Source organism: Gossypium hirsutum, chromosome D09 (assembly GCF_007990345.1).
Source record: "Gossypium hirsutum isolate 1008001.06 chromosome D09, Gossypium_hirsutum_v2.1, whole genome shotgun sequence".
Taxonomy (NCBI): Eukaryota; Viridiplantae; Streptophyta; class Magnoliopsida; order Malvales; family Malvaceae; genus Gossypium; species Gossypium hirsutum.
In genome coordinates this window covers 37,508,177-37,580,265 of record NC_053445.1, presented here as the reverse complement: position 1 = coordinate 37,580,265, position 72,089 = coordinate 37,508,177, and the positions used below count along the sequence as shown (strand labels likewise).

At 34.6% G+C, this 72,089-nt stretch overlaps 1 long non-coding RNA gene and 1 other non-coding gene across 2 annotated transcripts; both read left to right on the top strand.

Annotated features, from left to right (window-relative positions):
* Window positions 1-22,403: 22,403 nt before the first annotated feature.
* LOC121220859 (uncharacterized) lies at window positions 22,404-26,194 on the top strand. The gene is made up of 4 exons (XR_005918081.1): window positions 22,404-22,452; window positions 22,889-22,963; window positions 25,223-25,307; window positions 25,980-26,194. It is a non-coding gene; the product is annotated as an uncharacterized lncRNA (long non-coding RNA).
* A 7,378-nt stretch (window positions 26,195-33,572) lies between these two features.
* On the top strand, window positions 33,573-33,653 carry TRNAL-AAG (transfer RNA leucine (anticodon AAG)). Its single transcript has one exon. It is a non-coding gene; the product is annotated as a tRNA-Leu (tRNA).
* Window positions 33,654-72,089: the final 38,436 nt, after the last annotated feature.

Genomic DNA, 72,089 nt, shown 5'->3' with positions numbered 1-72,089 from the left:
CTTTTTACAAAACCGTTTAATGGCTTTTTATATAGCCAATTTTACAACATTTTTTATACTATTTCTATTGCTCCTTGCATCTTGTTTCTTCTTTGCAGGGGCAGGCATGGCCCTGGTCAGAGGTGGTGGCAAGTGGGGTGATGGGACAGTGACGGCAGACGTAAGGTGCGACGGCTAGGATTAGGGGCTAGGGTTTTTTTTTGTTGTCTTCTGTTAGATTTTTTTAGGTTATTTGGGCCATTGTATCTTTGGGCTTTATGAGTTTAATGGGTTAGGTCTAGGCTGGGTTGGTATTTGGGTAATGGGCCCCGGGCAAAATGGGCTTGTACAGCTGCCCCTCTTTGCTCGTCGTCGTGTAACGAGGACTGATCAAAGACTAAGAAAGACCAATTTTGCCCGGTCCCGCCGAGTCTTGACTTATTTTGATGCTTCTCTTTTTCAAGTAGTCTCATTCCAGTCCACTGTGTCTCATTGCTTCTATCCACTCTACTGCACTTCAGAGAGATATGAGTTGTAATTTCAATCTTCTTCGCAGCAACTTCAGGGGTCAAGATTCATGGTTTTAGTCTGCTCCACTGTGTCTCGTTGCTTCAATCCACTTTACTGTACTTCAAAGAGGTATGACTTGTAACTTCAAACTTCTTCGCAGCAACTTCAGGGGGACGAGATTTGTGGTTTTAGTCTGCTCCACTACAACGTCAGGGAGATAAGACTTGTCATGGTAAATTTAATCCTACCTACTGCAACTTCAGAGGTGTAGGATTCATCGTTTTAATCCACTCCATTAATAGCTTCAATCTGCTCCACTGCAACTTCAGAGGGATAAGATTGGTATCTTCAACTTGCTCCACTGAAACTTCAAGGAGATAAGGTTTGATATGATCTGCTCTACTGCAACTTCAGAGAGATAAGATCTACAATGTATAGCTTCAATCTGTTCTACCGTAACTTCAGGGAAATAAGATTCGCTATTTTCGGTCTGCTCCACTGCAACTTCAGAGAGATAAGACTTGTATCTTCAACCTGTTCCATTGCAACTTCAGGGAGATGAGGTTTGATACTATTTGCTCTACTGCAACTTCATAGAGATAAGATCTGTAATTTATAGCTTCAATCTGTTCTACTGCAACTTTAAGAAAAAAAGATTTGATATGATCTGCTCTATTGTAACTTCAGAGAGATAAGATCTGCGATTTAGCTTCCATCTATTCCACTGCAACTTTAGGGAAATAAGACTTGCTATCTTCAGTCCGCTCTACTGTAACTTCAGGGAAATAAGACTTGTATATTCAACCTGCCCTACTGCAACGTCAGGGGGATAAGGTTTGTTTTCGATCTACTTCACTGCCAATACAGGAAGACAAGATCTACAATCTTCAACCTACTCCACTGCTACTCAGGGAGATAAGGCCTTAAATCTGCTTCCCTACTACCTTGGGAAGATAAGATTCGCCGTTGTAGCTTCAATCTATTTGACTGCAATATCGGGGAAGTAAGATTCGTTGTTGTAGCTTCAATCTGTTCCACTATATCGCCAGGGAAGTAAGATCTGCCGTTGTGGCTTCAATCTATTTAACTGCAAACTATGATGTTTTCGATCTGCTTCGCTGTCAGTACAGGAAGGCAAGATCTGCTATCTTAAGTCTGCTCCGCTGTAGTACAGGAAGGCAAGGCTGGTGTCTTCGATTTGCTTCGCTGTCAGTATAAGAAGGCAAGATCTGTTATCTTCACTAATCTGTTCTCTGCGGAAGATGAGCTGTATAATCTATTTTATGAACCTAATTATGCCTAGTGATTAGGATGACATAATCAGAATGAATCAAATGCTCCTAACTAGACGTGTATGAATGATCTTTGAATGAATGATGAATGTCATTTTTCCGAGAATGATCCTTCTTTATCACTTAGGTTATCATTACTCAAAGTTTATTAAGGTTTTATTACTGACGCGCTACAACGCCTTCTTGCTCGGCTGACATATCCAAAGAAACACTTAATCAGATTGCCCCCACTGTGAACGTCAAAGTTCAATCCACTGGGTCGCAAAATTTGTACGATCATTCTCCCACTGTAACCCAAGGGTAAAAAAATATGACTTTTTATCAATCCTCTCCTATTGCAATTCAAGGGTACAGAATGTGAAGATCTTTGGTCTTTTACCCCATTCCCAGGGTATCATAGCAAATGCTCATGCACCAATGAAGAATTTTCTTCTCCTAGGAAACCTCTTCTTATTACTTGGTGAACATTGCTTGTTTGTTCATTGAAGCTCTAGCATCTTGTCATTTTGTTCAATTAATGTTTTGACGACAAAATCCAAAAGAATGGTCTTAATTTAGACATTTCCCTCTTAGATATTTCAACCTTTAAACTTGGTGCGTTCTAAATAATAGTCCTGTTTCAGGTTCTTATATTATTTAGAAATTTCTAGAATAATATGCAAAACTTCCATTGTGAAAGTATTATTAGTCCATTAATCATTATTCCAATGCAACATGCTTGCAAAATATTATAACGATGGATAAAAATAGAATTGATTTGGGAGCCAAGCTCGAAATGAATTATCAAGGATAGCAATAATAAAAGAGGAATTGATTGGAACACGTATCTTTAAAAAGAATAAAGTATTCCAAGAACAACAAATTCAATATAAATAGTATAAAGATTAGGTGCCCCAGATATTGCAGCTTGAACTTCTCTGTACAAACTCTTTGAAAGACCATTCTGAGTTTGACATGTGTTTAGGAGATCTACAGGACTTTGTCGATGCCCCAAGATGTCGCCTACCATTTCCTGTTGATTTAGGTATAACAGGATCACCACATGCCCTAATCTGATCAAAATTTGAGCTGCTCTAATCACCTCATGCCCCATTTTGATCCAAAATTTGAGTCGCCCTTTTCGGGTTTTTAACTCAAATCCCCTTTGATCTCAAGGCGCCCTTTGCGGGTTTTCGCATTGGCCTCTCCTTTTTCTTTTTCTTTTTTTCTTTTTTTTGGAAATATTTTTTTGATTGAATATGAACTTATAGGATTAGGCAAGTCCTTATTATCCCTCCCAGTCAAAATCAACGCTTTTTCAAATAAGGCCTTCCACATAAGGTCTTTCCCAGCTTGGCATCCACTTTCTTATGAAGTTCTTTTTGTACGAAAAGGATCTTCTTCAATACCAGGTCCCTCTCATGGAATTCTCTAGGGTGAACCCTTTCCCCCTTTTTTTTTGTGAGCTCGCATCATTTGCTTTTGGCACATTTGACCATGATGGATAACTTTGAACATTCCTCTTCAATCGGGATTGGATCCAAAAACTCAGAGAGAAGAAAATCTCAACCTCAATAGATGACACCATGATAAGCCAAAAAGAAATTTGTTAAATTGACAGAGTTTTTTTTTACGATATGACATTAATCATGAACATACTGCAAACTTTTGATATTGTACTGTTGTTCAAATTTAGTACATTGTCAGATATGATTTCTATACTGATATATTATTTTCAAGGATTTGCTGACTATTGACTTTGTGACATTGGCATATGAAGCGGCTTCTACCTACGAAGATAAATCGATAACTGTCAGAATCTTTTGGCGAGATCGACCTAATGACCTTCATGCTTCACATAGGAAGAAGTAATGGATTCCATTGATTCTTTGTAGGGTAGGATCTATTTTTCATCTTGTTCTACCATCCTTAATAAGTCCAGAAATAGGCTACAATCTATGTCATCTTCAAAGTCATGAGATCCTTCTAATCACATGTCTTGCTCAAAAGGAAATTTTGAGTCTGTAGAAGCGTCACTCATGTCGTTGATATTCAGGGACCTATTATAGGTACAAAAGACTATACAAAGAATTTATGAATTTAAGAATAATTATATGTACAGTATGATTATGAATGAATGATTGATTTGGAAGGAACTCCAAAAGTATGAAAGAATCAAAAATAATTATTCGTAAAGAATGAAAGAATATTGACTCAAAAAATGATCGCAAAGATGCATTTCATTAAAATAATAACGTTCAGACATGAGCCTATTTCACAATGGAGTTCTTATTACCTCTAGGCTAAAAGCAACAAGTGTGTTCTGAGCATTACTCTGAGTAAGCTCTAAATACTACAGGGGTCTCTTCTGCAATCTAATTATTTAGAACACTCCCAAGTTTATAAGGGCGAATATCTAACAAGGTCCCTTTTCAATTGCGTCTTCATATATGACATTGATATGAATGTTTCCCAACAGTTCTTCATATATCGCATTCACTCCATTATCAATGTGATTGGGTAACAAATTTTCTACACTGGATGAATCATCAAATTTGACAACGCCCATACTGATAAGCCTTTCAACCACTTTTTTAAAGGAAATGCAATTTTCTATGGAATGCCCCATAATTTTCGCATGATAATCGCATTGTGCATTCGTGTCATACCATTTGGGGTACGGAGGTTGTGGGGGTTTTGAGTAGAAGGGGGCAACAATGTGCGCATCGAATAAGCTTTGGTACAGCTCCTTATACGACTTCAAAATTGGCGTGAACTGAAGCTTTTTAGTATTTTGTCTTGTTCCAGATTCTTGTCTTGATGAGTCTTGTTGGTTAGCAACCATTTTTCTTGGCTGATCCACCGTAATTGGTCTTGAATAACCCTTGTTATATGTACTCATGTTGTTCACACTATTTTCCTTTTTCTTCTAGGTCGACCTTTTGTTATTCTCCTCAGCATCAATCTTTCTGCTCATTATGGCACTTTCGATCATCTCATTATTTATTATTATGTCAAAAAAAATTTTGTGGCACTTCCTAACATATGTGAGATGAACGGGGCTTTCAATTATTAATAAAGAGCACTGTCATTTCTCTTTCTAGGAGTGGTGGCTGAACTTGGACGGCAATCTCCCTCCACCTTTGTGCGTATTGCCTAAAATTTTCATTCGGCTTCTTTTTCATATTTTGCAGGGTGATTCTATCAGGGACCATATCTGCCACATGACTGTACTGCTTCATAAATGCTTGTGCTAAATTCCTCCAAGAACTAATCTGGGTACGGCTCAATTAATTATACCATTTAGACGCACGCTGCCGCTGTGAGGCTATCTTGAAAGCAGTGTATAAGCAATTGGTCGTTGTTAACGTATCCAGTCATTCGCCTACAAAACATTGTAATATGGGGTTCAGGGCAACTGTTCTCATTATATTTCTCAAATTCTGACATTTTGAACTTGTGGGGAAGTACCAAATCTGGGACCAAACTTAAGTCTTTAGCATCAATCCCTTGATAATTCTCAATACTTTCCATTGCCCTGAATCTTTCTTTGAGCCATTTACATCTTTCCTCCAGCTGTTTTGGCAATTCTTCCTTTATTTTCTCTTTCTCAGCCACTTCATCGAAATCGGGTACAATGAGATTTGTAAGGTTCTCTCCGAGGTTAGAACCTAATCCGGTCTGGAAGTTCATCGGTATTGAGGTACCAGCCTGAAACTGCTGGGGCTTGATTGTGACAGAGGATCTGCGTGGGTGTACATCGGCTTGGGACTGTACATGTGGAGGAGTAAAGCCCGGAGGGTAGAGGGGTCCATCATTGTCTCCTTCTTCAGCATTAGCCATAGAGTTCTTTCCTTTATCATTTCCCCCAGCCAACAGTTGTGTTAGCTGAGTCATCATGCTCTTTTGGGACTCCACCATCTTTTTCGCCAAATCTTGTTAAATTTTTTCCAGCTGCTCTTGCATTTGGTCTTGCATCTCTTTTTGGAGCTGTTCGAGTCTTTCCATTATTTGATCCATGTTCTTCGATTTTGCCCTAGTACTGTAAGGATGTTGGTTTCCCAGGTTAACTGAAATAATTTTATTCAATTAGGGTCTTTTAATGGTCGTTAATGCATATGATGTCATGTAATGCAAATGCGTGAAATGAATGCAAAAAGACGTTGACTCTGATTCAATTCTATTTAGAAAACTTTACTAAAAAAAATTTCTTTACATAAAGCGGATGCATGTACGGCCTTGCTCTCATACTCCAAGAAACAACATTGACCTTTCCCTTTATCCAGATGTTTAAGATAAATCTCGCAAATTTCCAATGGATGCCACTACTAGCTCCTTGTTTGATCCTGGTTGCGATCCATCGTCTGCCCATTCTCGTAATGTTTATCAACTTCTTTAAGAAAGTCGAAATGTCGACGACTGTCAAATAATTAGCTTGAATTCTCGGACCACGAAGTAAAGTCATGTATTCTTCCACAACCTTTCTTTTGTTGTGTTTCTTAGAATATATTCTGGTGACCGTATTGTCTCCCACTTTATTAAGAAATTTGTTTTCTTATGAAAAGCTCTCTATTTAGCAACTGAACGTGAATCAACACCTTTTTCCTATTTGATGCAAAATGCAATGCAATGCAATCATAACTGAAACAAACGAAACGGGTTAGTACAAAGCAAAAGTAAGCAAAAAAGAAACTAATAGAGCACTTATTCGCGTGAACACTAGGGGTTTGGAGTGGCTCTACCTAGGGTGGGCTCCTAAGGTCTTTTACATTTGGTTTGGTTCTAAAGCAAAGGTACCTGAACCAGCAGATTCCTCGATCTTTACCCATTGTAAGCTCACACGGATTGAGTTCAGTTCAGGGGAATACATTTCCCTATGGTTACACGAAGATGTAAATCTCACGAAGACATAGGTACAGATGTATCCCGGAAGCGATCCACTATCCTGCACGGAGGTGAAAACCTCACGAAGTAGTAGCTTCTCACTCCCACTTAAAAGGTTGTGACCAACGGTCATGCAATGCAATGTGCAGAAAGATACCAAAACTTAAACTAACACAGCAATTACAAACCACAATGATGAATATAATAATAAAGATGAATGAAATGCAATGAAAGGATCGTATATTTAAATCAAGTTTTTAATTTTTGACAAAAAGACAAAAATAATCAACTCGTGGCTTGACTCTCTTATTTTGTCCCCAGCGGAGTCGCCAAGATGTTGGCACCATTTTTTTGATAAAACGGGGTCGACTTGGATTTGAAAATAAAAAGGGAAATGGGAGTCGCCACCAATCTTTTTTGATGAGGTGTGATCGGCTCACCCCGGAAAGTGGTTGTTTTTAATAAACGATTTGATTTTATTAAAATAACGATTTTGGTCCACAAAATTCAGAAAAATAGGTTCGAGAGTCAGTTACGCACGAGGAAGGATTAGCACCCTCGATATGCCCAAAATTGGTACCTAGTTGATTAATCAATGTCTTAGTGTCGAAGATTGAAAACTTTAAAGAGATTTAAAATATGATCCTTTATTGAAATGTTAAGAATTTTCGGGAAAAGGGCATATTTCACGTTAATCGAGAAAGAGAATTATATCCAGTAAGTTAGGACACAATGTCTTGAATTCCCGATGCACGAATAAATGTCAAAAATTTGCTTATTTAAAAGATATTTAGCTATTTTGAATTAAAAAAAAAAAGATCATGCCCAGTAAGTTAGGACACGATCTTTTCTTAATTCCTGAGATCATTTAAAACTTGAAAAAAAGGATCATGCCCAATAAGTTAGGACACGATCTTTTCTTAATTCCCGAGATCATTTAAAACTTGGGTTTGAAAAGATTCGTGTATTTAGATTTATTGCGAAATTCGAAACCCAGTAAGTTAGGGTACGACCTTCTCAAATCTAAACATGAGATTTTGCCTATTCAAAAAATCATAATTTATGTATTGAATAAAATTAATCTAACGCAAAATAGTGGAAATGAAACACGGTGTCAATACGCGTAACAAAATAAAAATGAATACAATGATGTAAGCATAAATAATAAGAACAATAGCAACAAAAATAAGATAAATAAAAAGAACAAATTAATAGCATACAAAATAACAAGTATATAAGCAAATAAAAGTAAAACATTCTTTTAAAATAATAATTAAAATGTAAATAAATAAGTAAATAAAGAAAATGAATAAAATTATTAAAATTTAGAAAGATAAAAGTATGTGTATATATATAAATTATAAGATATAAAAAAAATATAAGCATGTATATATATTTATGAAAATATGTACATATATATATTTTAAAAATGTATTCATATATATTTTGAAGTTATAAAATATATAAAAAATGTACATATAAATATATAAAATATAAAATGTACGTACATATGTATAAAAAAAATTGTATATGTGTATATACATATAACAAAATTTGAAGTAAAAAAAAAGTATTTAAGATACATATATTTAAAATTTACATAAGTAAATATAAATGAAAATATGATGATAATAAAAATAATATTAATAATAATACTAATAATACATATAATTGATTATTTTTAATAATAAAATAATCAAAATACAAACGGAGGGCAAAATTGAATTAAAAAAACATTTGGGGTCAAACCGCAAATAAATTAAAGGAAAAGGACCCCATTGAATGCGCGAATAACAAGGAGGGACCAAATGGGCAATAATCCCGTCCCTCCAAAACGCACAGCTTCAAGGTGAATCGGATTGAAATCTTTAAGAAAAAATAGACTTCTTACTTTTGTTTTATTTCTCTTTGTTTTTGTTTTTTTTTTTGTTAAAAAGAACCCCCTTTTTACAAAATCGTTTAATGGCTTTTTATATAGCCAATTTTACAACATTTTTTATACTATTTCTATTGCTCCTTGCGTCTTGTTTCTTCTTTGCAGGGGCAGTTTGTGCAGAGGGCAGGTGCGGCGCTGGTCTGAGGCGGTGGCAAGTGGGGTGATGGGACAGTGGCGACAGACGTAGGGTGCGGCGGCTAGGATTGGGGGCTAGGGTTTTTTTTTGTTGTCTTCTATTAGATTTTTTTAGGTTATTTGGGCCATTGTATCTTTGGGCTTTATGGGTTTAATGGGTTAGGTCTAGGCTGGGTTAGTATTTGGGTAATGGGCCCCGGGCAAAATGGGCTTGTACAAGAATAACATTAATATACTTATTTATTTGCTCTTTCCTTGTTTATTTTTTAAAATATTTGGATTCAATATTATTTATATTCGACTTATCAATTTATCATTCTTTTACTTTAAAATATTTAATATTATCTTACATATCTGTTCATTATTTTTACTTTTAAAATATTTTAATTTAATATTATATGTATATCTATTTATCTTCAAATTTGGTATTATTTAAAAATTTTTAATTATTATTTTTTATTTCAATCTTTAATCAAATTTCTATTAATGATTCATTTTTTTACTTACGTCCTCATTATTTCCTTTATTTTTGTTTCTTAGCATTTCAAAATGGTTTTTTATGGTGTATTCTCTTTTATATATTTTTATATACATATTCTTTATTGTTTCATTTTATCTATTATTTATTCATTTACTTGTTTATTATTATATGTATGTCCTTTTAAAATATAATTGTTCATGATCTCTTATTTACGCAAAAGTTTACTATTATCATCATTATATTTTTTTAATCCTTCTTTGTTATTTATTTATTCTTTTTTTTTACTTTCATGTCACATTTATTTATTGCTATCATGCATATTCCACTTTCTTTTATTATTATTTTTTTATTTTTTAATTAACATTAGATTTAATCGATTATTGCCATTGCTTATTTGTTGTCTCATTATTATAGATATATCGTCATTTCGCTTTTTCGTGTTATCATTTTATCGCGTTTTACTCGCTTAAAAAGGTTACGTTTAATATCATTTAAGTATCAAAATCATTTTATTCAAAAGCTTTCAAGATAACGCAATACTCGATATTTGGGATCTTCGAGAAGATTGAGCCCTAACTTATTGGGTTCCAATTTTCCTCGTTGAATCTAAGTAATCGAGTATCCTTTTTTAATCAAGACATATAAATAAAAAGTCCATTCTTGGGAATTCGATACGTTGTGTCCTAACTCATTGGATATGACATTTTGTTCTCTCGAGACTAGGATTTTTTTTAAAATAAAGGCAATATTCTATGTATGGAGTTTTGAAAAATTGTACCCTAACTTACTGGGCTTCGATTTTTCATCTGACTTAAACAATTGAATATCCTTTTTAAACTTCACTGCATGAGTTTTAAAAATCAAAGGACTAGCTCATTTTCGACGATTTGAAACATCACCTCCTAACTCATTGGGTGTGACATTCTATCTCTCGAAATAAGAGGGTCTTAATATGTAATTTGATTTATACAAGTGTCTTTCTAAATAAAAGGAACATATTTTAAAATCTTTGCAAACTTTAGACATTAAGACATTAAGTAATCGACTAGGTACCAATTTTGGGCGTATCGAGGGTGCTAATCATTCCTCATGCGTAACCGACTCCTGAACCCATTTTTTGGATTTTGCAGACCAAAAATTATTGTTTTAGTAAATCTAAATTTTTATTAAAATGATTAAATTATGAGGTGATCCGATCACACCTAAATAAAAAAGATTGGTGACGACTCCCGTTTCTTTTGTTTTCAAAATCAAAGTCGACCCCACTTTTACCAAAAAAAAAATAGTTTCGACATTGGCTACCCACTCCGAGTATTTAACCACTTGTAGGAAACCAGTATCGAATTATTTCTTGACCTCTTCTTTTATTTTCAGTAGGGCCTCATCCTTCGGAGTTTTTGTTGAACCAGCTTGCATTCTTCCCTTATGGGAAGCTAATGTACCACGATATCAATACTGAGACCAGACATGTCTTGATATGACCATTTGAAGACATCTTTGAATTCTTGGAGTAACTCAATGAGGTCTCGCTTTGTCTCTGCAGTGATGCAAGCTCCGATCTTCACCTCTTTCTTTTCTTGTTTGTCTTTCAAACTCATAGTTTCTATTGACTCTTTGTAAGGTAGGATTTGTTTCACATCTTGTTCTACCATCTTTAACAAATCAGGAGATAGGTTATAATCTCGATCATCTTTAAAGTCCTGAGGTTCCTCTGGACACATATCCTGCTCAAAAGGAGACTTTGAGTCAGCAGCGTTGCTCGTATCATTGATATTCGGAGACCTGTTATAGAAATAAAGGAAGACCCAAAGAACAAATGAATCTAAGAATAATTATCTGTATGGTATGAGTATGAATGAAATGGAAAAAATAAAAGAATATTTGCCAAAATGAGACACAAAGATGTATTTTATTGAAATAAAGATATTGGACATATGCCTTTTTCACAAAAGGATTCTTATTGCTCTCAAGCATAGAGCAATAAGTGTGTTTTGAGCATTACTCTGAATTAGTTCTAAAAATTACAGGGGTCTCTTCCGCAGTCCAATTGTTCAGAACACTTCCGGGGATATAAGGACAAATGCCTGATAGTTTTTCTTCTCCAATTTCTTCTTCGGATATGGCATTAATGCTCAAGTTTCCCAACATTTCTTCTGTAGTTTCTTTTCTTAACATTTTTCATTCAGGATAAATGATTTCTCTTGACATGAATGTTTTAAATATATGGGGAAGGACCATCAGTTTCCACTTGACCTCTCCCCTACTTAGTCGTGCTCTTCTTCTTTCTTGCTTCTTTTCCAACTCCTTCTTCTTTTGTCTCGCATCTGGCTTGTACCCTAAACCAAAGCTATATTGTTTGTCCATCAACATTGGTGTCTCGACTCTTCCTTGAAGGTATTTTTCAAGTCCTCTTCCAAGTAATGTTCATTTTCCAACCGTCAACTGCAGGCCCATTCTCGTGGTTTTGGATATTTTTGGCACTAGGATCTTGTTTCCTTCAACAATGAAAGTTTCATTAACAAATTCTAATGATCGAAAGGAACATTCTATTGCCTCTTCATCCGCTCCTATGTATGGTACGTCACTAGTTACGGATACAATGATATCCTCTTCATAATTTATCATTACCAGTCGACCCTCCATTACCAACTTCAGTTTTTGGTGTAGTGACGACGAAATTGCCCCAACCGAATAAATCAAAGGCCTACCCAACAAGCAATTATAAGAGGGTTTGATATCCATCACCAAAAAGTCTACATCATATGTGTTCGGACCAATTAAGAGAGGTATTTCAATCCTTCCCATCACCGTCCTTTCTATACCATCGAATGCTCTCACTATATTATGGCACGTCTTAATATGAGAGCTATCCACTGACAACCTATTTAATGTGGATAGAGGCAAAACGTTCAGCATAGATCCATTGTCGATTAACACTCCTGGCAATGTATATCATTTGCAGCGAGTAGTGATGTGTAGAACCTTCGTGGATCCCATGCCCCCTGGAGGTTTTTCATCATCATTGAAAAATATGAAATTGTCGGCACTCAGATTGTTAACCAAATGGTCTAGCTTATTTACAGAGATATTATCAGCGACATAAGTTTCATTTAACACATTCATAAACGCGCTATGATGATATTAACATGGTAGATGAATAAATAAATGAATAAATAAAATAAAAAGGAAAAATGCTATGCTAACGAGTAATAATAATGCAAATATAATGAAAGTAAAAATACCGATTTGTGGTAATAACAGCGATATTGCGTCATGATTACTACTATAATATTAATATGAATGATAGAAATAATAATAAAATGGATAAAATAAAAATGCATAATAATAAAGAAAATATATAACAAGGATTAAATAATAAAAGATATAGTAAAAAAGATGCAACATATAATAAATGAGGGATTAAATCGAAATTTAAATGACATTTAATGAATGTATTGAAAAAAAAGACATAAATAAATGGGTAAATGAAGAGAAAAAGAAATAAAAGGCTAAATAAAAAATATAACAAAATTAAAGGTATAAATCATAAAGAAAAGAACATAAAAGGACTAAATTAAAATATGATGAAATATACAGGGACTTAAAAGGTAATTTCCCCCTAAAATTCACATGTGTCCTTCCCTTAATGGGTCCACAGTAGTCGAGGGACCAAATTGCACAAAAACAAAATAAAAGGACAAAATTAAAAGTAAAAATAACAAGCAGTAGGAAAAAATTGAAAAATAGTAAAAAAGCGGAAGGACCAAAGCAGAAATTAGACCCTCCATTTAAAAAACGCGCGGATCATATGGTGTAACACTCCTAACCCGTATACGTCGATAAATTAGGGTTACGAAGCGTTAACAGATAAAACGCAACTTAACACAGGCATTCAATAGAATTCAATAATTTTACATTTATATTAAGTTAGTCAAATATGAAGTAAGTATAATTATAAATTTTACTTTAACCTTTTATAACAAAACATAACATTTCAGTTCAGTTCAGTTAAACCGTGAGAAAAATAAGCTAGTTTCATATGGCTATTAATTATATATATACAGTACATTAAAGTACGACTCCCAAAATTTTATTTAGCCTATACATGCCATAAGTTAAAATTTAAACGTTTTAATACTGAGATAGTAGATAGAGTGATGATCTTCGCTAACGATCCCCGAGTCTGCAGCTTGGTTTTTAACTATAAAACAAATGGACAAAAACAATCAAAGTAAGCTTTTATAGCTTAGTAAGTTTATAGCATATCTAAAATACATATAAACGAACATATGTATAAACATTATATGCTTATAATCAAGTTACAGACATAATCATTAATTGCATATACTAATTTCTAATATACTTATCATTTGCATTTCATCGAATGCATATCTATGATCTTTCAAATACATAAGTCAAAAGCTTATATTTTTACTTATCAACTACATGAACCAAATGCACATTTATACTTTTAATGCACATGTGCCGAATGCATACATGTATATTCAACAATTTTCATAACAACCAATATATGTGCCTATTCACTAAACACATAGATCCAAACATTTATATGCTCATCAAATACATATAAATAAATGTTCATATACTTATCCATTACATATAACCAAAATCATATATATATCAAATGCATATAATCACTTAATTTAATAGATTCACCGGCATTTAGCCTGCTAGGCTTATAGCTTGATTCAGATCACCGGCACTTAGCCTGTTAGGTTTATAACCTGATTCAGATCACCGGCACTTAGCCTACTAGGTTTATAACCTGATTCAGATCACCGGCACTTAGCCTGCTAGACGTATAGTCTGAATAATTTCACTGGCAATAAATCCGATTGGTACTGAGCTTTAACAAAAGAATCTCAATTCACAGAAGTTGTATCTCATATTTGTATATAAAATCCACATAAAATTCAGCTCAATATTCATAAACTTATATCTTTAAAACACATGGATATATATAAATCCCAATCATCAAATCTAACTTAAATAATTCAATAATTCAACCGAAACACATTTATATATATATAACCTCATACTTTAGATTCCACTACTAATATCATAAGATTTAACTTATAATATACTATGTACTTTTAACATTTGAATTCCATATATACCTATATAATTTCATATACCTTTTCAATACAAGATCTTATACATGTACATATATACATATTCGAATCTAACAAATATATATTACTCTATGCTTATATTCGAAACAAGAACTTGTACTTTTATACATTATACACATACATATTCGAAATTAACACACATATATATAAATATAATTTCATACCTATACTCAATATAATTATTTATTCATATATATATGCTTATTCAATCCAACTTATACAAATATTTGATACATATATATATCTTTATATATATCTATTCGAACATCATGTAAACATATAAAACAATTAACATTAACTAAATTAAAACTTTATTGACATATATACATACCTATGTTCGAATACATCACATGTCTATAGTTCCATACTTAAATTATTTACAAAGACATTGATGTATATATATTTGTATATTCATACTCATTCGAACCTAACACATATATATACATAATTTTCATACTTCTCATTCGATTTATATACTTTTAATTTAACTCAACATAAATACATTTGATATTCATACATGTAATATAAACAGATTTAATAAAATTAAATAGCTAATAAAATTATGTATATATATATACATATATATACATAATTTTCATACTTCTCATTCGATTTATATACTTTTAATTTAACTCAACATAAATACATTTGATATTCATACATGTAATATAAACAGATTTAATAAAATTAAATAGCTAATAAACTTACCTCGGATATCAACGGACACGATCGACTATTCAACTACTTTCGTTTTTCCCCGATCCAAATCCGTTTTCTTCGTTTTTCGATCTAAACATATTCAAATTTAACCTTTTTATTCATCAAAACATTCAATTAAATCCAAAAATACATAAATGGGCAAATTACCATTTTGCTCCTAACATTTTACACTTTTTTGCAATTTAGTCCTTTTTACTCAAAACACAAAATACACAAAATTTGACTACACTCCTTTAGGGCCGAATATTCCTAGTATCTTTACAAGCCCACACATTTCATTTATTTCACATTTTAACCCCTCAAAAATTTATTTTTACAATTTAACCCTAATTACTCAAATTCATCAAAAATTCAAAGACAAAACATATTAATCTTTCACATATCTTTCATATTTCATCATCAACTATCACAAAGCTCAAGCATTCATCAATGGTACATTTTAAAATCATCAACAATTCATAAAATTAAGGCATGAGTTTTAAAGTATTCGAAGCAACGATATCAAAAACGTAAAAATTATTGAAAACCGAACAAAAACGAACCTTGAATTTAAGCTTGAATATGGCCGAAACTTGACTAAGCTTTAATGGCTTTCTTCCTTCTTGGTTTCGGCTAAGAAAGATGATAATAATCTAATGTTTTTATGCTTTTAACTATCTTATATTATAATATTTATTAATTACTAATTTAGCCTTATTTAAATAAATATAACTTATATATATAAATAGGTTAGTTTTGTCCTTAGCCATCCACTAACTATTTAGTGGTCTAATTGCATGTTTAAACCTTCCAAATAAAAAGACAACAACAAATAGATACTTTTAGCTTTAACCCCTAAATTTTTATTTTTACACGATTAAGTCCTTTTTATTTAATCAGTTACTCAAACAACAAAATTTAAACACGAAAATTTCACACAATCAAATTCACACATAGTAAACTCCCAAAGTAATATTAAAATATTTTTTTGACTCAGATTTGTGGTCCCGAAACCACTATGTTCGATTAGGGTCGAAATCGGGCTGTCACATAAGGGAATCCGAGTTGGATCATCATGTCATCCCCAAAACGACGTTGTTTTGGGGTATTCAGGACTTATTCGGAACGGCGTCATTTAGCCAAATCTATATAAGTTAAAAATATTAAAAAAAACTCATTTCAATCTGTTTTTTTTTTAAAGGTTCCCTTCTTTTTTTTTTCTCTCTGGTCGCTCCCCACATTCGGCCAAGGGCCGTTAGTGCTCTGCCATGGCCACTGGTCATCGACGAAGGCGACTATCGCCTCCGGTGGCCATAAAATTTTTTAAACCTTTTTTAGCCCTTTTTTAACCCTAAAATTCAAATTTAAAGGCAAACGCCTGAAAAATAAAAAAAATAAAAGAAAAAAAATCGATTTTTTCCCTTTTCTGCCGTACGTCCTTTCGTATCCCCTCTTATTGAAGCCCAAACGAAACCCTAATGGGTTCGATGGCTTTCGTGATCGAAGGAGATCCTTGATGGTGGCGCGACACCAAGCGATAGGTAAGATTTTATTTTTTATTTGCTTCGAATCTAAAAATAAAACAGAGTAAATCACATTTTTTTATGTTTGTATCCGATTTCTATTTCAAAAATCCCCCAAATACAATATGTTTCTATGGCTTTTATAGCCATTACATACTGTTTATTATATTTTTTTGGATTTTCTTGTTGTTTTTTCTTCTGTCCTCTTTTGTTCTTTTTGCAGGTACCCATAGCAGTCAACGGGATAACATGAGTCGCGCATTGGCTATTTTGGTGCAACAGTGGCAGAGCGGCAGACCTCGAGGCGCGGCTATCTTTAGGCAAAGTGCCCACTGACGTGACAAGGAGCGGCGGCTCAAAGGGCTAGGGTTTTTTAGTTTTCTGAAAAGTTTAGGTTGTGGGCTTGGGTTGGTAGTTTGGGCCTGGGTTATTGGGTTTTAGGGTTTTGTGTTAGGTTATATATTTTGGGCCTTGGGGTTTTTTTTTTGTATTTGGGTCATTATTGCAATTGGACTTGAACTTTTTATTTGATTATTTTTTTTTATTTTTGGTTTTTTATTTGGGTTGGACAAAATTGGGCTCTTACAAATTTGTATGATTTTTATCGCAGACTTTATATTAGGTAATTATTTTTTATTAAATTATAGAGTTAAGATTTAAAAGGTAGGATATTCTTAAAGATTTTATATATTTTTATATATTCAAAATTTAATTTTGTTATACATCAGTAATCACTGACCCGAGTTTAGAAAGGATCCAGGTCTCCAGCACATGACCTGGATAGGTCCCACCAAAAGATTGAATGCGAGGCAAACCACGAGAGGATAGCAAAGCGAGTTTGCGAACCTAATTTGTGAGGCAAAGCTAGAGACCTAGCTCGCGAGGCAAGGTCGTAGATCCAAGTTGCAGGAACCTAAGTAAGGCATCGATCTCAGCTCACATACACCCAAGAAGCTCACAAAAAGGACCACGTGCTTTGCAGGCCATCCAAATATGTGTCCAACAGGCACGAAGCCCGCCTAAAATGTCAGACCCAAGAACAGAAAGAACCGTGTGCTCCATAAACACGTACCTAGCAGACCTGGAGTTCGTAAAGAATGTCAGTAGTAGGGACAGAGAATATCAGTACTAGAGGCAGCGGAGTGAAGACAAAATAGTGGGGTCCTATCATGAGTTGTAATAGCATCTGTCAATATGTATAAATACCCAAACACTCCTATCAATAACATACGAGAAAATATTACTCAATAAATTTTTATATTTTTATTTAAAAAATTAATTCATTTACTTTCGAATTTAAAAATTCAAGTTTAGTAAAATTATTAAAAAATTATTAAATTTATTGGTGTGACATTTTAAATGATCAAGGAACAAAAACAATTCAACAGTGTTAACAATTCTTAAACTTACGTTGGTGTTTTAATTAGAATAAAATATTTACACTAATTAGTGATTACATTATAAATTTTGAGATATTAAATTATGCCAAAAATTTAAGTAAAAATATTAAATTTAGAAAATGTAATATAAACATAGAAATTAAAATTTAACCAAAACTTTCTAATCCAAAAGAGATGATAATTGAAACTTAATCGTTACGTTAATAATGTAAAAGAAAAAATCATAGAGATCCGTGATAGAAAGGAAGGGTTCTTTTGTTGCCATGTGTAGCACTGTGGTGCACTTCTTTATTTTTTACTTTTTTATTATAAAGTAATTAAATTTTAATTTTGATCTCTAATTTTAAAATTTAAAACATAATTTGATTATTATATATTTTTAATGTTATTAATTAATTTAAATAGTTACTTTTATTATTTTATTATTAAAATATTACATGATAATACATAATTTAAGTACTTAAGAGTCTTAAATACTAACAAATGGCTTCCCATTTCTCTTTGAGCTTTGCTTTATTTTTTTAAAATTTTTTATATATACATTATATAACAATGGTCAAATTTCAGCTTTGACCCTTATACTATATATGTTGAAACTTGAAATTTAATCAATATATTTTAATTTTTTTTATATAATTTGGTTTCTCTATTTTATAATATCCTTAATTAGTTTAAATGGTTAATTAACTATTTTAATCAAAATGATTATGCCAATTTTGAATGAGTATTTTTAAGAAAAAATAAAATTTGGTTTTATTGTTACCTGATTACCATTTTTTTAAAATTTTCAAAATGTCACACCTATGATTATTAGAAGAATTTTAACAGTGGTAACAAGCCGATGATATCTATATATAAAAGAAAAGCGCAAGTGTCTTACTTTTGTTGACACATATATGATTTTCTCTCCTTTTTTTTCTTTACATTATAAGAAAATGTTAATTTTTGGTTTTAATCCTTCTATTATGCTTATATTTAATATTTAATTTCTATACTTTAAATTCTAACATAATTTGATCGATTCTATATTTTTATAATATTATTAGTTAGTCCAAATAGTCAATATCATTGGATATGCAATTAAAATGTTATGCGGTTATATATAATTTTTAATGCCCTAAGTGTTTTAGAGATTGACACATTTTGGGTTTTGTTTTGTTGACAATATAAGACAATGGTCAAATTTCAATTTTGTCCCCCATACTATGCTGAAACTTAGATTAAATTTGTATATTTCAATTTTTGACATAATTTAGTTCCTCCAATTTTGTAGTGCTACTAACTTTTAAGCTTTTACTCTATAATTAAACATAAACAAATAATTTAACAGAACGTAGCAACCATACTATTAATAATAATTAGAATTATTTTCTAGTGTATAATTGACTGACATTATTCGAGAAGGGTGGGCCAAGTCGTCTTTATTATTGAGGTTGAAAAGTTATTTTCAACTCAAATCGTGATTTCAAATCAAAAAATTCATAAACAATTAGTTTTTCAAATCAAACATTGATTTTAAACTAAAATTTTAAGTCAAGTCAAAAAGCCTAATAAAATTACCTTATTATCCGCTTATTAATATTAGGTTTAAAATAGATATTTTATAATGAAAAAGTAGAAAACTAATAGTTGAAGCTCACTTTTCATGTGATCTATTTTACTTCATTGCCCTCTTAAGTACGCCAACGGATACATATCGAGTCACAGATTCCATTCCCTTCGTTTTGATGAAAAATTTTGTAAGTTGATTAAGACCAAGTAGCAGTTAGAAGGCTCTTGACTCACCATGTTCAGCCTTATTCCCACCCAAAACTTGTGATTCGCAAACATGGCTAAATTATCTGTTTGGGGTTCACTTGAGAAATGTTCCCTTGGACGTTGATATTCAAGTCCCAATCAATCAAGAGAGGCTTGTTACGTTGCAATCGATGCTTCAATGCGAGGGGTTCTATCATTTTATTTGCAGGTTCAGTGACATCCTCATAAATGCTCTATTTTAGCATTTGGATAAATTTTGCGCAAATAACCTGTAGTTGCCAAAAAAGTTGATAACACTGTAGTCAGTTTGGTTAAGTTTATTATAATGGGTAATTTGATATTGTAGGTTATAAAAATAAGTTAAATTTGATTATTGGTTATGAATTTTCGTAATACAACCACTCCACTTAATTAAATCAGTTAAACCTAAATCCTCTAAGGGGTTGGTGTTGAGGAGGCTAAAGACACAATACCCCCAACCTAAATCAGTTTCTTTCTTTTAGTTTGGGGGTATTAACCAAATGGGGAGTGCTTTTACATAGACTTACACCTAAAATCTCTCAAAGTAAACAATCCACTTAGTTGATTATTCGCAACCAATTTGACCAAATCATGCATCGCCCAACTAACTTCCGCAATAATCAGTAAAATATTTGAATTCATATTCAACACTTTTCTTTTGATTCGAAGTTGTAAACTCCCAATCAACTTTGTAAAAATGTTTGCAATTTGTTCACTTGTATCACAAGTTTTCAAAATAAAATTTCTAGTAAAAAAAATATTTTCAATAAAATGATATTATCATGAAAATTGGGTTCTTTCCAATGGTTGATCTATTGTCACAAAAGATCTTCACTGCACTTATTTGCTTCGGATTGAAATATGCGAGAATTCTCGGTAGCTCAGCTACTTGACAAGCTAAAGAATTTGCTGCAATATACTCTGCCTCAGAAGTTGCTATGGCCACCATTTCCTACTTCTTTGAACTCCACGAAATTGCTCCAAACCCAATGTTGAAAATGAAGCTCAATGTGCTCTTTTTGTCTTCAATGCTACCAGCCTAATCACCTTAATCTGAAAATTGATACTTTAGACCAAATTCGATGCTTTTTTATTCCTACAACATATTTTAAAATTGTCTTTGCAGCTTCAAGTTGAAGCTTGCTTGGATTGTGCATAAACCTTGACAGAATTTTGACACAATTCCTACAAATAAAGAAATGTTTGGTGTTGGTTTGGGAGGGGCTGTTGGTAGTTTTAGGTATTGGTTAAAAAGAACAGATATGATTAGAATCTATAATAAGATTGCTCAAAAAAAATGTTTGATCTTATTTGAGACAAGCAATTTAAATTACCAACAAGGCTTCTAAAATATGTAGCATTTGCCATTTTAACTTTACATTGCAACATAATTGTAAAAATTTGTCGTGCAAAAAAGAATTTTGTGGTACGAGAAAAAATTAAAGGAAATAATCAAAATACACTTTGAGGAGTGACACACTTTCCTTAGGGCTTTTTAGGCCTCTAGGATATAACAAAGTCAAAAAACATCCAAAATGGAATACTAAAATGGTTGATAATGAAATGTTCTTAAATAGCTCAACATATAACTATTGCTAATAGACGCTTAACTATGTTCGTGAATTCTGTCATTGCATGACATTGTTATTCGTTAAGTGTCATGCCTGTTCAGAACACAAATGTAACAGCCCGGTTTAGACCCTAGTCGGACAGTGGTTTTGGGACCACAAATCCGAGTTAGAAAAATATTTTAATATTATTTTCCATGCTTTTAGTATGTGAATTAACATGTGTGAAATTTTCATGATTTAATTTATCTGTTTGTGTGTTTAATTAGTAAAAAGGGCTAAATTGCATAAAAAGTAAAAGTGACATTCTCATTGTTAAAGTGTTAATTTGTTATGATTTGATTTATGGGATGTAACAGCTCAATTTTTAGTAGTGTCGGAACAGTGATTTGAGATCACTAAATCCGATGAAAAAATTAGAAAAATTTATTAATTAATAATTATAAGTTAAGCGTGATTTTAGAAATATTTTTGAATTAGTGAATTTTGTGATTTAAAAGAAATTATTAGGTAAATTGGGTTGAAAACGAGGTATTGAGACCTCAATATTATAAACTGAGCCGTAAATATTTTTATAAATATTTACGGAGTGTCTTTAGGATAGTATTAAAGTTTCGTTAAGAATTTTTAACGTTTCGATGGTTAATTGATTAAAAGGGATAAATTTGAAAAAAAAATTCTCGAGACTCATTGGACTCGTAAATATTTATTATAAATATTACGAAGTTAGTTGTGTAGTTAGTTAGGTTTTAATTAAGTGAATTTGTCTAAATTAGGAGTTATTGTGAAAAAGGACTAAATTGAAGTAGGGATAAAAGTTTAATTATAGATAAAAGAAAGTTAAAAGGACCAAATAGGCAATTATGCCATTAGCCTAAATTGAAGCGGCATAAGCAAAGAAATATCTAAGATATTTTTAATTTAAAATATATATTATATATTATGTTTACTTAAATAATAAGTATATTGTTATATTATATTATTATAATATTATATTATTATAATAATAAAACAAGAAACAAAAGAGAAAGAAACAGAATTGAAAAACGAAACAGAGAAGGAGAAAGGAGAAAGGAGAAAGAAAAGAAAAAAAAAAAAAGGAGAATTGGGGTTTTGAAGTTTCAAGCTCAATTGGTAAGTTAATTTAGCCCATTTTCTTGTAATTTTGATATTTTTGGAATCCTAAAACAAAAAATTACTTGATTTAAGTTGAAATTTTGAAAGTTAGTAAATTTTTAGATGTTATTCATGTTGAATTAATTGATGAATTAGGGATTAAATTGATTGAATTTCAAGTTAAAAGTTAGTAAAAGGTTAATTTGTAAAATAAAACATAAGTTTTGAATTAATAGGGATTAAATTGAGAGAATTTTGAAATTAGGGATTTATGGTGAAAATGAAGAGTTAAAATGAGTTTATAGTAATAATTAAGAGAGAATATGGAGTTAGATTGGGAAAATAAAATTAGTATTGAGAAGAGATTAAATTAGAATTTAGGTAAATTTTAGGTATAAATGGAAATATTTTAATGAAATTGTGTATTAATGATTTTAATTTTTTAATTATGTAGCTAATGTCGTGCAAGAGTCATTGTCTGAGAAAGGAAAGGAGAAGGTGAACAAGGAGTGACTCGAGAGAAATTTCGGTTAGTATTACCATAATTCAAATTTAATTATTAATTGTTAAAATTTAAATTAATATACATGATAAGCAAATTGAGGTAAGTATCACGATTGAATTGAATGATAAATACGTATTGGTATTGAATTTATTAATAGCAATTGTTAAATTTTGAATAATATGTTTAGTAAATAAAAATAAGGTGAATATCGATATTGAATTAAATGATATTGAATTGTATGTGAATTGAATGGAAATTACTAGTGATATGATTTGAATTAAAAGAATTAATGTGATATTGAAATCCATATTGGATTGAGAAATTGATTTGAATTGTGAACATGAGAAATTGTGAATTGAATGAAATTGAAATGAAGTATGAATATATATGAGCATTTGATGGTACATTGATTGGAAAGTGGAAAAATGTGTTGGTATTGAATTGTATATTGATTAGAAAGTGAAAAGTGAATTTGAAATGAATTGTGATTGAATCGAAAGTGAATTTGAAATAGAAAAAAAATGATCTGAATACCCTATTAACTAGTCGGGCTGAATCGGATATAGTTGGCATGCCATAAGATTGGAAGAGTTCAGGGATTCTTCGACCTTGAGTCGATGAGACACTGGGTGTCACTATATTTCTTCGAATAGTTTCGATGAGGTACTGGATACCAACTTTCTTCGACTCTGCCGATGAGACACTAGGTGTCACTTTATTGCTTTGAACAATCCGATGAGGCACTGAGTGCCATTCTGGTGTGTTTAGTTGAATCCGTGTATCCGCCAAGGTCCGAGTCTTGTTAATAGGGGTAAATAATTGAAATGAGAAAATTTGAATAAGTGTGATTGATTGAGCTATGGAAAGAAATGAGAAAGTGAAATTGTGAATTGATATGTGAATTGGAAATCGAGATATGAGATTTGAAGATATGAACCCAAAGTTCATGATGTGATTAAGAATAAATTTTTGTTAGATAATATTAGTAAGTAAGAATTGCAATAGAATTGATATTGAATATAGTGATAAATTGAATGAATTCTATATGAATTGAAATGAACTATTGGAATAAGATGTGAAAAATCCAATGGAATTAAGATAGTGAAATAAGGTACGAGTACAATTAAATACAAGATTTGAAATATTGCTTATTGTTATTAATTATCAAGTTGATTTAGAGTATGAGATAATTAATGAATAATTGTAGACATAAATTAAATGTATATAATTTATCGATTAATGTTATTAATTTGAATTATGGTAATACCACTGAGTATACCTATACTCAACGTACGGTTGTTTCCGTGCACAGGTTAGTAGAAAGCCAATGTCCGGTCCAACATCCAGAGCAATCTCGACCTCAGAGAAATTTTAGTGATGTACCTTTGTTTTGATAATGTGGCATGTACCTAGGTGATGTATAGGTTAAGTATAAGAGTTTTGTTATTACGGTTGTAGAATGATGTTTAAAATTGTTATCAGTATGAAATGGAACTAAAATGACATAATTTATACAAATATGAAATGAAAATGATTAAAGTATGCCATGTTTGTTATTTATTTGTGAATTAGTTATAAGTTATCCGATATGTCTGGTAATGCTCCATAACCCTGTTTCGGCGATGGTTTGGGGTTAGGGGGTGTTACATGAGAAGTCCTTAAAGGGTTATTATACCATTATAAGGTTAATGAACATTTATGTCCATGAGTTAGGTGACTTATATTATGATTTTTAGTAAGGTTAAAATAGTAAATAGTAAATAACTTGTAATTAAAATAAAAAAAACATAATATGGCCATGCAAATTAGGTATGTTCTTTGTTTAATTTTTGATAATTTTTACGTTTTTGAGATCGTTGCTTTGTGTATTACCTAGCCCATGTTTTAATTTTTGGAATTAATGATGATTTTGAGAAGTGCCATTGTTGATAATGTCATGAAATTGTTGTTTGATGATAACAAATAAATCTTTGATGTTTGATTATCATGTTTAATTAAGTAATTTTTGATAAAAATCCAAATTAGAGATTTGTTTTTGAAATTTGAAAATTTAGGGGTTTGAATGTGAAATAAAAGAAATATATGGATTGCTATGGACCATACTAAGATTCGGCTAAGGCATGGTGTTGATGAATTTTGTGTATTTTATGTTTTGTGAAATAGAGACTAAATTGAGAAAATATGAAATGTTAGGGGCTAAAATGCAAAATACCCAAATTATGTATTTTTGAATGAATTTTAGTGAATATGTTATTAAACAAGTCAAATTTGTATTAAAATCAGATCAAGAAAAGAAGAAATCGGATTTGGATCGGGGGAAATCAAAAGTTATCGAATAATCGTCTCGGTCAGTTCGTCTTCATCCGAGGTAAGTTCGTAAGTAAATTATTGAAGTTAAATTTACTGTTTTTATTTTATGTATAGCCGAATCTAAATGTGTATGTGTACCCTATTATGCCAAATTGTATTTGACAAATGATGATTAATAATGAGTTTTAATTGGTTGTTTACGACATCCGAAAGTTATATAGAACTACAGAAATGCTGAAATGTGACATCGTGTAAGACCACGTTTGGGACTTTGGCCTCGATTTGAGATTTACGTGTAAGACCATGTCTGGGATATTGGTGTCGTATATGATTACGTGTAAGACCCTGTCTGGGATAGTGGCATCGTTGTTAGATTACATGTAAGACCACGTCTGGGACGTTGGCTTTGTACGAGCTTTTTGAGCCGATCGAGTATCATATCTCTGAATCCAAAAGATATAAGGGGAAATCCTATGGTAAAACCGAATGTGAGTTTGAGTTAAATAATTCAGGTATGTTAAGTTATACGAAATTGAAAGTAAAGGTAGGTAGTATATATATAACATGAAAAGATGAATTAATCGTATAAAAATGATTTTATATGTATGTGTACATGAATAGTAGAACTCGGCCTACTGGTATAATTTTATGAGTTGTTTGAAAATTATGTGCTTACAACTTACTAAGCTATTTAAGCTTATTGTGTGCTTGTTCATTTATTGTTTTATAGATTTTGGAATCTTGTTATGTGTTCGGGAGTCATCAAGGAAGTCTATCACACTATCGATCTCTATCTCGGTATTTTGAAAATTTGAAATTTTGAACATATGACATGTATAGGCTAGTATTGTCTTGTTTATTCATAAAGTGTGTATATATAATTAGCCATGCAAAAATGGCTTAATCTTGATATTAATACTTATGTGTTCGGTTATGGTATTAGTATATTATAAAAATATATTTCATGGTATTTATATATGTGTGGTATTTGATTATATAGATTTGTTATAATGTTTAAGCTTGTGCATTATGGCTAGAATATGAACTTAATTAAGAAAGTAGGTTATTGGTATATATATATGTATGAGATGTGAAAAGAATTTTTGAATGGTGGTTAATTGTATAATTTAGCTTAGTAATATAGTAATGATAGAAATGTAATGGATGAGCATGCATATATTATATAGGTTTGGAAAAAAATGAATTTTTAGGTATAGTTCATGATGAAATTGACATGATTTATTTTTGGAGGATTAATTGTGATGATCGAATATGTGGTTAAGGGATTGGATATGTGTACGAAAGTTTTAAGTATGTGATTTAGGTGTACTTAAAGTATTAGATATATATTCGAAATGGTTCAAAATAGCATGGTCTCTTTGTAACACCCCAAATTCGGCTTGGCCGTTATGGCCGAATCTGGCGATGTCACATGGAAATGCGTTTGAAAACCGTATCATTGCTAAAACTATTTTCTGTTTAAAACTTATCATTATCTTTCATTAATTCTCGAATCGTGATTCATTTCTAAAACGCTATACTTTGCGGAAGCTTTTTAAAAATAATTTGTGTGTACATGGTATTTTGATAAAATATTCATCTCTTTTGAAAACTTGAGTTTCTCCTATTTCTAGCAGATATAAACAGAAAACAGTATAAAATCGAAATTTTAGGTAAAAATCCAGAGAGGCCATTATTACAAAAAAATACCCAAAAATAAAAATAAAAATCGTAAATAAGTATCAAATAGCAAAAAGGAGTCGTGTGGCCACCACTGAGTCTTCCGCCACATCAATCTGCCTATGTCTAGGGATTACCTGTACAGATTAAACAGAAGGGGTGAGTTTACGTGAACTTAGTGTGTAATCCCCATGCAAACAAACAAACAATAACAGATAATCTCAGTTTGGGCCTAAACCCTTTTCAGTATCAGTAAGCATTAGGGCCTTAGCCCATCACAGTACAGTAACAGTGACAGTTATGCAGTTATAAAATCCTACCTAACCAGTCTCTACACTCCATCTCCGTCCAACCCTACACTCCATGTGGGGATATAATCAACCCACCCATCCCTACACTCCAAATAGTACCGAATGTGGCACTAGACAGTAGTTACAGTTGAGTTGCCAGTAAGTTAGGTTTGAAGCCTTTCAGTACATTTCATCCAATCAATATCAATCCCCACCCAATACAATGCATCATAAAGACATGTCATGATATCATGTATAATAAGTATAGGGTATTTAGCATGCTCATCATACAGACATACATATCTATCTCATATAGGCATATAATAGTATTTTCAATTATTTCAGTTAATTAGGGGTCTAGGTAAACTTACCGATCCTACAGTAGGTTCACAGTCGACTTAGGAGACACGTGCAACCTTAGCAGTCAAACAGTGAAAATAAGCCCACAGGCCCATGGTGCAAACCCATGTAGGCCCACACACTCGTGTGGCTCACATGGCCCAAAATGGCCTTGGCCGTGTGGTTCACATAGTCTGGCCCAATATTCCCACACGCTTGTGTGGTTAACCGTGTGGGACCCACGTGCCAGTACGGCCCATACGGCCTAATTTGGCCTAGCCCATGAATCGCACATGGCCAACCTCGACGATCACACGCCTTACTACATGGGCGACTGCACGCCCGTGTGGCGTCGGCAATCACATTCTTTGGCATTTCACCGATTTCTGTTTTCAAAGTTGTGTTTACACACCTAATACGATTTCACTACTAACTCTACCATGAGTACTACAGAACCTAAAATCGATAAACCAAAGCTCGATTTAGTGATACTAATAGACCTTAAATGAGATTACCACGAGTTATTCAACAAATAGCCGTCAAAAACCTTACCCTCGAACAAGCACAGAAATTCCACACGCCTAGAACATTGATGGACGATCAACAACCCATTGATTAGTTTCTAGCACCAAACACAAAACCCTTGTTTAACCATTTAACCAGAAAACATTTAAAACAATAAGGCTGATACTCACCAACTTACCGATATCACACGAACGATATAGGAGGGACGGAACTACGGAGTTGGTATTCAACACAAAAGCAAAAAGAAGAAGACGAAAGGCAAAACAAAAGAAATTGACAGAGAATGGAGTAGGAAGAGTGATTAAATGCCAAAGTTACGTATTTTATGTAATTAAATTGGTTAATTTATGAGAGTGCATCACTAATTTTTCCATGTTTTTGTTGAATTTTGTGCAGGGGTGCAATTTGGGGCTAAATAGAAGAAAAAGGAAACAATTGGGCTAGATTGAAGAAAGAAGCAAAGAAGGAGGGCCAAAGCAGAATTTTTCCAAGAATAATTAGCTGAAATTGTTGACTTAGTGGGAGATTATTTTGGGATATTTTTATATCATGGAATATTTTTCCTTGATTTTCTATATTAGTTGGCTCTTAATTTAGCAAGGCTACTAGTATAAATAGAGGCTACATTGTTCATTTTAATCATCAATCAATTGAAATATCAAGCTTTCATCTTTTAATACATTCTCTCCTTTCTATTCACGAATTTATTGTCTTTAGTTTCCTTTACTTTCAATTCCTAAATTTCCAGCTTGTTACCACTTACCATTTACAACTTCTTTTTCAAACTTTCTTTTTATTTCCAGTAGCCATCCTACTTTAATACACCACCAAAATTCCAACCCCATACTTAATTACGCCACCCATCCTTTCCACCCATTTTTACCTTATCCAATTATGCCCAATACCATCATGTCTCAAACCCTAGTTAACTAAATCCATTTTCAGCTTTAGGTTGGAGTTAGCCTCGTCAAAACCCGTGAGTTACGAACTCGAGCAAATTAACTCCTAAATTCCAGTACTTATTATTTCTCTGGATTAAGAGTATGATTTTGTCAGCTCATAAAGTCAGATCAACACTAAGTCAAAAAAGATGTCGTTTGAGTTAGTGTGGTTAGACGTACAGTTGGAATTCCGAAAGGAACGTTTCTAATCGGTTTTCTGTGAACACATTGGCGTGCCAAGTGGAGATAGCTGTTTGGTTCCGTTAAGGGAAGTAGTAACCGGATTTAAATGTCCCACGCGGTTGAGGACATTGGTTCGATCTAGGCTCTTCTAGAACGCAAGGCTGCCAGAGTTCTAAATCACGAACGTTTCGTGGTTGTTCGATCGGTAAGGGTTAGTTATTGGATGTTCCATAACTAATTTAAACAAGAAAGAGTTGGTGGCCGAGGCATCCTTGGTAGCTATAACTAGCTTATTGGAAAAGAGGAGTTCATCTAATTTCGAGGATCGGTTCAAAGACAAGGAAAATTCGTGCCTAAAGCTGAGCTTATTCTAATTAATTTTTCTTCATATTTATTTAACTATTTTTATTATTCTGTTTTCAAAATTTTCTTTTCACACATTTTATTTATTTATTTTAGGTCTTCAAATTTTATCCCCCCGAACTTCTTGGGCACGACAACTGCCCCGACATAAATCTGGTCAAAAGAGGAAAAAATTGTAGTAAACCCAGTCTCTGAGGGATCAACCCTACTCTCTATACTGCTTAAATCGTAAATTAGGCGTAGGTTTATATTGGTGGATTCGACACTCATCAAAGAGATAGATTTCGACACAATAAGGAGAGAGAAAACGAATGGGAAGTCAGCAGCAACAGAGGAGAAATGGTAGAGCAAAAAGAAAAGAGGAAGAAACTATGCCAAATGACTGAAATTGGGAGAAAGAGAGGTGAGAGCCGAGATTATCAGTCTACCAAATCGGGATAACTCCACAATCCTATATTTTCCTGCTAAAGTCACTCCAACACTCCCCCATCACGCCACTACTACTCAGAAACCCAGTCAAAACAACCTCTTGCCGAAACAAATAGTAAAAATTATCCCCTTTGCCCATGTAGGGACTCAAACTCTAAACCTCTTGCAACATTAACACTCCACTTAACCACTAGACCAGCAAGGCCATTCTGACATATTTCACTAATATTTATTTATAAGCCTACTAGTTAGGGATAGAGGTTTATTCAATTAAAACAAAAAATTTTTCCCAAGTCAAGGCTTGAACCCAAGACTTCTCAGACACTCCCGGAACACAAAACCACTGAAGCAGACATATATTTGTCAAAAACATAAAAAATAGATATATAAAGGATTTTTGGGGCGGTTACACTCTTACGCGTAAAATTGTATTGAGAAAAATGTATGATTTGGTATTATAATTTGAGGTATAATTATCTTGGAAATAGTTTGGTAGTTAGTATATAATGTGTATGCAAATTCGAATATTCAGTAGTGAAAATAAATGTATAAACTAGTAATGTAATCACTTAAGGTTGGTTTACTATGAATAGGTTCATGAGGGTATGATATGTTTCAATATGAGTGATTGAAGTTTGCTCAAAATAGTGTGGATATATGCACATAACCTCATGATGAGTGAAGTGGTAAAATTGACCTTACTATAATGGTTATATATATGGTATGGCTTGATTATGGAATTTGTAAATGAAGTATACTATGATTTGTAGTACGTGTTATAATTTGGTTTATATTATTTGGGTAAATTGAGTGTAAGACTATGATGATTAAAATTTCATACTAGTCCACTTGTTGAGGTTGTTTAGGTCGAATATGTTGGGTCTATATGCTATGTGATATTGCATAGTAGCATAATCTGTATGGTATAAGTTTTATAAATAAAAGCAAATGAGATGAATTTAGGAGTTTTAAGCTCCGAAATTTGAATGGGATAAATGTATGTGGTTAATTTATGAAACATGAATTGTAATGAATGACTGTTATGAGCTGTGATATGTTCGATAATGCCTCATAACCCTAATCTGGCGACGTATACGGGTTAGGGGTGTTACAACAAATTAACATAAATTGTGTTGTTACATTACATGACAAAACTATTTAAAGTGTTGCTTCATTTCAACACAACTATTATAATGCAAAAATATATTCTAGAAAATATAAATTAAATTTTAATCAAAATAAAGTAGCTACTCTAGAAATACCAAACTTAAGTGCCCCAAATTTTCAAGTGGCCATCTTTTTGACATAATATATAAAAACCACTTAACTCAATGTGCTTAACATTGAACTTATTTGTTTATTCATAAAAGATTACTTATATTATATTATTTATTTTGAACTTTTCTAAGCAATGTGAGATTTAAATAAATCAATACCATTACAAATTATTAACAATTTCCTACTAGTTTGGAATGTTAGCGATTTAAACCAATATCACCTTTCACACAAATAAATATACTTTTTGATAATTGAAGGGAGGGAGAATGGGGTTGTTTGGAGTCAAACCCAACCTCTCATGCTTATAACATAATGCTCTCGTCACTAGGCCAAAAGGCTGTTGGCTTCACACAAATAAATATTATGCTTGCAAGATAGTATCTCTCGATTTGTACTATCAATTAGCGAATATATATTGGAATTCTAATGAAGTTGTTTGTCACTGTAAATTGAACCACAACTCTTTGTATTAAAATTGAAGATATATCATATATAATACTTATTTATATGTAGCGCCCCAAATTTTTTTGTGTCATTGATGGTAATATTTTGTGAATGAGGATCGTAAAATTTCTAAGAGAAAGAATTTAGATTTATTAAAAATATTTGTAGAGTTAGTTAGATACGGAAAAAGATTATTAAAGGTGATAAAAATATAATTTATTTTTAGATATTGAATTTAATTTAGGATCTGAAAGTGTTCAATAATGTCGTGGTTCAGAACGATCAGGTGTGTAACATTAAACTCGAAAAACAACGAACAACGCGAAACCAAAAGATTCAGTGTCAACGCCATGCAGGTGTGTGGGCCCATTTTTCTTTTGTAGATATAGTTAAGGACGTACTCCAAGTGCAATTCGAGGTTAGCCACTTCATAGATTCCGTAATGTGTTCTGCATGTCATTAAAATATGAAATCTAGTATCCTCCTTCTGTTAGTACAAATTCTAATAGCATGATAGTATGTTTTGATATATATAACATGTATGATATATATGCATCCGTTATCTGATTAGTGTTTGCATGTGCATTGAGGTGGGATAATGATGTGACGGAGGAAGTGTTGATAGGTAAAAGTACCAGGGAAGCCTTTGTACTTGGGGGCAGATTGCATTTCAACCCCTCTACTGAAAAATGGGGCAAATTTGCCATTATACATTTCGAAATTTACAAATTAATCCCTCAGTTAAATTTTTTCTATTAAATGATGACATGGGATGTCAATTTAAATAGTTAATTACTAATTTAGCCACTAAACTATAGCTAAAATATCATTTTGATTTTTCTTTAAATTTTTCTTAACAAAAATCCTAAAAATAAAAAAATCTTAAAAATAAATATAAATTATTAAAAATTATGTTAAAAAAGTTCAACAAATTTAGCCCTCAATGTTTAGAAAATTTTTCATTTTTCATTTTAGCTCTAAATTTAAAAAATTCAATAAATTTGGTCCTCAATATTTATAAAACCTATCAATTTAGTCCTAATTCTAAAAAGAAAAATATAATTAGCGGCCTCTAATTACAAGGATTTCCTTGATACTTTTACCCATGTTGGTAGAGCTTGACACTAAAACTAGCAAAAATCCGTACTTACATATTAACAGGTACTTTGTTATATGAACAATGCTTTGGCCATGCCGAGGGGTAGGAGCCATTGATCCTTCCCAGAACTCAATGAAGCCGGAGGCAATAGACATAAGTTATTATATTTTGCTAAATAAAATACAACCGAGAGAAATAAGAATATGTTGGAGAGGATGGAACCTTGACCGTTTCCCTGACTCCACCTACATTCACTATGTGACACCAACTACAACTGCCATGTCCAAGCTGTGTTGAAAGCTTTAGCATTTTACACTTTGAATATTTTCTAAGCTCATACTTTTGCCTTCATTCAGCGCCCCTTCAAGTGGTCTCTTTGGGTGCATATATATATTTCACTGTGCTAAGTATTATAATGTAGGAAAAGAAATTAGACCCTGTATCTGTATATATAAATTCGAAAAAGAAAAAGCTGCTTTGTAGTTGGGTGCCACTGCCAAACCCAAAGATGAGTGGTTTTAGCTTCAATGGATTCATTATCCTGTGCCAAGTAAAATAGAGAGTGAAGTTGTTTGCAGGTGGTAGGCCACTCATATTGAATCGCTAATTTGGGTTTTTGGACAGGACTGGAAGCTGAATATTCTACTCTTATTCACTAATAATTGTATGTGGCTAAGCTTTGTTACTACCATCATGTTTAAAAGTGCCTGCTAACGGAAACATTTTATTTCCTTACAGAAGGCGAACATAAAGTTGAGATGGCCGAGTTGGTCTAAGGCGCCAGATTAAGGTTCTGGTCCGAAAGGGCGTGGGTTCAAATCCCACTCTCAACATTTACCTTTTGGCTTAATTTTTGAATTCAGTACTGTGCTTTTTAGATTTTTTTTATCAATTTTTTTCTCTGGTCTAATTCCGTCTTCAGTCCCTTTGTTCTTTATATTTTTTTTGTTTTTTCAGGCCTTTGAATAATAAAACATCACTTATTCAAATTTAACAGAAATTGTTTAATAGTGTAATTAATTTGATTTTATTTTTTAATTCAAACAAATTAGGACTAAATTTTCAAAAATAAAAATAGAGGGATATAAATTCCAAAAATTCAAAGAATATGACTGGAGACAGAATTAAACCTTTTTCTTTCAACTGGAAATACCAAATATTAGTGTTGGAGATTTTTTTCCGTCTTCAATTGAAATATCAAAGCTGAGTTTTTTGACTCTGTGTTTTTGCCCCAGAAACAAAGTAAACAAAATCTCAAAAAGAGACTTCTAAATTCAATAACTTAAATTAACTGAGAAAAGAATTGATATATGATTTATATGCAATAAGACTTGGACTTAACACTCAAGATTTCAGTATCAACTTTTGTCAACACCATCAAAGTTTGAATGACAAATCTTTGAGAATACATGAGATGATTTATATTTCTTTATATATACCAATTTTATTTAGTCTATTGGTACGAAAAATTATAAATTGGTGTAATTTATAATTCTTTAATGTTTATAGTAATATTTTATAGTAAATTTTAGTAATAAAATTTTAGAGATGAATTTTAGTAATACAATTTTGGTTTATTTGCAAATTAGCTCCTAAATTATATCCCAATCTTCAATATATATTTAAAGTAATTTTTTCATTAGAAATTATACTTAACTATCAATTTTGTCTCACTTTTATCTTCAATATAGATTTTCAAGGTCAAGTAAATCATCTTCTATTCTCTTGAGCAACCAACTATACTATTTGCTGAGAATTTCCCTCTAAAAACTTATACAAACAACTCAAGCGTCTACAATGGTAGCATTAAAAAAATAAAAAAAAATTATTATAAACAAAGAAAAATTGTAACCTAGAAAAAAGAATTTAAAGACAAAAAAGTAATTGGTAAAAAAACTAAGCATAACTAATTAGTTATAAATTAAAAATCATCTACTTGGCTATGAAAAGAACAATTTAAAGTTAAATTGATTCATTAAAATTGTAAAATATAACCATTAAAAATTAAAACATAACTAAGAAATACCACCCTATTTATTCTAAATAACCAAAGAGGACATGGATAGATATAATATATTTATGTAAAGTCTTAATAAATATATTAAAATACAACACCAAGAAACATAATCTTGATAACATAAATTCCATATTCTAGCTCAGTTCTTTGTTAAAATTTGTCACCAACTCAAGAAATATCAATTTACAATCTTTCATCCATGCACGTTAGTTAATGGAAATCATGGCTAACACAATTACAAAAATTAAAAATCAAACTTGGCATAAAGGAGTTGTTAACAAATAGCAAACAATTTTATAAACTAAGCAGCTCTAATGATTCAAATTTGGGCATAGTGAGCGATTGCCCTTTAACCATGTTGATTTCCTACTCAATCACTCGAACTTTGAATCCAAGTGTCAAATGTCGAGCTTAACGCGTTGAGACAACATCATTTCAGAGCGAGTTTCTTTTCTAACCCCAATAAGGATGCTTATATATGTACAAAGAATAATATCTGGATTTTCAAATATTTATTTATTAATTAAAAATGTAATAGTAGAAAAGGAAAAATGGAAACATTATAAAAATATAACAATAATTTCTATACTTATTATTAACAAATTAACCGAATCATATCTTCTTATTAAAAGAATGAATAAAATATATATATCATTCTTTACTTAAATTATGTTATAATTTCTGTCATAATTTATGATTTATAATATAAAATTATTATTCGAAACTATTTAACATATAATAATTTTAAAAAATTTATAAGAAGTTAACTAATTTTCTTGGAATATAGAAAAAGTTGATGATAGTACTTACAAAATATTAAAATAAAAAATTACATGCTTGTTAGTCGATATGGGTTAATTAAAGATTTAGTGGTATTATTCTGGAAAAAATATATTGATATTAAGTAAAAATAATTGCATTTTGATATTATATAAAAACTATTATATAAAAGTGAAACATCCAATTTAATTTAATTATTAAGTAAAATCTATTTAATTGAATAAACGTTTTCTTAAAAACAAAAGAGCAATTTTCATACAAATCAATACAAATAAAAGAATAGCTTTATAGAATCACTCCAGTGATCAAATATAACGCCTTTGACTTAGCCGAAACTCTTAAATCAGGTCGGAAACCTCTGTTCGTATTAAGCTTAAACCACCCATGGCATTCCCATTATGTAGTTATCGGCTTTTGCGAACCTGAAATTAAGCGCATGGACACCCTAGCCCACGACAAACTAGTCATAACAACTTCTTCCGTAACTGAAATGTTGAGATGTGAAAATAGTCAGGTTTGAAAAATCAATGTATAATATAATTAACGGTGAAATCGAGAAATTTAGATTTTGGGTAAATTTTAAAAATTAAAATGTATCAAGTCATATAAATTAATACACAATATTAATATTTGATAATTAAATGTTTTCAATAGGTGGTTGGACTGATCGATTGGTCATTATTGAGAGGGCTCTATTTGATTATCGCTTAAGTCAAATAAGATTAGACTAGATAATAAAACGAATGAGAACATATGTAGTTATACAAAAAAAAGAGAGTTAAATGTAAGACTATTATAAAACTATTAAAATAATAACATAAAAGAAAAAAGTACGTCAAATAAATTTGGCTTAATATCAAATGTAACCCCCTAATGTTTACATATTTTGTCAAATTGACTATTTTTTTTAGTTAAATTTGACTTCCAACCTCTTAAAAGAGTCAAATCATTTTTTATATGAAAATACTAACTATAATATTAATTTTTAACGATGTTGGCATGACAACCCGTCTGGTAGTTCACATATACTTCATGCTATCATTGCACCATTTATCTTATATGATACATCAACAAATAAATTAAAAGTTATAAAAATATTCAAAAATAAAAAAAATAACATGAAATACATATGAATTATCTTGTTAAAAAATTAACATTTTACTTAGAGTTTTCATTAAAAAAACAAAAGAGAAAAGAAACAATCCTATATGGCAGCATAATATAACGACACATGAATAACCTAATTAATTAGCACAGCATTCATAGTTTTATTAAAATAACATGTGGAACAATTTTTTGACTAATCATTAAAAAAACTCAACTTGATAGAAAAAATATTAAACTTACTATGAAATGTAGCTTGACGTTAATAATTAAAAGCAAAATGAGCTTTTACCATGAAACACCAACTATATATCATCAATTCTTAATACACTACTAAATACTCCAAAACAAATCAATAGCCAATTAAAGTTATATTTTAATTTTTTAATTAAATATAACTTTAATTTTATGAAAATGTATTATCTAGCTAGTGTGATTAAGAATATTACAGAATTCTCAGATAGGAAACTTTTAATGCTTCTTCATAATCCTTTTATGATGATGATTTTTCTAAAAACATAATAGTATTAATATGTAATATCTCAAACTCAACTTAAAAGTTTAAACCAAATCTGGAAGGATTACATTGATGTATTGAAAACTGTTTTCTTTTCAGGGTTCATACCTTTATAATTTGCACACACTAGACAATAGCACATTACGTTCTAACAGATCCTACTCACTTAGGTTCAAACATAGCAGATATACGTACAGACCACAAGTTGCTCATCATCAGATCATCAGATATCAAGTTATATGCACTAACTTAGATCGTACGGACCCTATAGTAGGCTTACGTTCGTTTAAAACGACGCTTGTGGCCGAAGGGAAAAATTCCAAATATTGCTTCACACGCTCGTATGGTTTCACACGGCCTGGTGAATTGGCCGTGTGATTCTACACGGTTTGGCACACGCCAGTGTGTCCCACACAACCTGACAAACGCCTGTGTGCGTGCCCATGTGTCCCACACAGCCTGAAACACACTGACATGAGTGACGCTGCTACAAACTCAGAATCTCCTTTTGAGCGAGACATGTGTTTAGAGAGATCTCATGACTTCGATCTTGCCAAAAGAATCAATGGGGTCCATGGCTTTTTCTATGTGGGGCATAGATGTCAATGGACCGATCTTGCCAAAAGTTTCTGGTGGTCAACAATTCATCTTTGCAGTCGTCGATTACCTCACTAAGTTGGTAGAAACTGCTTCATATGCCAATGTCACAAAGTCGACAGTCAGTAAATTCTTGAAAAATTATATGTTAGTATAGAATGCCAAAAAGGATCATATCTGACCATGCACTAAATTTGAACAACAATCAAAAGTTTGCAGGCTGTTCAAAATCAACATTATGTCGCCCCAAAGTGAACAGAGCATTGGAGGCAAAAAAAAAACTCTACCGGGGCAATGCCTTTTTCTTTGGCCTATTGCGGTTTTGGCCTATTGAAGACAAGATTCTTTCTCTCTAAGTTTTTGGATCCAATCTTGATTGAAGAGGAATGTTCAAAGCAATCCATCATGGTCAAATGCACAAAAAGCAAATGATGCGAGCTCACAAAAAAGTTCGCCCCAAAGAATTCCATGAGAGGGACTTGGTATTGAAGAAGATCCTTCCCATACAAAAAGAACTTTATGCCAAGTTGGGAAGGACCTTATGTGGAAGGCCTTATCTGGAAAAGCGTCAATCTTGATCGGAAGGGATAACAAGGACATGCCTAATCCTATGAGTTCAGATTCAATAAAAAATATAAAAAAAAGAGAAAAAAAAGAAAAAAGAAAAAGGAGAGGCCAAGGCGAAAACCCGCAAAGGGCGCCTTGAGACCAAAGGGGATTTGAGTTGAAAACCCGAAAAGGGAGACTCAAATTTTAGATCAAATTGGGGCATGAGGTGATCAGAGCAGCTCAAATTTTGATCAGATTGGGGCATGTGGTGATCTTGCTATACCTGAATCAACAGGAAAGGGTAGACGACATCTTGGGGCATCAACAAAGTACTGTTGATCTTCTAAACACATCTCAAACACAAAATGGCCTTCAGAAAGTTTGTACAGTGAAGTTCAAGTTGCGATATCTGGGGTACCTAATCTTCATACTATTTATATTGAATTGCTTGTTCTTGGAATACTTTATTATTTTCCAAGATACGAGTCGGTTCTTCTTTTATTATTCTTGATAATTTATTTCAAGCTATGCTCCCAAATCAATTCTATTTTTTTATCCATTGTTATGATCTTTTGCAAGCATGTTGCATTGGAATAATGATTAATGGACTAACAATACTTTCACAAAAGAAGTTTTGCATACTACTCTAGGAGTTTCTAAATAATATAGGAACTTGAAAGAAGACAATTGTTTAGAAAACACCAAGTTTAAAGGGTGAAATATCTAAGAAGGAAGAGTCTAAGTTAAAGACTATCCTTTCATATTTTATTGACCAAACATTGATTGAGCAAAATGACAAGATGTAGTGTTGATGGCAAAGCTTCAATGAACAAACAAGCGATGTTCACCAAGAAGAGGTCTTCTGGAAGAAGAAATTTCTTCATTGGTGCATGTGCATTTGGTATGACACCTTGGAAATGGGGTAAAAGACCAAAAAGCTTCACATTCTGTATCTTTGAATTACAGTGGGGGGAAGATGGTTCAAATTTTATGTCCCAAAATTACAGTGGACTTAACCTTGAAGATTTCAACAGATTAAAGTTTTAAGATTACAGTTGGGGCAATCTGGTTAAGTAAGAGATGAGTGTTACCTGCCGAGCAAGATAGCATTCTGACATAATGGTAATGAAGCCTTGATAAATAACGAGCAATAACAACTCAAACATTGATGAGTCATTCTCGAAAAATGACATTCTGCATTCATCCAAATGTTATTCGTACACGTCTAGTTAGAAGCATTTGATTCATTCTGATCATGACATCTTAACCACTAGGCATAACCAGGTTCATAAAGTGAATTATACAGGTCATGTTCCTCAGAGAACAGATCGGTGAAATCATAAAGCCTTATCTCCCTGAGCAACAGCGGAGCAGGTTGAAAAGATAGCAGATCTTGTCTTCCTGTATTTGGTAGCGGAGTAGATCGAAGATAGTAGATCTTGTCTTCCTGTATTTGGCAGGAGAGTAGATCGAAGATAGAAGATCTTGTCTTCCTGTATTTGGCAGCGGAGTAGATCGAAAATAGCAGATCTTGTCTTCCTGTATTTGGCAGCAGAGTAGATCGAAGATAGCAGATCTTGTCTTCCTGTATTTGGCAGTGAAGTAGATCGAAGATTACAAATTCTGTCTCCCTAAGCAGTAGTGGAGCAGATCGAAGACGGTGAATCTTATCTTCCCAAGATAGTGGAGCAGCAGATTTAAGCCATTAGTCCTATCTCCCTAAGCAGTAGTGGAGTAGGTTGAAGATTGCAGATTCTGTCCCCCTAAGCAGTAGTAAAGTAGATCGAAGATGGCGAATCTTATCTTCCCAAGATAGTGGAGAAGCAGATTTAAGCCATTAGTCCGATCTCCCTAAGCAGTAGTGGAGTAGGTCAAAGATTGTAGATTCTGTATCCCTAAGCAGTAGTGGAGCAGATCAAAGACGGTGAATCTTATCTTCCCAAGATAGTGGAGAAGCTGATTTAAGCCATTAGTCCTATCTCCTTAAGTAGTAGTGGAGTAGGTTAAAGATTGTAGATCCTGTCTCTCTAAGCAGTAGTAGAGCAGATCAACAACAGCGAATCTTATTTCCTTGACGAACCTTATTTCCCTGTTGCAGTGGAGTAGACTAAACCCACAAATCTTGTCCCTCTAAAGTTGCTACGAACAGGATTGAAGCTACAAGTCAGAGCTTTCTGAAGTGCAGTGGAATAGAGCGAAACAACAAGCCACAGTGGATTGAAATAAAGCTACTTGAAGAGAAACGTCAAGAGAAGTTAAGACTCGGCGAGACCAGGCAAAATATTGGTCTTTCTAGATCTTTGCTCTGTTCTCGTTACACGACAACGAGCAAAGAGGGGCAGTTGTACAGCCCAATATTTTGCCCATTACAAACCCAACACACCCAATAACAGACCCAAAAACAAGCCCAAACTAACCCACAGTCCAAAATCTAAAAACCCAGTACCCATTTTCAGAAAAAAAAGAAAACCCTAGCCCACTTGCCCTGCCACCGCCACTTCTGACCACAACCACCACGGTCATGTCGCCAGATCGCCACTTGCGCCTTCAAAATCAGAAAGAAGCGACAGAAAGTAAAAAAAAAGGAATAAAAAATATGTAAAAAATGGCTATATAAAAGCCATTCGAAAATGTAAAGAGAGGGATCTCTTTTTGTAACCTTTTTTACAAGATCTGAAGGAAAAGAAATAAAAAAGAAAGGTGGTTGCATATTTTTTTTCTTTTTTTGATTTTTTTCTTTTCTTATTTTTGAAACAAAATAAAGTAAAAAAGAGGTCTTTTCTTACCTTTTCGCCGTCGTCGAAGTGCTCAGGGTCAGAAGGATGCATCGGAGCAAAAAAAGGGAAACTTTTGGTTTCCCCGCGCTGGTGGCCGGTGCGGTGGCTCTTGGCCGGACCCTTGGTCAGATTTTGGGGAGAAGAAAGGGGGAAGGGAGAGCATTTTCGGATTTTTTCTGAAAAGAAGGGGAGGAATGGAAATTTTGAAAAAAAAATTAGCTTAAATAGGCTTCCAAAACGATGTCGTTTTGTGCAGCCTTCTCAAGCACCAAAACGGCGTCGTTTTGACCTGACCCGTTGGCTGACCCGACCCGTTCCCGGGGGATCCGCGTGTTTTCAAGGGATGGGCTAATTGCACTTTTAGCCCTTCCGCTTTTTAATGGTTTTATAATCAAGTCTTTTAGTTTTTTTAATTTTTCCTTATGATTTATTGTGTTTTCAATTTAGTCCCTACTAGAACTCGCGTTTTGCAAGAATGGGATTTTTCCCTTTTGCCCCTCCTAGTTGTTCAGCGCGTTTGATGTGGCCCTTCCTCTTTTTTATTTATTTCATATTTGACCCCAAATTTTGTTTTAAAATTTCAATTCGGTCCTTTTTCATTATTTTGGTTATTTTATTAATAAACCTATTATGATTATTATTATTTATTTATTTCCTCATTTATATATATACATATATTTGCAATTTCAAATTTTGCTATATATATATGTGCATGCGTGCATTTTTTATATTATACGTACATATTCTTATAATTTATTTATTTATATATATATACATACTTATATATATTTTATATTTTATAATTTTTATATACATTTTGTATACATATACGTGCATATACATATTTACATAAACTTTTATATTTAATAATTTTAAAATACATATATACATATATTTTTCATATTTTTATAAATTTATGTACATACACACTTTTTTATAACGTACATACTTATATTTTATAGATATATTTTTTTGCATTTTATAATCTATATACTTATACATGTAAATACTTATATTTTTATATCTTATAACTCATATATATTTTTTCATATTTTCATTATTTTATGTATATACATAAATATATAGTTCCCTTATATGTGCAAACACATGTCCATTTTTATGTTTTAGTTTATTTATTTATTTATTTATTTATTTGTTATGGTATATACATGATTGATTTGTTTTTTTATTATTATTCGTTTTTGTTCATATTATTTTTGTTCACACCATCATATTTATTATTTCATTATGCATATTAACACCATACTTCAGAAAAGGAAAATTTTTCAAAGTAAGGCAATATTTTGCGTTTGGAAATTCGAGAAAACGTGCCCTAATGTGCTGGCTTTCGATTTTTCTCGTTCAACCAAATAGCTAAATATCCTTTTAAAAATTTCAAAATAAGGAAATGTTTTGCGTTCGGAAACTCTAGAAAACGTGCCCTAATGTGCTGGGTTTTGATTTTTCTCGTTCGATCAAATAGCCAAATATCCTTTTAAAATTTCGAAATAAGACAATATTTTGTGTTTGGAAATTCGAGGAAATATGCCCTAATGTGCTAGGTTTTGATTTCTCGTTTAACCAAATAGCCAAATATCCTCTTAAATTTTAACTCATGTCATTCAAGTTTTTTTTTAGGATCGTATTTCAAATCTCTTTAAAGTTTTCAGTTTTTCGACACTAACACATTAAGTAATCAACTAGGTACCAATTTTGGGCGTATCGAGGGTGCTAATCCTTCCTCGTGCGTAACCGACTCCCGAACCTATTTTTTTGAATTTTGTGGACCAAAACCGTTGTTTTAATAAAATCAAATCGTTTATTAAAAACAACAACTTTTCAAGGTGACCCGATCACACCTTATCAAAAAGGATTGGTTGTGACTCCTGTTTTTTTTTGTTTCCATTTTCCAAATCCAAGTTGACCCCGTTTTCATCAAAAAATGGTGTCAACACAGTACACTTCCTCCAAATATAACAACCCATCCCCATGCAATATATCGTGACATAATATCATACATGTAAAATGTCATGCTCAATCATAGTCTTACATATCATAGAGCAAATCAGTCATACATAACATAAGGCCATAACAACCATTTCATCTCCTAGGCGTATAACAGTCATTTTACCCTATGGGGGTATTTCGATCATTCTACCCTATGGGGGTATTTCGGTCATTCTATCCTATTAGGGGTATTTTGGTCATTTTACCCTATAGGATATTTCAGTCATTTTATCCTATGGAGGGTATTTCGATCATTTTATCTTATGGGGGTATTTTGGTCATTTTACCTTATGAGGGTATTTTAGTCATTTTACCCTATGGGGGTATTTCGATGATTTTACCCTATTTTAGGGTCTTGGTACAGATATTGACCTTTCAAAAGGTCTGCAGTTGCCTCGAGCGACTCAGGTAACCTTAATGGTCATAACAGTGTAAATGGGCCCAAGGCTCATTACTCGGCCCAAGTGGGCCCACACGCTTGTGCGGCCCGTTCAGTCCTGATTTTGCCACGGCTATGAGATCTACAAAGCCCAGTCCAGTATTTGCCACAAATCGTGGATTTCATCCGTGTGGGGCCCACGAGTCCGTTGAGCCCACACGGCCTATTTCGGCCCAATGTGGCCCATTACGACCCAAGCCCATAAAAATGCCCATGGAGGCCTCTACAGTCTATCGCCCGTGATTCACGAGTTTTTCTTACCACACGAGCAATCGCATGCCCGTATGGTCTCAAACTCCGTATTTCTAGCTTTTCGGCTTTTTCGTTCTACAATTACAGTGGGGTGTTTACACACCTCATGCAATTTGAAGATTCCCTTCGTTCTGAACACTCTTATTCCAAAAAGCAATGACCATCGCACCCTTGGTTCCCAGACAATATGTCAATCAACCTCGACCACCACCTACACAAAAGTCACCATCTTTATATTAGACTCATACTTGACAAACCATCTCAATTGCACCCCACTTACCACTCAATACTGTTTCTCAAAAAGTAACAGATGACTCATTATCATACCATAACCACTTACCAACAACGATAGAACAGATTGCAGATCAGAGATGTAGCGTACAAAGAATCGAGAATCGGGATTAATCTATCAGTATTAGGCCAATGAGAGCACTTGAGGGAGAGGAAGAGAAAAACCGTACGCTCCCAATTGATCAACGAAGCCTTGCTAAAGCCGAGAGCTATTCGACAGAGCTTAAAAAAAGAAGAAGGGAGAATCGAGTAGGAGAGTAAACCGAAAAGAAAAATGGTGAGGGAGGAGAGAAGTTGTATTCGACCAAGGTTGAAAGAAAAGGAATGAAACCCGAATTCTAACTCTCACTAAATCGGCAACAACCCCAAATACCAAAGATCCCTCCTCCAATTCGGCTACACACTCTCCATCCACTTCCTATCCCGTAATTTTCTACTATTATCTCTCCACAACAACAACCTCCCCAAATCTCAATATTCTTTCCTCAAATCTCTCCAAATATCCTTCATCAATTCTCTCTATGACCAGTTCAAACTCCATTTAGCAGCATTTTAATCCAACTCTACCACCCACACGAATTAGGCAGCAAAATAAATACTCTCTTTTTGATGAGCCACCACTCGAACCTTAGACCCCATGTACACTCCACACGCCCCTTACCACTAGACCAACAACTCCTTTGTATCATATTTTAGCCACAATAATTTAAGAACCTACTATCAGATCCAAGAATTTTATTCACTTAAAATAAAAATTTTGCATAAGCCAAGGCTTGAACCCCTGACTTCTCAGACACTTCCAAACACTCCTAAATCACTTAACCACTGAAGCAGACATTCATTTATGTCACTTCCTTGCACAACTAAATATTTATGTGCAGTCTCCTAACTGTTCCTTTGTTCAAAACCTATTTCTTCTAGGCCCAAAATTTGGGGTGTTACATCTCCCCAAAGAGACTCAAGTAAGATAGAATGAACAATCATGCTCCTTACCATATCCTTACGAGTCCTATTTTGTCTTTCAGCTACATCATTCATACTAGGTGATCCTAGCATGGTGTAATGTGAGACAATATCGTATTCCTATAGGAATTTCACAAATGGTCCTGGACATTGTTCACCTAAGCCATCATATCTACCATAGTACTCACCACTACGATCAAATCTGATGTTTTTAATCCTTTTGTTGAGTTGATTCTCAACTTTAGTTTTATAATATTTGAACACGTCCAGAGACTGAGATTTCTCATGAATGAGATATAGGTACCCATAACATGAGTAATCGTCTATGAATGTTATGAAAAATTGTTAACCATTCCAAGATGCTGTAGGGAATGACCCACAAATATTTGTATGAATTAATTCTAATACATCTGAAGATCTGTTGGCACCCAATCTCTTGGTTTTGGTCTATTTTCCCTTTATGCAACCGACACAGACATCAAAGTATGTGAAGTCAAGGGACTCTAAAATACCATTAGACACAAGGCATTCAATTCTAAGTTTTGAGGTATGACCAAAACACTTATGCCACAATGTGCTGAATTTTCCTTATTTAATTTGTGTTTAATACCACGTCATTCCACATGCAAGGTTTCATTATAGGATGCAACTATTTCTAGCAAATAAATATTTTCATAAGTATTTAGATAACCAGTTCCAACAACATTTGAATTTAAAGACAAACTAAATTGATTGTTTCCGAATAACCAATCATATCCAAAATTTTACAACGAAGAGACAGGAGCTAAATTCTGTCTAAATGACAGTACAATAAAAGTGCCTTTTAAATCCAAATAAAAACCAGTTCCTAATAACAACCTAAAATGCCCAACCTCTTCCACTTCTACCAATTTTCCATAGCCCACGAAGAAGTGTCTTTCACTATCACTTGGCTTTTGGTAACTCAAGCAACCCTGTATAGAAACACTTGTGTGAGTAGTAGCACTAGAATCTATCCACCAAGTGTTTCTAGGTACTGAAGCTAAATTAACCTCAAAACAGACCAAATTAAAAATTATACCTTTCTTTGCACGCTAGGCATGATATTTGGTACAATCTTTCTTCATGTGTCCAGACTTGTTACAAAAGAAACAACTCTCTATAGCTTGATGTTGTCTCTTTTGAGTTGGACCCTTAGTAGCTTTATTATTATAATAGCCCATTTTTGCCCGGGCCCAGCGACATAAACAAAAAAATAAATGATAAGCCCACATTACAGCAAGCCCATGTGGCCCAAACCCAAATATAAATTAATAACCCTAAGCCCAAATACAAACATAACCCCAGCCCAAAATTAACCCCATTTAGCAAAGAAGCAAACCCTAAGGCGCGCAGCACGTTCTACCAGCCACCTGCGTCGCACGCCTTCGCACACCGCTGCCGCTCGCTTATCACCGTTCGTCAACCTCTGACACCTGCAAAGCAGTGAACAACACGCAAGCAGAGAATAGAACAAAAGAAAAAATAACAGAGAAGCAGCAAACAACAAACAACAATCCAAACCACAAAACGACAAAAAAATAGAGATTAACAGTTGTAATCGGCTATAAAAGGCCAAAGATCATCACTGTAATTTCTTCTTCCATTTTATAGAAATATTAAATAAAAAACAAAAATAGAATATTTCAGAGGTGATTTTTTTTACTTTCTTATTCGATTCTTTTTATTTTTATTTTATTTTCATATTTCTTTTTACTAAAAAATAAACTAAAAGAAGAGAACAGAAAACGTACCTTTGGCCGGACCGCGAGCCATCGTTGGAGGTGTCCTCCGTTCGCCGAGGCCGCGAGCACCCTCTAGGGCTTCGCCTGGGTTACGACCAAGGGGCAGTAAGGCCGAAAGGCCATTCCTTTTTCCTTTTTTTTTTTCTTTCATTTTTGTATCCAAAAAACCCAAATCGGGTATCAATATTTACAAAAAGGAGATCTAAACAAAAATCTTAGGTATTGGGTCATTTTTGTTGCCCTCTGGTACAGCGGCGGTACGACGGAGCTGCAGCAGAGCCACCGCGAGAGCTCGCTGGAGACCTAGGCCGGATTTTAGGAAAGAATGGGAGGTTTGAGAGAGTAAACTCTCATTTTTTTTCTGAAAAGTGTGAAGAATGAAAATTAAAAAAATTGTAATTTAAATAGGCCCATGAAACATCATCGTTTTAGGCTTGGATAGCCAAAATGACGTCGTTTCACCCTAAACCCGTGCCCGACCTGACTTGCCCCAGTGAGGATCCGCGCGTTTTCACGAAATGGGCTATTTGCAACCCTGGTCCTGCCGCATTTGTGCCCCTTTCAATTTACTCCCTTTTTTTGTTTATTTTCACTTTTTTAAATTTAGCCCCGCAATTTTGTTTGGTTTTCAATCGGGTCCCTGACCCACTGACGCACTGAATCCTTTCAAGCAGAAGTTTTACACGATCTCGGAAATTAAGAAAAGATCGTGTCCTAACTTAGTGGGCATGAACCCCTTTTTTTTAAACCCTAGATAGCTAAATATATTTTAAATAAGCAAATTTTCGGCATGAATTCTCGTATCGGGAATTCGATACGTTGTGTCCTAACTCATTGGATATGACATGTTGTTTTCTCGATTTGAGGATTTCTCTAAAAACTAATAAAGGAAATATTTTGCATTTGGAAATTCGAGAAAGCATGCCCTAACGTGCTGGGTTTAGATTTCTCGTTTGACCAAATAGCCAAATATCCTCTTAAAAATTCAAAGTATGGTTTTGTGAAACCGTAAGGTGATCTTGGTTTTGAGGGTTTAAGGTATCGTATCCTAACGTGCTGGATATTATATTCTTTCGAAACTAGAGAATCCTAAATTTCAGCCCATATATTCGAAAATTTTTATGATTGTATTTTAAAAAAAAACCTCTTCAAAGTTTTCAATCTTTGACACTAAGACACTAATTAATCAACTAGGTATCAATTTTGGGCGTTGCGAGGGTGCTAATCCTTCCTCGTACGTAACCGACTCCCAAACCTGTTTTTCTAAATTTCGTGGACCAAAATTGTTGTTTTAATAAAATTAAACGTTTATTAAAAACAACCACTTTTCGAGGTGATCTGATCACACCTCATCCAAAAGGATTGGTGGCGACTCCCGCTTTCGTTTTTATTTTCAAAATCCAAGTTGACCCCGTTTTATCAAAAAAATGGTGTCAACAGCTTAGCGACTCCACTGGGGAACTTCAAAAGAGAGTCCAGCCACGTGTTGATTACTTTTTGTCTTTTTGTCGAAAATCAAAAACTTGGTTTAAATGTACTATCCTTTCTGTAAGGCCCAATATTTGCCCGGGCCCGCAAAACAAAAAATAAACCAATATAAAAACAAATTAAAAGCCCAAAATACAAACACTAAGCCCAAATGCATATGCCCAATTACACCTAGCCCGAATGCCTAAACAACCCGAAAAAGCTAATACCCTAACCCAATTTACACGGCCCCGTACCTGCAACAGACACACAAACAACATCAAAGAAAAGCCAATAACAAAAGGCCAGAGGATAACAACAAAAAAGGGAGGGATTTCTTTTGTAATTTTCATTTTTCTGGCTAGATAAAAAAGCCAAATACGCATTGTAAAGGGACACACTCACGCATACTGTATCAAAAAAAAAATAAACAGAATCAATACAAAAAAATTGAAATGAGGTGATCGGATTTTCTTTCTTTTCTGCATCTTTCGTTTTTTTTTCTTTCTTTGGGTTTTTCTTTTCTGTTCATCCATTTTTAATCATATACATATACATACATATAAAAAAGGGGGAGGAAGAAAATAAGAAAAAAATAGAGAAAGATACGAGAGAGATACACAATTTTTAATACAGAAGGTGATTTTTTCATTTGGTGTTCTTCATTCTTAGTTTTGTTTTTTTATTTTTATTTTTTTCATTTTGTTTTATTTATTTTTTTCACTTAAAAAACATAAAAGAAAGAGGGGGAACTTACCTGGTCACTGGAGTCGTCAATCTGGTGCCCTCTCCGTCGAAATCAGGGCGTGGGCAGAGGCTTGGCGGCGATGCGAAGAACGGGTTAACAAAAACCCTAGCAGAGCCACTGCTCTCTTTTTAGAAAGAAGAACAGAATGGTTTCCATTTTTTTTCTTTTTGTTTTGTTTATTTTAAAGAAAGACAAAACGGCGCCGTTTAGGTGGCCATGACTCGCGCGGTGACCTGACCCGGAGGGGAGGATCCGCGCGTTCTGGCCCTAAATGGTCCATTTGTGCAACTGGTCCCTCGGTTTTTAAAAGAGTGCTTAAATCAACTTTTTATTCCCTTTAAATTTAGCCACACGCTTTGTTTTTGTTTTAAATCGGTCCCCATTGCTGCGCAGCGTTTTAGGGAGGCGGATTATTTCCATTTTGGCCCCCTCATTTAATACACGCGTTGCAAATTAGTCCTCTGTTTGGTTAATTTCATTTATTGGTTTTTGTCTTTTTGTATTTTGTTTTTTTTGTTTTTTAAATATTATTATTATTATTATTTCTATATATTCATTCACATGCACTATTTTTATATAATATATATGCATTTTCTTTTTTATATAGTATACACGCATTGCTTCTTACGTAATATATATATGCAAATTTTTTTTTGTATCCGCCTACCTATATACATATTTTTTACATATGTTTTTTTCTTTATTTTGTTTCCTAACTTCAAGATATGTATATATACTTTTATATTTTAGTTTCAAAAATCTTTTTTTTTTTTACTTTTGTACATATGTATACGTATGTTTTTTTCTTCTTTTCTTCATAAATTTTTTTTACAAACATATACATGTATACATACACATTTTAGAATATGCACGTTTTCCCATATTTTACAATTCAAAATACTAATTTTTTTATATTATATATATTTTTGAATTATCATAAACATTTTATTATTCTATATATACTCCGTTATTTATATACACATTGTACATATATATAAGTTTTTTAATTCATATACGTGTTTTCATGATTTACCAATACATATGTACTTATATTTTTTTTATTTTTTGTAAATATATACACATACAAATTTTTATATGTTTATTTTATTTTACGATTTTCATATACATATATACATGCATTTTTTATTTTGTTTTTTGTTTGATATATTCCATTCCTTCTTTTTTTACATGTATACTTGTATATGTGTGTTAAATATATGCATACACATATTTACAAATTTACTTGTATCTTGTGCTTATATTTTGTAAATACATATACATATACAATTTAAATTAAAGTATTTGTTTCATGTTATACATTAACTTTTCTAGCATATCTTTCAGAAAGTATATATTTTGGTTTCGTCAAAACATTAAAATCATCATATTTTATAAATTTTTGAAATATTTGGCATTCATGATTCTCGAGAAAGATCGTGTCCTAACTTACTGGATTGCGATTATTTTTCGATGAATTTAGAAAGCCAAGTATTCATTTTGCAATGAATTCACAAATTTCAAATAAAAGCTTATTCTCGGGAATTCAAAAATGTCAGGTCCTAACTTACTGGTCATGACATTTTATTATCTCGAAATAAGAATTTCTAAAACAAAAGGCAATATTTGATATTTTGAAGATTTAAAAAATATTGTGCCCTAACTCACTGGGTGTGGTGTTTTATTTCTTTGAAATAAAAATATTTTATTATTTTGATTCATTCACGAGATAAAAAGTTTTCTTTTAAAATCTTTTCAAATTTTTGACACCAAGACAATAAACAATCAATTTACCGATTTTGGGCGTTACAAGGGTGTTGACACCATTTTTTGGATGAAAAACGGGGTCGACTTGGGTTTTAAAAAAAGAAACGAGAGTCGCCACCAATCCTTTTTTTTATGAGGTGTGATTGGATCACCTCGAAAAGGGGTTGTTTTTAATAAACGGTTTGATTTTATTAAATCAACAAGTTTGGTCCACGAAATTCAGAAAAACGGGTTCGGGAGTCGGTTACGCACGAGGAAGGATTAGCACCCTCGATACGCCCAAAATTGGTACCTAGTTGATTACTTAATGTCTTAGTGTCGAAGAGTGAAAACTTTGAAGAATTTAAAAATACGATCCTTGTATTAAAACGTTAAAAATTTTTAGGAAAAGGAGCATATTTCACGTTATTCGAGAAAGAGAATCATATCCAGTAAGTTAGGACACAATGTCTCGAATTCCCGATACGTGAATGAAAAATGCTTATTTAAAAGATATTTAACTATCTTGTATTAAAAAAATGGATCACGACCAGTAAGTTAGGACATGATCCTTTTTTAATTCCCGATATCGTTTAAAACTTGAGTTTGAAAAGATTCGTGTAATGAAGTTTAAAAGAATATTCAATTCTTTAAATCAAATGAAGAAATCGCAACCCAATACGTTAGGGCACAATTTCTCAAAATATTAAACATTGAATATTGTATTTATTTCGAAAAATCCTCGTCTCGAGAAAACAACATGTCACATCCAACGCGTTAGGACACAACATATTGAATTCTCGATAACGAGCTTTTTATCATTTTTAAAAGAGTAATCTCGATTATTTAAATCTAACGAAGAAAGTCGGAACCCAATACGTTAGGGCTCGATTCTCTCGAAGATCCAAAATACCGAATGTACAAGCCCAATCTGAACCAGCCCAAACCCAAGACCCAAAACAGACCCAAAGCCCAATCTGAACCAGCCCAAACCCAAGACCCAAAACAGACCTAGCCCCTAACCCTAGCCGCCGCACCCATCACCTATCCTCTGCCACCGCCACCAACTCCCTGCCACCGCCGCAACCACCACTAACCACTCCCATCAAAACACCTGCAAAACACGCAAAGAACAGCAACCAAAATGAAAAGAAAAGGCATGTAATGTTGGCTATAAAAGCCATGTTTATTGACTGTAAAAAGGGTTCGGCCCTTGTTTTTCCGGAGAGAAGAGAAATAAAAAGGTTGAACACTAATCTTTGACCGGTTTTCCTTTTTTTTCCCTCTCTACTATTACCATTTTTTTTACGATTCTATTTCTTTCATTTTTTTTACACAAAAATATAAAGAAAAGATTAAGAAAGAAGCTTATTACCCTTTTCTTTACGTCGCCGGAGCGCTCAGGAGGCCGAGGAGAATCATCGGAGAGAAAAGGGGAGACTTTTGGTCTCCCCGCTGCCGTACACGGTGGCGCCGGCGCCGGAGGGCTGCGGCCGGTGCGGTGGCCCTCGGCCGGACCCTTGGCCGGCGCTCAGAGAGAAAATGGGAGGGTTGAGAGGTTTTGGGTTTTTTTTTTTTTGAAAAAAGAAAGAGGAAATGAAATTTTTTGGGAAAATTTTTGAATATATAGGCGTGTGAAACGACGCCGTTTTGGCCCAGCTCCATAACGCCCAAAACGGCGTCGTTTTGCTTTGGATTGGGCCGACCCGACCCGCTCCTGGAGGATCCGCGTGTTTTCGACGGAAGGGCTAATTGCACCTTTAGCCCTTCCGCTTTTTAATGGTTTTATAATAAAGTCTTTTATTTTTTTATTTGGCCCCGCGTTTTTTGTGCCTATTCTAATTTGGTCCTGAACGAAATGGCGCGCTAAAGGTTGGGAATATTTGCTCAATCAGCCCTCCATTCTTCGGGCGCATTATTTTTTTGTCCCTCGGGACCCCTTCTTTTCGTTTATTTGCATTTTAAGCTCCAAATTTCGTCTCAAAATTCGATTTAGTCCTTTGTTTTATTATTTTTAGCTATTTTATTAATAACATTGATAAATTATATATTATTATGACTGTTATTATAGTTTGTTATTGTTAATATATTATTGTTTGTGTTTACTTATTTAAGTTTAAAGTGTAGGTGCCTTATTATAGTTATTATTATATAATTTTTATGTTTTATAATCCATATATATGTAAATCCATATACGTATTCATATTTTTATTTTTATTTTCTTTCATATGCTTACATATATGTACATATTTACATTGTTTTATTATATATATGTACTTTTATATTTTTTATAATTTTAATCATATTGTTATTTACTTATTTATTTAAGTTCTCATGATTATTTTAAGAGAATATTTTATTTTTATTTGCTTATACATTTGTTATTTTGTGAATTGTTGGTTTGTTCTTTTATTTATTTTATTTTGATTGCTATTGCTTGTATTATTGTTTTATATACTTTTGTATTTATTATGGTTTTGCCATGCATATCAACAATGTAATTTGTTTTCACATTCTCTTATTACGACTTCGTGTTTCGTTTTACTCAATATGTCAAAACTTGTTTTAAATAAATGGCATTTTGTGTTTAGATTCGAGAGGATCGTACCCTAACTTACTGGGTTTCGATTTTTACGATAAATCTAAATGCACGAATTTTTCGAACTCAAATTTCAAAACGATCTCGGGATTTAAAAAAGGAAATACGTCCTAACTTACTGGTCGTGAACTCATTTTTAAACCCGAGATGGCTAAAATATCTTTTAAATAAGTAAAATTCTGGCATTCATTCACATATTGGGAATTTGAGACATTGTATTCTAACTTACTGGATATGATTCTCTTTCTCGAATAATGTGAAATATGCCCACTTTCCCAAAAAATTTTCAACGTTTTAATACAAGGATCGTATTTTTTAAATTCTTCTAAGTTTTCAATTTTCGACATTAAGACATTAAGTAATCAACTAAGGTACCAATTTTGGGCGTATCGAGGGTGCTAATCCTTCCTCGTGCGTAACCGACTCCCGAACCCGTTTTCTGAATTTCGCGGACCAAACTTGTTGTTTTAATAAAATCAAACCATTTATTAAAAAAACCGCTTTTCGAGGTGATCCAATCACACCTTATAAAAAAGGATTGGTGGCGACTCCTGTTTCATTTTTTTCAAAACCCAAGTCGACCCCGTTTATCCAAAAAAATAGGTGTCAACAGCTTGGCGACTCCGCTGGGGACACCAAAAATAAGAGAGTCAAGCCACGAGTTGATTATTTTTTGTCTTTTTGTCGAAAGTTAAAATTTTGGTTTAAATTTACGATCCTCTCATTGCATTTCATTTGTTTTGAGTTATAGTTTTCATCAGGTTTTGTATTTTAAATTTTTATATCTTTCTGCATTGCATTGCATGACCGTTGGTCACACCTTTTTAAGTGGGAGTGAGAAACTACGCCTTCGTGAGGTTTTCACCTCCGCATGGGATAGTGAATCGCTTCCGGGATACATCCGTACCTATGTCTTCGTGAGATTTTCATCTCCGCATGGCCATAGGGAAATGTATCCCCCTGAATCGAACTTGGTCCGTATGAGCCTATAATGGGTGAGGATCGAGGAATCGGCTGGTTCAGGTACCTTATCTCTAGAGCCATACCACATGTAGTGAACCTTAGGAACCGACCTAGGTAGAGCTACTCCAAATTTTTAGTGCTTACCTAAATGAATGTTGTATTTTAAATCTGATTCTGTGTTTAATGCTAATTTACTTTGTTTCTGATTGCATGGCATCTTCATTCTAAAAGAGGTGTCGATTTACATTCAGTTTCTCAGTAGAAAGCTTATCATGGAAAAGGGGTTTGTTGATAAAGTAGAGGATAATGCGGCTGTGCGAATATGGGCTGAAACGACACAATGGGAGAAAGGCGATAGTCTTACCGAAGGGTACGTGTCAGAATTGTGGGATTTTACCCGTATCAGTGTAATCCAGAATGACCTTCGAGAAATGAAAGAAGTCTGGGATCAATGGGATGTCGAGGCCAAGCAGCTGTTCTATTGTAACTACGGTGACTTACCTTATCTGCTTAGTGTCAAAGTGGACAAGTATTTATTTCGAGCCCTTGCTCAGTTCTGGAATCCTGCCTACAGTTGTTTCACTTTTGGGAAAGTAGATTTGACGCCTACTGTGAAGGAGTATACGACCTTGCTTCGGTGCCCAAAGATTCAAGTCGACAAGGCTTATTCCAGAGCTGCTTGTGTCCCTCCGTTGTTAAAGAAATTAATGAACATCACTGGGATGAGCGAGCAGTGGGTCGCTGCCCGGATCCAACAGAAAGGCGACAGTAAATGTGTTCCTTGGAAAAGTTTGCGAGATTTGGTGCTTGTACATCCTGACTTAAAGAAAAGGGTCGATGTCTTCGCTTTAGGTATCTATGGACTAGTGGTTTTCCCCAAAGCTTTAGGACACATAGACGAGGCTGTATCTGATTTGTTTGATCGGCTTAGTAAAGGGGTGACACCGGTTCCGGCAATACTCGCTGAAACTTTTAGATCCCTGAATGCGTGTCGAAAAGCAGGGGAGGGAAGGTTTATTGGATGCGCGCAGCTCTTATTGGCATGGTTCCATAGCCACTTCTGGAAGGTCGAAAAGGTCTCTTATCGGGTATTCTCCGATAGCTACTCCCCTCTAGGAGAATTGGTGGCCACGCCAAGACGGGATGATATTTCAGAAGAAAAATGGATAGAGATACTCCAGAATCTCCAGGATGAAGATATTGAATGGAGGGCTCCTTGGTTAATTCCTGATGAGATATTGTACCGATGTGGAGATTTTGACTGGGTTCCGTTGCTCGGAATATGGGGAGCTATCGGATATGCTCCTCTACTCGTATCAAGACAATATAGATCACGACAATTCATACCAGCAACGCAGGGGTTGGCTTATAGTGATTTTTCCTATAGGGAGGACAATTACAAGAAGAAGGTTCGAGAAATATCTAGTGCCTGGAACCAGACTCGTCGAATGAAGATCTTAGCCGTGGGTCCGACAATTACCCCCGAGTATGGTCAGTGGCGTGATCAAAGGATCAACGACAACATCCCGGCGTCAAAATCAGAAACTGCTCGATCTTTAGAGGAACACTTACCAGTTTTGCCTTCTGAGATAGAAATCATCAAACAAGAATTCGAAAAAAGGAGTTTAGAATTGGGGAAGAAGATAGAACAACTAGAGGAAGAAAAAATGCAGTTAGGACTGGATGTGGACATTCAAAGATTAGAGGCCAACAAGTTGAGAAAAGGAAAGAACAAAGCAGAAGAAGATTTGGACAGCCTGAAGACAGATTACAAGAAGTTGCGTAGGTCGGTAAGAGCTGCTGGCTTGGGTAAAACGCCAGAACAATGGCGACAAGAAATTCAGGAGGAAAAGACGAAAGCTAATCAATGGGAAAAGAAATTCCAGGATACTCGGGCTCGAGAAGTCGCATTGGGAAAGAGTCTACTAGATTGCCAAGACGAGAAGACGGAGTTGAAGGTCCGGATAACTGAATTAGAAAGATCGCTTCACCAGTACTGTAATCGTAATGCTACGGTTGAATTAAGGGCGAGCTTAGACAAAATTGAAGAATTGAAAAGACAAATAGGAGGGCTAGAGAATGCATTGCACAATAGTGAAATCCGGATAGAGCTTCTGGAAGAAAGTAATGAGCAGTGGCAAAGACAATTCTGTCGGTCTCAAGAGCAGATTGGAGAAAGAGATTATATTATGGGAGAGGCGGTGACTCAAGTGCGCGAGGTAGCTGATCATCTGCAAACTCTAGCGGTTCAGGCTGATCTATTAAGTTTGAAGTATGAGTTAGAGTCCGACAGGGGCCGAGAGTTAGCTTGGCTTCTTAGAAAGGTTAAGGCTTTGAGTGTAAGGGCAAAGCCATATATGTAGTCTATTTTATGTAAAGAAACTCTTTATCTAGTAAAGTTTTCTAATGAAGTTGAATGAGAATCAGTGCCTCTTTTTCTTTGCATTCTTTTCATGCATTGCATCACATCATATGCATTAATGACCATTAAAAAAAACCTAATCGAATAAAATCATTTCAGTTAACCTGGAAAACCAACAAAGTTACGGTACCCGAGCTAAGACAAAAATTATGGACCAAAGGTTGGAGAAGCTAGAGCGACTTCAAAGAGAAATGCAGGACCAGTTGCAGGCGCAAATGAAAGAGCAAATAGAAAAGATTCAGCGTGACATGGTGCAAAAGATGGAGGAGTCCCAAAATGATCTGGTGGCTAAGATGACGCAATTATTGAAGGGAGTAGATAAGGGTAAAGGTCCTGTGATTGTTAGTGAAGAAGAAAACAATGGTGAACCACTTTATCCTCCAGGTTTCACGCCTCCTCATGCGCAAGTACAGACTGAGCTGCATCCGCGGAGACCCTCTGTGTCGGTTAGGCCCCAGCAGTTCCAAGGCGATGCTTCAATCCCAATGAATTTTCAACCCGGAGCGGGCTTTAATCCCGGTGATAGCCCGAATAATATTGCTGTCCCAGATCTTGACGAGATGGTTGAAAAGGACAAGGCGAAGGAGGAATTTCCAAAACAATTTGAGGAGAAATGGAAATGGATAGAAGAAAAATTTAGGGCAATAGAAAGCATCGAAAGCTATGGAATAGATGCAAAGGATCTGAGCTTGGTTCCGGACTTGGTGCTCCCTTACAAATTTAAGATGCCGGAATTTGAGAAATACAACGGGACTAGTTGCCCAGGATCCCATATTACTATGTTTTGTAGAAGAATGACGGGGCATATTAATAATGATCAATTATTAATACATTGCTTTCAGGAAAGTCTTACGGGAGCGGCGTCAAAGTGGTACAATCAGCTGAGCCGAGCTAAAATTGCTACTTGGAGGGATTTAGCACAGGCTTTCCTGAGACAATACAATCATGTCTCAGAAATGATGCCTGACAGGATAACTCTGCAAAATTTAGAGAAAAAATCGAACGAAAGCTTCAGACAATATGCGCAGAGGTGGCGAGAGGTGGCGGTTCAGGTACAACCACCGCTTTTGGAAAAAGAGATGACGACGCTTTTTATTAATACTTTGAAAGCCCCGTTCATCACTCACATGTTGGGAAGCGCTTCAAAAAATTTCTCGGATATAATTATGAATGGTGAAATGATTGAGCATGCCATTAAAAGTGGAAAAATAGATGGAGGAGAAAATAATAGGAGGGCACCCCCGAGGAAAAGAGAAAATGAAGTGAATAATGTGAATGCTTATGGTAGGTCAATTACCGTGAATCAACCAAAGAAAGTGGTTGCTAATCAACAGGGATCATCAAGACAAGAGTCAGGAGCTAGGCAAACTACTGAAAAGCCCCAATTCACGCCAATCCCGATGTCATACAAGGAGTTGTATCAGACTTTATTCGATGCACATGTTGTTGCTCCTCGTTATTTGAGTCCTCTACAACCTCCGTATCCAAAATGGTATGATACGAACGCGCAATGTGATTATCATGCGGGAATTTCTGGGCACTCGATAGAAAATTGTACTGCCTTCAAGAAGGTAGTAGAAGGACTTATCAATTTAGGTGTTGTCAAACTTGACGACTCACCTAACGCAAAGAATCCGTTACCTAATCACGCAGATAAAGGGGTGAATATGGTTAGCGAAGGTACGGGAGAAGAAGTCAAGACTGACATTGCTGAAGTAAAAACTCCATTGAAACGGGTCTGGAAAGAAATGGCGAAAAGAGGTTTGGTTATTTCAGATTCTGAGGAAGGGCATGAGATGGGAAATTATTGTGAATTTCACCATAAAACAGGGCACGAAATCCAAGAATGTGAAGGATTTAAGGCTTTGGTTCAAAGCATGATGGATAACAAGGAGATGAGGTTTTACGAAGATGCGAAAGAAATGAGGAGCATATGCGCGACAGAGTTGGGAACAAAGGCTCCAAATCATCCTGTGGTCATTATCTCACGCCCTAAGGGTAATGAGGTTAGGGCTCAGGTAACACCGAAAATTGTAATCCAGAAACCATCAAATTTCTCTTATAGGGATAACAAAATGGTGCCGTGGAATTACGGGTGTAATGTGACCGTTTTGGGAAAAGAAGCAGAAAGAAATCAGGAAACGGGTTCTTACACGCGCAATGGAAAAAGATATGACGCTCAAGCAGAGTCGTCCAGGGAAGAGAATTGGAAGAAAGAACCGAGGAAAGGGAAAGCAGTAGAAGTTGAACCGTTGGTAAATGAACCAATAAAAGAAGAGGAGGCAAAGGAGTTTTTGAAGTTTTTGAAACACAGTGAATACAGTGTTGTGGAGCAACTACACAAACAGCCAGCCCGCATTTCTGTATTAGCTTTACTCTTAAACTCGGAAGTACATCGGAATGCACTATTAAAGGTGCTAAACGAAACATATGTGGCTGACGATATTTCGGTAAACAAGCTGGATCGGCTGATCAACAATATTGGTGCTGACAATTTTATCTTCTTCAGTGATGATGAAATACCATCCGGAGGAAGAGGTTCTACTAAAGCCCTACATGTTACTGTCCGATGCAAGGGTACACACTCCCGGGGGCCTTGGTTGATAATGGATCTGCATTAAATGTATTGCCTTTGTCCACTCTTAGCCGATTACCAATAGACAGTTCGCACATGAAAGCATGCCAGAGCATAGTAAGGGCATTTGATGGAACAAAAAAGGAGGTTATGGGGAGAATTGAGGTACCATTAAGGATTGGCCCAGTCACTTATGAGGTGGATTTCTTGGTAATGGATATTAAACCCTCCTACAACTGTCTATTGGGGAGACCGTGGATACACTCAGCAGGGGCAGTACCTTCATCATTACATCAGAAGGTGAAGTTGGTATCGGAGGATCGGTTGGTAACAATAGATGCAGAGGAGGATATTATCGCAATGATGACTAGCGATGCACCTTATGTGGACATCAACGATGAGGCACTAGAATGTTCTTTTCGGTCGTTAGAATTTGTGAACGCGATGTTTATTGCGGAGGGAAATAGAATTCCAGTACCGAAAATATCCAGGACCACTGAGATGGGATTGCGATTGATGGTAGGAAGAGGAGCCTTACCCGGGAAAGGATTGGGAAAATATCTTCAGGGAAGGATTGAGGCACCAATGCCGAAGGAAAAGTTTGATAGATTTGGTTTAGGGTACAAGCCAGACATGAAGCAGAAGAAGAAAGAAATAGAGAAGAGACAAGAGAGAAGAAGGGCGCGTTTGAATGGACATGAAGCTAAGTGTGAGCCTTTAACCTTTCCCCACATATCTGCATCTTTTGTGTCGGGAGGATTTATCCATTCTGAATGTGGAGTGTCCGGTAGCGGCATGGGAGGAATGTTGGAAAATGTTTATACCAACGCCATAGAAGCAACGGAAAGAGGGCTTTGTTGGAGATCTGCCCTTATGAGCCGGGAAGCGAGCTAAACAATTGGACTGCTGAAGAAATCCCTGTAGTCTTTAGGGCTTATTCAGAGTAATGCTCAAAACATTCCTGTTGTTTGTTGGCCTAGAAACAATATGAAATTTTTTGTGAAATAGGCATGGGGCAAAATATCATTATTTTAATGGAAATACATGTCAACGTTTATCTTGATCAGTCTTTTTTCTTTTATATTTTTCATTTGGTTGATTGTCTTACAAATAATTCTTTCATTTGTAATTCTTTTGCACAAACATATTCATAAATTTATATTCTTGGTATATTCTTTGATATGCCTTCATAGGTCTTCAGATATCAATGACATGAGTGACGCTGCCTCAAACACGGAGCCTATTTTTGAGCAAGAGGTGTGTTCAGAAGGATCCCACGACTTTGAAAATGACGAAGATTATGATGCATCTCCGGACTTGTTAAGAATGATGGAACAAGAGGATAAGCATATCCTACCTCATAGGGAATTGTTAGAAATAGTGAGCCTAGAGGAGGGAAAGGAGGTGAAAATTGGAACTGAAATCACCGCAAAGACAAGACAAGACCTCATTAATTTGCTCCGAGAGTTCAAGGATGTTTTCGCGTGGTCGTACCAAGATATGCCTGGGCTAAGTACTAACATTGTGGTGCATCGTCTGCCCATAAAAGAGGATTGTAAACCCGTTCAACAGAAGCTCAGGAGAATGAGACCTGACATTGTGTTGAAAATAAGAGAAGAAGTCAAAAGACAATTCGACGCTGGATTCTTACAAGAGGTCAAGTATTCGGATTGGGTAGCCAACATCGTCCCTGTTCCCAAAAAAGATGGAAAGGTACGAATGTGTGTGGATTATAGGGATTTGAACAAGGCTAGTCCAAAGGACAACTTTCCACTGCCTCACATTGATACTTTGGTAGATAACACGGCGGGCTATTCATTGTTTTCTTTCATGGACGGTTTCTCTGGATACAATCAAATAAAGATGCATCCTGGAGACATGAGAAAAACCACATTCATTACCTTATGGGGAACATTCTGTTACAATGTAATGCCCTTCGGATTGAAGAATGCGGGAGCAACGTATCAAAGAGCTATGGTGACTTTGTTTCACGACATGATGCACAAGGAGATCGAAGTCTATGTTGACGATATGATCGCGAAGTCTAGAACGGAAGAAGAGCATGTTCAGGTCTTGAAAAGGTTATTTTTGAGATTAAAGAAATTTCAGCTTAAGCTTAACCCGGCCAAATGCACGTTTGGAGCCAGATCAGGGAAGTTGTTAGGCTTCATAGTTAGCAAAAAGGGGATCGAGGTTGACCCAGACAAAGTAAAGGCAATACGAGATTTACCTCCCCCGCGCACTCAGAAGGAGGTTCGAGGTTTCCTAGGGAGGCTGAATTACATTGCTCGGTTCATCTCACAACTGACAGAGAAATGTGATCCAGTATTCCGGCTCTTAAAGAAACATAATCCGGGTGAATGGGATGAAGAGTGTCAGAGGGCTTTCGATAGGATAAAGCAGTACTTGGCTAATACTCCAGTCTTATCACCTCCAAGTCCAGATAGGCCATTGATATTGTATCTGACAGTGTTGGAGAATTCCATGGGGTGCGTATTGGGCCAACATGATGAGACGGGAAAGAAAGAAAGGGCAATATACTATCTCAGTAAGAAATTTACCGATTGCGAAATGAGGTACTCATCAATTGAGAAGTTGTGTTGTGCTCTAATCTGGGTAACCCGAAGACTGAGGCAGTATATGTTGTATCACACGACTTGGTTGATTTCAAAGTTAGATCCTTTAAAATATATGATGGAATCGACTGCTTTGAACGGGAGAATGGCTAGATGGCAGATCTTGCTCTCAGAATTTGATATAGTATATGTCAGTCAGAAGGCCATAAAGGGAAGTGCAATAGCCGATTTCCTAGCTAGTAGAGCCTTGGAGGACTATGAGTCTTTGAATTTTGATTTTCCAAACGAGGACTTGATGTATGTGGCGAATACTGAAGAAAATCCTCAAATGGATCACGTATGGAAGTTAAATTTTGATGGAGCCTCAAATGCTACGGGTAATGGAATTGGGGCAGTCTTGGTATCCCCAAGTGGAGATCATTATCCTGTTGCTAGCAAGTTGGACTTCGATTGTACAAATAACATGGCAGAATATGAAGCATGTATTATGGGCATTCGTGCAGCCATTGAACGGAACATCAAAATACTGAGAGTATACGGGGATTCAGCGTTGGTGATATACCAACTCAAAGGGGAGTGGGAGACTAGAGATCCTAAGCTAATCGGTTATAGAAAACTAGTTCTTGAATTGGCTGAGGAGTTTGACGATATCACCTTCTATTACCTCCCACGGGAGGAAAACCAAATGGCTGATGCATTAGCTACTCTAGCTTCGATGATTCAGGTGAATAGACTTGAGGCAATGAGGCCTGTTCAGATGAGTATCTCGGAGACCCCGGCTAATTGCTGCAATATTGAGGAGGAGGGAAAAGATGATTGTCCTTGGTATCGGAGTATCTTACAATATGTGAAGAATCGGGAATACCCTGATCAAGTGACAGAGAATGACAAAAGGACTCTGAGAAAGATAGCCATTGAATATGTCGTAGATGGAGAAGTGTTATATAAAAGAAGGAAGGATCAAGTATTGTTAAGATGTGTAGATGCGGTAGAAGCCAAGAAAATTTTGGAAGAAGTCCATGAGGGTATTTGTGGGACGCACGCCAGTGGTTTCACGATGGCCAGACAGATCATGAGATTTGGGTACTATTGGCCCACCATGGAAGGAGATTGCATTGATCATGCCAGGAAGTGCCAGGAAGTGCCACAAATGCCAAATTTACGGAGACAAAATACACGCGCCTCCTTCACCTCTTCACGTCATGACCTCTCCTTGGCCGTTTTCCATGTGGGGTATGGATGTTATTGGGCCAATATCACCAAAGGCTTCTAATGGGCATCGCTTCATCTTCGTAGTAATTGATTACTTTACCAAGTGGGTGGAGGCTGCTTCATATGCAAATGTCACAAAAGCAGTAGTCAGCAAATTCTTGAAGAAGGAGATCATTTGTCGATATGGGATGCCTGAGAGGATCATATCCGACAATGCGATAAACTTGAATAATAGCACAATAGCTGAAGTTTGTAGCAAATTTAAAATTAAGCATCATAACTCATCGCCGTATCGTCCCAAAATGAATGGTGCAGTGGAGGCGGCCAATAAAAACATTAAAAGGATTGTGGGGAAAATGACTGAAACCTACAAGGATTGGCATGAGAAGTTATCATTTGCTCTCCTTGCCTATCGAACATCTGTTAGAACTTCTACTGGGGCAACGCCTTTTTCTCTGGTTTATGGAATGGAGGCAGTATTACCCATTGAAGTTGAAATCCCTTCTCTACGGGTGTTATCTGAGCTACAGTTGGATGAAGCCGATTGGATCCAATCTCGGTACGATCAGTTGAACCTAATAGAAGAAAAGAGGCTAAGAGCTATTCACCATGGGCAAATGTACCAGAAACGAATGATGCGAGCCTATAATAAAAAGGTTCGCCCCCGAGAATTTCGTGAAGGGGACTTGGTACTAAAAAAGATCCTTCCTATGCAAAAAGATTTTAGAGGAAAATGGATGCCAAATTGGGAAGGTCCTTATGTTGTAAAGAAGGCCTTTTCCGGTGGAGCTTTGATCCTATGCGAGATGGATGGAAAAAGTTTACCAAATCCTGTAAATGCAGACTCCGTCAAGAAATATTTCACTTGAAAGAAAGGGGAACAAAAGTGAAAACCCGTAAAGGGCGCTTTGCTTCCTAAAAAAAAAAAAAACTTTGGAGAGGCTAAGGTGAAAACCCGTAAAGGGCACTTTGAGACCAAAAAGGGCTTGAGTCGAAAACCCGAAAAGGGCGACTCAAGTATTGGGCAGGATTGGAACATCAGGACTTGAGCGGATCAAATTTTGATCAGGGGCATATGATGATCTTGAACCAATAAGAAAGGATATGCAACGTCTTGGAACATTGACAGAGTATTGCAGATCTCCTGAACACATGTCAAACTTAGAAGGGTCTTCGGAAAGTTTGTACAGAGAAACTCAAGCGGCGATAACTGGGGCACCTAGTTCTTATGTGTATTCTTGAAATACATTTCTTTTATTTTCTTTTTTCTTCCTTTCCTTTTGTGAAAACGCACATTCTCAATCCACTTCTTTGTTACCTTTCTTTCGCTATCTTCGATGTTTTATTTGAGTTATGATCAGAAACGAGCCTTATTCTTATCCATTGTTATGGTCTTTTTGCAAACATGTTGCATAGGAATAATGATTAACGAACTAATAAAACTTTCAGGAAAGAGGTTTTGCACATTACTCTGGAAAATTTCTAAATAATATAGGGACCTGAAACATGACTAATGTTTAGAACACGCCAATTTTAAAGGTTGGAAATCTAAGAAGGAAGAGTCTAAATTAAAGACTATCCTTTCAGATTTTGTCGTCTAAACATTGATTAAACAAAATGACAAGCTGTCGTGTTAATTACAAAGCTTAAATGAACAAGCAAGCAATGATCATCAGGCAATAGGAAGAGGTTACCTCGGAGAAGAGAGCCTTCACTTGCTCATAAGACTTTCGTACGACACCTTGAGAATGGTGTAGGAAACCAGAACGGTTCAGATCCTACATCCCCGAATTGTGATAAAAGAGGACAAAAGAAAAGCCACATATTTCTACCCTTAGATTACTGTGAGAGAATGATGGTACAAATTTTGGCGTCCCAGTGGATATAACTTTGAGGTTTACAATGGGGACAGTCTGGCTAAATGTTCCTTCAGAAAAATCAGTCAAGCGAGAAGGCGTTGTAGCACGTCAGTCACAAAACCTTGAGTAGTGATAACCTAAGCGAGATCATTCTCGGAAAATAAAATTCTGCATTCATGCAAACACCATTCATATATGTCTAGTTAGGAGCATTTGTTTCATTTTGATCATGTCATCCTAATCATTAGGCATAATTAGGTTTATTATACAGGTCTTATCTCCCTGAGATTACAGTGGAACAGACCAAAGAATTTCAGATCTTATCTCCCTGAGGTTACAGCGGAGCAGATTGAAGCCAGAGATCTTATCTCCCTGAGATTACAGCGGAGCAGATCAAAGATAGTAATCCTATCTCCTTGAGATTACAATGGAGCGGATTAAAGGATCTTATCTCTCTGAAGTTACAGTAGAGAAGATCACATCAGGTCTTATCTCCCTGAGATTACAGTGGAACAGACCAAAGAATTTCAGATCTTATCTCCCTGAGGTTACAGCGGAGCAGATTGAAGCCAGAGATCTTATCTCCTTGAGATTACAGCGGAGCAGATCAAAGATAGTAATCCTATCTCCTTGAGATTACAATGGAGCGGATTAAAGGATCTTATCTCTCTGAAGTTACAGTAGAGAAGATCACATCAGGTCTTATCTCCCTGAGATTACAGTGGAACAGACCAAAGAATTTCAGATCTTATCTCCATGAGATTACAGCGGAGCAGATCGAAGACACTATCCTATCTCCCTGAAGTTACAGTGGAGCGGATTAAAATAAGAGATCTTATCTCCCTGAGATTACAGCGGAGCAGATCGAAGACACTATCTTATCTCCCCGAAGTTACAGTGGAGCGGATTAAAGGATCTTATCTCTCTGAGGTTACAGCAGAGTAGATCGCATCAAGTCTTATTTCCCTGAAGATACAGTGGAACAGACTGAAAACAATAAGGCGTGTCTCCCTAAAGTTGTGGCGGAGCGGACAGAAGATAGTGATCCTTATCATGTCTAATCTTATTCCCCTAAAGTTGTAGTGGAATAGATGGAAGCGAAGTCACAAACCTTGTCTCTCTGAAGTTGCAGTAAAGCAGGTTGGAGTCACGAAACTTATCCCCCTGAAGTTGTAGTGGGGCAAGTTGAAGATATGAGTCCGATCTCCCTGAAGTTGCAGTGGAGCGGGTCAAATGATGGACCTTACCCCCTGAAGTTACAACAGAATGGATTGAAGCCACAAGTCATATCTCTTCTTGAAATTGCAGAGGAGAGGATCGACGCAACAAGACAAAGTGGATTGAAATGAAGCTACCTGAAGAAGAAAAGCACCAAGAAGTCGAGACTCGACGAGACCGGGCGAAATTGGGCTTTCTTAGTCTTTGCTCTGTTATCGTTACACGACAACGAGCAAAGAGGGGCAGCTGTACAAGCCCAATCTGAACCAGCCCAAACCCAAGACCCAAAACAGACCCAAAGCCCAATCTGAACCAGCCCAAACCCAAGACCCAAAACAGACCTAGCCCCTAACCCTAGCCGCCGCACCCATCACCTACCCTCTGCCACAGCCACCAACTCCCTGCCACCGCCGCAACCACCACTAACCACTCCCATCAAAACACCTGCAAAACACGCAAAGAACAGCAACCAAAATGAAAAGAAAAGGCATTTAATGTTGGCTATAAAAGCCATGTTTATTGACTGTAAAAAGGGTTCGGCCCTTGTTTTTCCGGAGAGAAGAGAAATAAAAAGGTTGAACACTAATCTTTGACCGGTTTTTCTTTTTTTTCCCTCTCTACTATTACCATTTTTTTACGATTCTATTTCTTTCATTTTTTTTACACAAAAATATAAAGAAAAGATTAAGAAAGAAGCTTATTACCCTTTTCTTTACGTCGCCGGAGCGCTCAGGAGGCCGAGGAGAATCATCGGAGAGAAAAGGGGAGACTTTTGGTCTCCCCGCCGCCGTACACGGTGGCGCCGGCGCCGGAGGGCGGCGGCCGGTGCGGTGGCCCTCGGCCGGACCCTTGGCCGGCGCTCAGAGAGAAAAGGGGAGGGTTGAGAGGTTTTGGGTTTTTTTTTTTGAAAAAAGAAAGAGGAAATGAAATTTTTTGGGAAAATTTTTGAATATATAGGCGTGTGAAACGACGCCGTTTTGGCCCAGCTCCATAACGCCCAAAACGGCGTCGTTTTGCTTTGGATCGGGCCGACCCGACCCGCTCCTGGAGGATCCGCGTGTTTTCGACGGAAGGGCTAATTGCACCTTTAGCCCTTCCGCTTTTTAATGGTTTTATAATAAAGTCTTTTATTTTTTTATTTGGCCCCGCGTTTTTTGCGCCTATTCTAATTTGGTCCTGAACGAAATGGCGCGCTAAAGGTTGGGAATATTTGCTCAATCAGCCCTCCATTCTTCGGGCGCATTATTTTTTTGTCCCTCGGGACCCCTTCTTTTCGTTTATTTGCATTTTAAGCTCCAAATTTCGTCTCAAAATTCGATTTAGTCCTTTGTTTTATTATTTTTAGCTATTTTATTAATAACATTGATAAATTATATATTATTATGACTGTTATTATAGTTTGTTATTGTTAATATATTATTGTTTGTGTTTACTTATTTAAGTTTAAAGTGTAGGTGCCTTATTATAGTTATTATTATATAATTTTTATGTTTTATAATCCATATATATGTAAATCCATATACGTATTCATATTTTTATTTTTATTTTCTTTCATATGCTTACATATATGTACATATTTACATTGTTTTATTATATATATGTACTTTTATATTTTTTATAATTTTAATCATATTGTTATTTACTTATTTATTTAAGTTCTCATGATTATTTTAAGAGAATATTTTATTTTTATTTGCTTATACATTTGTTATTTTGTGAATTGTTGGTTTGTTCTTTTATTTATTTTATTTTGATTGCTATTGCTTGTATTATTGTTTTATATACTTTTGTATTTATTATGGTTTTGCCATGCATATCAACAATGTAATTTGTTTTCACATTCTCTTATTACGACTTCGTGTTTCGTTTTACTCAATATGTCAAAACTTGTTTTAAATAAATGGCATTTTGTGTTTAGATTCGAGAGGATCGTACCCTAACTTACTGGGTTTCGATTTTTACGATAAATCTAAATGCACGAATTTTTCGAACTCAAATTTCAAAACGATCTCGGGATTTAAAAAAGGAAATACGTCCTAACTTACTGGTCGTGAACTCATTTTTAAACCCGAGATGGCTAAAATATCTTTTAAATAAGTAAAATTCTGGCATTCATTCACATATTGGGAATTTGAGACATTGTATTCTAACTTACTGGATATGATTCTCTTTCTCGAATAATGTGAAATATGCCAACTTTCCCAAAAAATTTTCAACGTTTTAATACAAGGATCGTATTTTTTAAATTCTTCTAAGTTTTCAATTTTCGACATTAAGACATTAAGTAATCAACTAAGGTACCAATTTTGGGCGTATCGAGGGTGCTAATCCTTCCTCGTGCGTAACCGACTCCCGAACCCGTTTTCTGAATTTCGCGGACCAAACTTGTTGTTTTAATAAAATCAAACCATTTATTAAAAAAACCGCTTTTCGAGGTGATCCAATCACACCTTATAAAAAAGGATTGGTGGCGACTCCTGTTTCATTTTTTTCAAAACCCAAGTCGACCCCGTTTATCCAAAAAAATAGGTGTCAACACCGAATATTATTTATATTTAAAAAATTTTCATTTTTTTGGCAAACCCAAGTGAAAATGGATATAAAACAATGATAAAGATGATAATGTAAGTAACATAAAAACAAAGGCTATAAAATAAATAAAAAGACAAACTAATATAATACACCATGGCAAACATGCAAACAATAATATTAAAGCCTTCATTCTAAATAATATGAATACAAATAAAGAAATAAACAAAAAGAAATAAATAAGATAATGTAAATGTAAAAAGGATACATATATATGAATACATTTTAAAATTATTGTAAATAAACATGTAAGCAAGCAAATGCATACACATATGCGTATATATATTATAAAAGATGTATAAAAGTATGTTTTTATATACATGTATTTATAAAAATGCATATAGATATATATAGATAGTTTTAAGCTATAAAGTATACAAATATGTACATATATGAATTATAAAATATATAAAAATATGAGTTTGTATGTATATGTAAATTATATGGAAATATATACATAAATAAAAAAAACATATAAGTATGTGTATGTATTCATGAAAATAAAAAAATGTAAATAAGCATATATAAAAATTATATAAAAAAGTAATAAAAATATATATATGTAAAAAATACGTATATATATAAAAGTAATAATAATAATAATAATAATAATAATAATAATATGAAATTTGTTAGGAAAATAAACAAAATAGCAAAAGGATTAGATTAAACATTAAAACAAGATATGGGGGTTCAAAACGCAAATAAACGAAAAGGGCGGGACTGCCCTGAACACGCACCAAACATGGAGGGACCAGAAAAGCAAATTGCCCCTCCTTTAAAACGACGTAGTTCGGGTAAGGGTTAAATTGAAAACACAAAAAAATTTCTGGGCAAAATTCGAAAGATTAAAAGAACCTAATTTTAAAAGCATTAAAAATTGGAAGGGCTAAACGTGAAATTAGCCCTTCCATAAAAAACACGCGGATCCCCTTTGGGCAGCGGGTCAGGTCATGGGTTAGGAGCTAAACGGCGTCGTTTTGGAGCCTGTTAACCCTAGCTCCAAACAGCGCCGTTTTGCACCCTTATTTAAATTAATTTTTTTTTCAAATAACTCATTAGCAGCCATTCTTTAAAAAAAAACTCAAAACCATTCATTTTTTTTCTCTCAAGCATATGGCCAGAGCCCAGAAACCGGCGAACAGGGCAACCTCGTCACTGCCGTGTCGGCCACCGCCCGTGGTGGCCAGAAAATTCAAAAAGGTATTTTATTTTATTTTTTTGCTTTTTTTTGTTTATACGTTGTTTAAAAAATAAAATAAAAATATAAATATAAAAAAACGATTGCAAACGAAAGAAAGAAAAATAAAGAAAAAATAGAGATTATACCGAAGAAGGGTTTTTCGAATCTGTTTTTTTTTTGCTTTTATTTCTTCAAATCGTAAAAGAGAGAGCCCTCTATTTTACAAACATAAAGATCGCCCCCCTTTTTACAATCTGTTTAAAAATGGCTTTATAGCCGAATATACAAGCTTTATTTTTTAATATTCTTGTCACTTCAGGTGCAGGCACAAGTGGGCAGGGCAGGTGAGCGACGGAGTAGGTGGCGGCAGGTAGCAGAAGAGCAGGGGTCAGAAGAGGTAGCGGCGGCTGCAGCGCTAGGGTTTCAGAAAAGCTGAAACCCTAGTTTGAATAATTGTTTTAGGCCTGATTTGGGTTTAGGTAATAGGGCTTATTATTTTTTGATTTGGGCTGTGGTGTATTGGGATAGGCTAGTTGGGTTTGGTCAGTTGGGTAGGTCAAAATGGGCCTGTACAAAGGGTGTTAACCCTTCCTCGTGCGTAACCGACTCCCGAACTCGTTTTCTCAAAATTCGCAGACCAAAATAATTTTTAAGGTGAGCCGATCACACCTTAATAAAGGATCGGTGGCGACTCCAGTTTTATCTTTAAAGTCGACAAAATCTTTTTTGTTTTTTTTAAAAGTGGTTTCGACACTTTCGTTGCATTACATTCGTCTTTATTTCGGTATTTATCATTGTGGTTTATAATTGTTGTGTTAATTTAAGTTTGGATATATTTTTGCACATTACATTCCATGATCGGTCGATCTTACCCTTCTATGTGGGAGTGAGAAACTACGCCTTCGTAAGGTTTTTACCTCCGCATAGGATAGTGAATCGCTTTCGGGATACATCCGTACCTATGTGTTCGTGAGGTTTTCATCTCTGCATGGCCATAGGGAAATGTATTCCCCTGAACTGAACTCGGTCTGTATGATCCTATAATGGGTGAGATCGAGGAATCTGCCGGTTCGGGTACCTTTACTTTAGAACCAAACCGCATATAGTGAGCCCTAAGAACCTACCCTAGGTAGAATCACGCCAAAACCCTAGTGGTCACCCGAATAGGTGCTCTATTTGTTTCTTTCTTACTTACTTTTGCTTTATACTAACCCGTTTCGTTTTGTTTCGGTTATGATTGCATTGCATTTTTCATCAAATAGAAAAGATGTGTTGATTCACGTTCAAGTATCTAAATAGAGAGCTTGTCATAAGACAATGAGTTTCTTGATAAAATGGAAGACAATGCAGTCGTCCGAATATGGTCCGAGAAAATGTAACGAAGGAAGGGTGATAGTCTGGTGAATGAGTGCACAACTTTGCCTCGTTGCCCGAAAACTCAAGCTGACGAAGACTATTCGAGAGCCGCTAGCACCAACTTTCTTAAACCAAAAATTTATTTTAATATAATATTTATATTTCAATTGTATTATGCATGCTTTATTAACTCAATCAATTGTATATTCATACTAGTTATAAAGCCCTTAACTAAGTTAGTTTCACATATCAACCAGGCCCTAACTTAGTTATGGATTACCTAAAAAGTAATTTTATTTGCAAAGTTAATTATATGACTATGTGGGGATTTTTGACTTTTTATATCTTTATAAATCAATAAAAATATGTCCATAATCCATACTATTTATAAAGGCTTTTATTGAGTGGATGTTACACGTCGACCGAGTCCTAACTCAATTAAGGAATTACCAAAAATCATTTTATTTGCAAAGTAAGTTATATGATTATGTGTGTATTTTTTTTATTTCTTATATCTATATAAATCAATAAAAATTGTCCATAATGAGATTTGAACCAAGGACGCCATGCATGTAAGAAAATTTTTCTTTTGCCATTTGAACTAAAACAATATTTAATTTTTATACAAAACTTTAATAAATATATTTGTTATATATTTGTATATCCTTACTAGTTATAAAGCCTATTACTAGAGATGGAATGC